Source organism: Kryptolebias marmoratus, linkage group LG16 (assembly GCF_001649575.2).
Source record: "Kryptolebias marmoratus isolate JLee-2015 linkage group LG16, ASM164957v2, whole genome shotgun sequence".
In the NCBI taxonomy this organism is placed as follows: domain Eukaryota; kingdom Metazoa; phylum Chordata; class Actinopteri; order Cyprinodontiformes; family Rivulidae; genus Kryptolebias; species Kryptolebias marmoratus.
The window spans coordinates 1,242,891-1,311,543 of record NC_051445.1 but is presented as its reverse complement, the minus strand read 5'-3'; the positions used below and the strand labels follow the sequence as shown (position 1 = coordinate 1,311,543).

Sequence of the window (68,653 nt, the reverse complement as noted above, 5' to 3'; positions counted from 1 at the left end):
GACTTATTCCCTGGATTAATAAGGAATTCTCAACACGTTCTCATGAAATCTTTGCTTTGGACTTCAGAGCTTCTAGCTGGCTGTGAATTCTTATTGTAAATGTGTCTATTTCATTTCAAGTGCTGATTATTTTAACTAAATAATCTAAATAAAATAATAAATCAGAAAGCTAGGTGATTAAAGCCATCAAATCCACAGTTTGCTCTGATCTCACAATCATTCAGGAAAAACTGGAAATTTGAACCTCTCATAAACCAGCGGATGGATTTTAATAAAACTCTTAAAAAGTAATCATTGGATGTACCTTTACAGCCTCCCAGCTAAAAAAAAGGCTACAACTCCATCAGTTTTACAAACAAATGAGCTAAACATTTATGTGGTAGTCGCTGAGAGTCACCCCCAACACAGACTCTGAAGGCTAACAGATAAACCAAGTCTTTGCATGTAAGACAGCGGGCGATATGCATTCCTTCGAGGAATACTACTTTTATTACAAAATTTGGTTACCTGTCAGTTTGTCAGCCACTTCAGGAACTTCTCATTCAGGCTGGATTTACTGATTATAGATCATGTGAATAATAACTAAAGCAGTTTGGTGCTCTGACTGTCAGAAAGATATAATTAGATAAAAATTAGAGCTGAACTGAAAAGCAGAACTGATGTGTCAGTTAGCATCAGTTAACATTTCCAGCCTAGCTGTCTGCTCACTCAGACAGTATTCCACTAATGAAAATGACTCAGAATCTAAACTTTTATGTCTAATATTGTTGCTTCCATGTTTATTTATTTATTTATTTGGTATATTTAGTGCTGCGTGCTGCTCAGACGTGACGTTCGGCCTGGTTGTGACTAATGTCAGGAACTGTAGCTGATCCTACAAACCAGGTTAAAAAAATCTACTAACAAGTTATTTTTACCGTCTTCCCTTGAGTCCTTGTTACACCCTAAAGCAGAGGTCCAGTCCGGTCCAATGTGATCAGTTTAGGCTTAAAATAAAGGACTGGGAAGAACGGCACGACTCATCGCCAACCCGATCATTGGGTCAAACTTTCTGACATGACATGTGGTCAAACCAACCCAACCTGGGACCCAACAGCTGCCCCAGCAACTGAGTTATCAGAATAACCCAGCGCTTTTTAGTGTGTAAAGATTGTAGCACAAGCTCCACTTTTTTACCCAAAAAAGAAAAAAAAAACTGCAACTTTTCTTAATTTCTGCACTATGAGTCAAGAGATAATGGAGCTGTTTATCTTCAAACTTATTTACAGTCAACACTTATCTTGTGGAGTATAAAAGAGGTCTTCATTCAGATTCTCTGTTTGAAATGCAAAGAAAACCCCTCCTCTCATGTAAACAGTTTCAATAATAGAAGATCAGATTCTCTCGGCTGTTCTGGCCTCTGATCAAATCCTCCAAAGGAGTAAAGTATTACTTCCCAAACAGGTTTTGCTTTTTAACACTGAAATTAGGCCCGTCTCCGCCCAGATTTACTTTCCCATGGGAGTCTGCCAAATCCAACGTGACAGTTATTAAATCCCTCCTATCCCAAGAACAACTTTCCATCACGAACCAATCCTTTAACACAGTGATGCAACACTGCACTGAGAAAAGTGTGTTTTTGTGTAATAACAGCATTTTGATTGAGTGATAAGTGAAAAAAGGGTTTGGAAATGTTCTGTTTTTGTCTTTGCAGTTAGTTGATTTCCAGCAAGAAGGTTGCAGGATCACCAACTCCTCAAAGTGGGTAAAGAAAATGGATGGATATTTAGTTTACAAAACAATAAAAATCCCACTATAATATCATTTAATTTAAATAAGGCTTTTCTCTTGTCCTGTAATTGTTGATGGTGTCAAGTTTCCAGACTCTTCCAGAATCAAAAAGTCAACCTTTTGCCATGTCATGAGTCAGCAGGGGGCTTTCCTGTAAGAGGAGCAGACATGTTGTGGGCGTGAAGAAACAAACCTTCGATCAAGGTCAAACTGATAAAACATGGCCAACGAGTGCCTCACACAAGGAAGTCATTTATTTCTTCCAGCTCGGAGACAGAAACAGCGCCCACGACACAGTTTTCCATTTAGTTATTCCACTTACAATGTTGTAATCTTTACGTGAAATTGCTTTATTGTGAAGCTTAATTATTCCTTTATGTGTTCATTTAAATCCAGAACATGGTGCAAAAGGAACAAGCTTACAGTCCTATCCACAGAGATACATTAACTTCTAACAGGAGAAATTACATTTTCAGCAAAAGTTCAGCGTGAATGCTGAGGACTTTGCTAAGATTTGCTGAAGAATGAGTTTTAACTGAACTGTTAAAGTTAAAACCAACAGAACAGAAGAAAAAAATACAAACAGTGAAAGTGAGGAAAACCTTAGCTGAAAGCTAAAATGAGTAAAACAGTTGCTATAAGCTAGAATTTAGCAAATCAATAGGTAAACGCTAACAGGAGCATAAAACAAAACTAAAGCAAGAATCCATAACCAGGTTTCATTGAACAATGTTTCAAGGAACTGAAGAGATCCTGAAGTTGTTCTATAGGGACATTTTTGTGACTAAAGTTAAAAAATTCAGAGTGTAAGTTACTAATTCTGTCATAACAGTCATTGCACATTATACTGTAAAAGATGAACAGGTAAATCATCTGAAAGGATGTGGAAGTTTGGTTGCAAAAACCATAAAGAAGAAGGAAGAGGAACTGCAGCTAACAGAGCTTTCTGCCTCCCGTCTCTCAGCTGGCGACCATTATCTCAAATATTTCAGTCACCTGGTGAGCCCGAAACCACAAACAGGAAAGGCTGAAGGTTTTCAACAAACTCAGCCATCCTTTGATGTTGGAACCAGAACGAGTTTAATGAGCTGCGATGTTTAAGCATCAGAAAAGCTCTTAGGATTATTAGATTGTGTGCTTGCAGATCTTTTTCTTTTCTGTCTTTTAAAGAAAACAGTCTCACGGCTCAACAAGCGAGGTCTTCCAGCTGGGTGACGTGACGCTCAGGCCTCCCAGCTCCCCAAGAAGTGCTGAGTCCCTGAGAAAGCTGCTTTCAGCTGCTCAAGCCAAGCGGGAGCTCTGACAGCAGGAACAAGGCGGTGGCAGACGCAATCTGCTCAGCTGACCACCTTCAATTTGCTTCGGACAGCATTTCCTCCTCTTCCCGTTCATGTTCCATTACAGGACATGGTTGGATATTAAGATCAGAGGCCGTGAGCGAGCTGTATCTGTCATGGTGGGTTCTCAGAAACACAGACTGTCTTTCACTGGCTGATTCTGAAAGTCTCTCCCTGCAGGACAAACATCGTGCCTCAGAAATCCATCTCAACAACAGATTCTGAAAGATTCTGCTTCCGTTTATTTCAGAAATACGTCTGAAGTCTCATTAAAATGTTGAAAATCCTGGCTTGTAAGTTAGTTTTGTTTTTTTTAATATGCAAACTTCTAAATTAAATATGCTTTTAAAGTGCATAACCATTCAAACTGTCAAAGTTTGTAAATATAACCTGTTCTAACATCTGACTTTTAACTTGTGATTTTATTTTGTTGGTACCTAAAGATTTTTCCTGCAAAATTAAAAGTTTGATTTGCAAACTTTAGAGTTTTTGTAAATCAAAAATTGTTTTCAAAACTCTGAAAGTTGCTGCTTTGAGTTGCCTCCTGACTCAGAATCTCAGACAACCAGGAAAAAAAAGGCGACTGGACCCTTAAAGCCACTCGGCATCAATGGGAGGGAGAATGATTTGCATGTGAGTTCAACTCAATGCACTTTAAAACCTTGAAATCCAGCACTTAGATAACCCCTCAAATGTGGCGTGAAACATTTTCAGTAAACAAGAGTCACCTTCTTTTCGACTCGCTGAAGATTTTAGATTATTTTAGAGTTTACTTCCAAAACAACAGCATTTATTGACAATTATCTGTTTTTTTCTCTGAGTTGTTCTTTTTTATTCTATGATTAAAACAAATCTCTAAGTTTGGATTTGAAGCATGCACAGTTTCACATACGTTGGAGGAACCAGGGTGGTGACCATGGCAACCGGTTTGAGGCACAACAAGAAGCTTTTTGTCCTGATGGGCCACTTTGGTGAGCTTCGCTGTGACTGGTCTCCTTTTTTCTCCCTGCCTCCCCCATTTTGTGCATCACACACACACACATACACACACACACACTCAGAGGCCTTTTTTTCTGGTAAGTTTTCCCTGGGTGCATGGTGTCCCTGCACAGGGGAGTGTTTACAGGATGTTATCTGTTTCTGTGCCGGCCTCTCATCTCTCCGGAGTGGGGTTTGTTGGAATGCTGAAGCTGGATGGAGGTGGAATTTCTGAAAGGGGGAGTGACGAGAGACAGGCAGAAGAGAAAGGGTGAGGGAGAGAGAAGGAGGGAGGGTATAAATACATCCCAAGGAGGCTGGTGCTCACAGGCACAGATAACTGGACTACCGGATAACTGGACTGCAGCTCATCAGAGCATTTAACGAAAAAATAGGTGAGTTTTTATCCTTTTTTAAAATTCTTGTTATTATTTTTAGTATTGTTTATGGAAAATATTTGAAACAAAGATGGAGAAACAGAAAGGAAGGAAAAAAGAAAAAGAGAAAGTATGATAAAAACTTGCAGCATGAGGAGTTATATATAAATTAAAGATAATAATTAGAGTTTTCCTGAAGTGCAGTCTTGTCCTGTGGGCAGGAGGTGGTTTTCTGTGGGACTTTTGTGGTCTTCGTTAAAGCTCTGTAAGCTCACGCAGATCCTACTGACTCGCCTTTTCCCCTCCCTTTAGATATTTAAAGAAGCTGTTTTTGGCCATTTGTTCCACAAAATGGGTTAAAAAAAACGAATCCCCTTCCTGTTTTGTTAAAGTGGAATTTAAATCTGTCACTTCAAATTTCAAATGTTGCACTTTTTTATCATTTTCATCAGCTAGTTCACATGTTTCTTTAAGGAGGACTGATGCCATGTGACTGAATAAAGTAAATTTAATTAGTAAAATGTTAGAAAATGGCTGTAAAATGACACCACTGATCTCATCTCTGCAGTAATAATTGGTGAGCCTGTTTTGTTCTTATGTAAACTTACATTTTTATTTATTTATTGGTCAAAGTTAGCCCTTAAAAAGAAACAAATGAGATTTTTAGATGAGTTTGGTTTTAATTAAAGTGAGGCTGTAATGAGGAGTGAAGTGTGACTTCTTTTCTGAACAAGTGTAGTGGTGAAGGTTTTCTCCTCTCAGACTTGGGTGTGTCTTTTTCTGAGCAACATATGAGCTCCAGTGAACAAAAAAAAAAAAGTTAGGTCATCTCTCTTGAGCATTTTACATCGAAAAGCATACTATCATTATTGATGTAAACTCTACTTTTTCTCATGTTGTGAACATCTGTGTTTGCTTTGGGTCTTGGCTATTGTTAAAGCAGTAAAATGACATCCCAAAGGGCCGGAGCTGCAATGTTGAGCAATAATTCACGTCAAAATTCATGAGTAAACAGGACACGTTTGATATTTGTTCTGCATATCTGTCCATAGTGCCTGGTTTGTTGACCTTCATGAGGTTTTTGTAATATTTGCCAATGTCACCAAGGCTTAAAAAGGAGTCCCTGCCATTAACAGAGGGTGCGGCATGAAACTGGATGCCAGCATGTGCTGACATGACCAACCATTTCGTTTATTGTAGAGGCTGTTTGCAGAAGAAAAGTCCTATAAGGGGAAAAAAGGCTTAGAATCAGCTGATTACTTTATCTCTGTCTTATAACACTTCTCTCTCCCCCCTCCCCCATGTTTCTTCTCCTTTCAGGCACCAACAAAGTCTAATTAGATTTCCAAACTTAAGATGGATAACGTGGGAGAATGGCTCGTACAAAACAGAGAGAAGCTCGAGAAAGGAGTGGAGGTCATGTGCGGAGCCTCCAAGGTGCTGGCTTCCTCCGTGGGCAAGCTTCACCCCGTTCTGGAGGCTGTGTTCAAGGCCTCCCACGAACTGCTGAAGAACCCGGATAGCAAAGAAGCCACCTACCTGATTCAGCAAATAACAAAAGTGAACGATCAGCTCACGGGAATCCAAAATGAGATCAGTCAAATTAAGTCGGAGTTGAAGATGTCATCAATGAACAAGAGGAACTTTGACTGGGAGGTACACATACTCAGTCAGTACGAAAAGTTCCTGGACTTTGTCAACTCGAAGCCAAATTACAGGGAGAAGAAGAAAGAGAAGTTTCTTACTCATTATAACTACACGGAGGGTGACATGAACGTGGAAGCCCTCTACAAAGCCATCGTAGAGGACTCCGACGATGCCATTATGGAAACGGTCGTCACCACCCAGGAAAAGAACAGAAGGATTGTGGAGAATTTCTGCGCTAAACTGAAGAAGCTTTTTGTGATTGGCATTATATCCATCATGGCCTACTCCGCATTCAAAGAGGGAACCGTTGATGAGTGTACGGTGAAGAAGTGGAACAGCCGAATGGAGGAAGTAGAGCTCAAAATGAAAGCAGCTGTGGATGACTGCATCGAGAACTTTGCTGAACAAGCCAGGAAGGACACGGAGAAGAACCTTGAAGGGAGCCCTGGCCCCATCAGTCACACATTCACCAAATCCCTCCTGGATAAACTGACTGATAAATATGACTGGGTGAGCTGGTCCATCCGGGCCTTCAAAAACAGAGAGCGCATTTTCTTCTTCAACTGGATAGCAGGGAAAAACTACCACGGAAGTAAAGGCGACAACTCGTTTGACATTCTGACCAAGAACCATATCAAAGTGGTGGTCTCGTTCTGCATCGAGCCGAAGCCCGTTGACAAGAGTCTGATCCAGGAGCAGATTGAGCAAACAAAGCTGAACAGAAACATGATGGGGGCGGCTCTGGTTCTGCACAAGATCTTCCCCGACTACTTTATCCATGCTGTCAGCCACTTCAAGGCAGTGGAGGAGGCTAACAACTTCCCCGAGGATTGCTACTACTTTGGAAGATACAAAGGAGCCTATCTGTGTTTCCATTCTCAGTAGGCTTTAAGAAAAGCAGACACATTCATGAAACATCTACAGCTATATTCCTATATCACTTCTGTGGACGTATAATCTGGGCTCTGCTATGGGATTCTTTGTCTTGCAGCATGTTTTTATTATTATTATTATTATTCTCTGCTCTTGATGCAGCAACTTCAGGGTGTTCTGGAAATTTCAAGCCATTGGTTTCCTCGCCATCCTGGTCTACCTGGTGTTAGAATAACATCTAGAAAATAAACAGGCTGATAAATAAAAAAATATTTGTTGGATAGCCGCCAACACCACCCCTTGAGCAATGTCATACACAGCTGATTTAAGGAATAATTTGATGCTTTTTTTTAAATCACTCTGATTTACAGTTTACTAAAATGTTTTGAGCTTGAATGTAGGAGTTTAACAAGATCTTGCAAGACTAAAAGTCTGCAAGATTTCTTGTTGTGTGTCTTGTGAACCAAAGAAACTCTTCCTCGTGTCTTTGTCTGAGTAAATTATCCCTGAAAATCTCTTAGATCGTGTGTGTGGCAGTTTCTCTGCTCTCCTGCAGGACATCACATTTATTTCAAACAGAACAGACTTAATGCTAAGCTCATACGGCGATGTTTTGACTCTGAAGCTGAAAAAATAAAGTTTGAAACACTTGTTAATCTGCTAGAAATAAGAGGAAAAGAGTTGATCAAACTTTGAGGTGGAAAAAGATCGGACTGTACAGTTTACCCCCGCTGCTGAATCATCTCTGTGTTCATCGGTGTGAGCAACGTTTCTGTCATGAAAATTATAATAAAAACACACAAAGGAGTTTCACTCTGATGTCCTGACAGTTTCCATGACTCAAACTTTTTATTTTAGCTACAGAATCTGCCTGAATTCATTTTATCCATACAGTTATTTGTTTTGTTTTGTATTTTCAGGTGAAATGTTAACACCCGTTTGAACTTTTATTGAGATTTGTTTTTTATTTGTTATGTTTTTGTTTTGTTTTTTTCTGATTTGATGGCCTTTGTTGACGTTTTCATTAGAAATCAGTAAGAGGTGATGTGGAAAACACAAGAAATGAATAAGTCTTTTAATAAAAAAAAGTCCATTAGTAGTTTGTTTGTTCTGACTTATTAGGTATATTAAAAAGTAAATTTTATATTTGTGTTTGAATATTTAGACATAGTAAATCTGAAACACTTGGCAAATTAGTTTATTTTTTCAAGGAAATATTGATAAAATGTTTTTAATTTTGGCCCCTTGTATGAATGAGCTGGCAGAAATGAGAGGGGTCAGGCAGTTGAGTTTGTGGCAAAAACTGAACTGATATTGTGATAACAAAAAAAATGTTGTCACAATATTGTCCTGACATTTACACCGCTACTTGAAACGCCCTCAGATGATTGGTTAAAATTCTAAAACAGTCAGTTTTAAAGAAAACTTTCTAATTTATAGAAATGCCAGGAGAATGTTTGTTGGGTAAATTTGCACAAACTAAATAAAATTATTGAACCAGCCATGTAAAGCTATGTAAAGCCAAAATGAATACAAAACTGGATTGCATAAGCATAAATTTAACATTTTCCAGGTGTTATTCTGTGGCCGGGTGCAGTGACTTCAAAGACTCTTTACACAAAAACCCACTGAAAACCACAAGTCTTCACTTTAAACATGGAAGCCTTTTATGGTTCGGGTCCAGCCTTTCTCCTTGTTTTTAGTTTGAAATTCACCCAAGACCTTCTGGCTTTTATTTAACAGAAACAGTATAAAAACAGTTCCTTTTTTTCAAGAAATCAGATAAACTGCATTGGTCCTGTGATCAAAAGCTCCAGTGAGCTTCAGTGAAGATTTATCCAAACAAGCTCTCAGTGACAGTTAACAAAATATATTATAAGACTTGACTAAATGACCAACCTGGTGGTTCAGGATGTTATTCGTGCTTTCCAGTTCATGGGAATGGTCCTTTAAGAAAACACAATAATTCTCCTATAGTTTAAACATTTAAAGGTGAAATTAAATTAAATATGTAAATAATAAGTTTTCCTGAGTTTATTTAAAGTCAAATACTGTCATAAAACACTCCTGTAGTCCATTTTCTGATCTCAAACGTTAATGACTTGTTTTTTGAGTTATTGTGGGCGGAGTTAAGTCCTTCTTGGTGATGTAAAGGAGGCGGGGCCAGCTGCAGCTGACTGGCAGTGTTTATCAGGGAAAATGGAAGCAGAAGAAGAAGAAGAAGAAGAAAGTTTTGTTAAACAAGAGGACTGCTTTGTAAACATGTTTTTATCAGTGCCGGTCCGACAGGCGGTGGTTCTCCTGTTGAAGGTCTGTATCTCAGCTTCTCCTCTTCAGAACGTTCTCTGCAGTCCGTCTCCAGACTCTGGTCCATCAAACCTTCTGACCTTCAGCTGTAGAACGACTCAGCTGTTGGAGGTTTGGGTCAGCCCCCTCAACACACACACACTTTTCATTTCACCTCTAAATCCAACTACAACCATTATCATCTGTATATTTAACTTTAATTTGTAATAAAGTCTCTAAAATGTCTCAAAACGTTTGTGAGGGCTCTCAATTTATTTGCATGAGTTGCAAATGTCTTCTTAGTTGAATTAAATTAAATTAAATTAAACTAAAGAGTTGCCTGTTTTGTCACAGTTTCAGGTTGCCAGGTAGACTCCAACAGTCCCGGCTGAGTGACATCTACGTTGAGCCGCCAAGTGAAGTAAAAACTATGGTGGCCTTGAAGGGCAAATCACATCAACAAATCACGAAACACAACTACAAATTTAAAAATAAAACAACATATTTAAAACCACAACGACATTGGCCTACAGGCAGAGGTTGGTGCCAGTGGGAACCACGAGACATCGCTGATTGAACAACGGTGCCATTTGGCTTTTGAACCTGAAATTTAGTTTTAAGTCCTGAGCCTGTCCATTGTCTCCTCATACGTATGTCCTGACTCAGAATATTTTTGGATAGCGGCAGCTACAGCTACGTTTGGGTCACCGCTAACATTTCAAGAAAGCGCTGAAGGCAGAATAACTTCCTGTTCAAAAGCCAAACGGCGCCGTCGGCCAATCAGCGATGGATGTCTCATGTTTGTCACTGGTACCTGCCTCTTCTGGGAGGTGAATGTTATATTATTGAAGATGTTGTTGTGTTTAGTGATTTGTTGATGTGGTTTGCACTTCAGGGCCACCGTAGAAAACAGAGCAGTCGATATATTTGTGACTCTGGGGAGTGATGTAGTTCTGACTGCAGGACTTAAAATGGAAGGTGTCCAGCAGACTTTTAATGCTGTCTACTGTTGATCAGATATTAATTCTTCACATATTTTACCCCAAACTCTACCTCAAAATGGCCGGATTATCTCTTTAGGCCGAACCCCCCCTGTTTAAAGGTGAAACCAGTCATCTTTTGACCCTCACATGTGTTTTTAATGAAACCAGCTGAGGCTGATCTGGGTGCGCCTCTCAGCTGGAACCCGGTCACGTGACCAACAGGAAGACAAACAGACGGGAGTTTAGATTCCTTCCGCAAACTTTACCAAGGTGAGTCCGTTTCTGATCGAAATGTTTGGATGTGGACACTTTAAAACCACAGCGTGGTTCGTGGTTTGACTCGTCGATCCGGAAATAATCGATTCCTTCGCTCCTCGTTATATAATCGACCCGAGCCCCGGTAGGAAAAACCGCGTCTGTTCGGTTAAAGTCGGTGTTTCATCAACGTGTCTTCGTGTTTTCAGGGGAAATGGGCGATAAGCAGCGTGATCAGAAAGTTTTTCGGTTTGATCGGGGATAATAAAGTTTTCTGGGCGTTGGTCTGGAGCTGTCCGGAAGTGTTGGACTGTCCTGTCCTGTCCTGTCCTGTCCTGTCCTCGGAGCTGGCCCTGGTGTTAAACATGTTGTGGTTTGTTTGTTTCTGGCCTCAGGCTGGGAAGTGGTCCAGTTACAGCCTGATCGATAGGTTTTACATTAACAGGACGCATTAACAGAGTGCTCCGAGAAACTGCCTCCAACCGGGCGGGCGATCATGTACTGTCTTTGAGCATGAACCACTGGAGGAAAATGGCTGCCACAGACAACCCAGATGTCTCCAACTCAGTTTTACAGATGCGGTAGTAGCTGAGACTTCTCCCCAAGGCTCCTTCTGAGAGCTGAGCACACATCAACATCAACTGGACGGACCCGTTTAAAGATGGCCGCCCCAGCCAACTGACCTTAGAAAACACAAACATGGCTGTAACTCAGTGAACTTTTTAAGGGGGTCAAGCTGGAAGGGATTCACAACAAATAAGATGATTTTAGTCTAAAACAGTGGTTCCCAACTGTTGGGTCGAGACCCCAATGCGGGTCATGAAACAGCAGGTGGAGGTCCTTAGATAATCTCCAGATATTAATTTACATTTACAAATGATTATATATATGATTATACATCTTATATGTTCACCATAAATGTTACAGAGGATAAAATCAGTCATTAAGCTCATGTATGATTGGGTTATTAGCAGTTTTTGTACATTTGAATCAGCAGTAGATGGTGTCACAAATCACAAATCTAAAAGGTTTGGGAGCCAGTGATCTAAAACTGGCATGAATATAATAATATAAAACTCCTTTGAGGAATTCTAGACCTTTAATTTGATGTTTCTGTTTATTATAAGGTAAAGATATTCAGCAGATGTTCTAAACATTGCCAGTAGTGAATTCAAGTCTTGATCCAGGTATTTTGTAATGGATTCATGTAAAGAAATGGGAACACGTCGTGTCTTTGTGACGTGCTGCTGGTAACAGAGCCTAACGATCCCATCTTGTGCACCAACTGGACCCATGCTGGTCTAACTGGAGTAAAAAGTCCAGCTTAGCGGCCTTTGTCCAAGCAAAACTGTTAAACTATTTAGATAGAATATTGGAAATGTTGTAAACTTTGATTCTGATGTGGGTTTTTGCCTAGATGTTCTTTGCATGGAGCATGTTTCTTCTTTATTTGTAGTTTTTTGGCATCTCTGAATCCATATTTGAACGTTTTGGAGGCTTGTACAGATGTGAGCCAGTACCAGTCGATCAAATGTATCCACAGATGTGGCGGCATATCTTCATCAACAAAGTGCACTTGTGAAATTGGAAACAGACGTTTTAGAATTGCAGACATTTTGTGCAAACAGCCTCCTGGTTTGCCACATGAACAGCCCAGTTGAACTTTAAGTCACGTCAAGAAAACTTTAATGGATCCCTGGAGCAGCATTAATATCAAGAAATAGTCCTGAACAACATGTAGCTATTCAACAACTTCACCACCAGCTGTGATCAAACAAAAACTAAACAAGAGCCCTAATATTTAATGTTTTTTGCATGGCCAATGGCTGCCAAGCTGGACTCTTTCCTTCGATTCACCCAGAGTGGTTCTGCCTGCTGCAAATCATGAATTAATAATTGGGTCAACACAACATTGGTTTATCAGAAGATAAGTGAAGCTGTTAGATTTACCTGCAGAATGAAAAGTACAAGCTGTCCTTCTGAAGTGTGATGGCTAAAATAGGACCCCTGATCAGGAAAAGGTTTTATTGGATTTGACTGTTAAACTCGTCGATACGCAGCAGCTGCTGCTCCTGTTTCTGAAAATGTGATTTCTTTGAGCACTTTTAGGTTTGAAATGTCTGAGTAGATGTGCTTCATGCACTTAGACTTCAGTTACATAACTCACAGGATCCTGGGAAGGAAATGTTCACATGTCCCATTTTTAGAAAGGTCGTATTGAATGAGATAAGGTTAATATAAATGTTCTGCTTCCTGCTGGAATTTCCTGCTGTCGTTTTCAGTTATTACAAGGAGGTTTTGTTAATTTCAGCTACTTTTCTTATGTAGTTTTAAGAACTTTATAGATGACACGCAAAACCCTCAAATTTTAAAGACAAATTAAATTTTTCTGGGGTCCATTTGGTTTTGATTCATTTTTTTAGTTTGTTCCAGTTTCAAATCAGAAAGAAAATATGTTGAATTAACTGGTCATAGCTGAGTTTTATAGCAATACAAGCTGAAAAGAGTAAAGCTGTTGTATAAAACATGACTCTTTAAAAGAAGTTAAAAATGATTATTTGTTCTTATCTGACTAATTTATTCATCTCCCAGCAAATAAAAAAAACCCAAAACAAATCCAAACCTTTCTCTCATTTTACTTCTTTTCGTTCTTGTCTGCAGCTCTGTAAGGACTCATCAGAGCAGCAAAATCTGTTTATTGCTGCTTTTTTGTCAAATAAAATTAGTAATTTGGTGCTAGTGCATCAGTTCTTGTCTCATGAAGGCAAACTACATCTTTTGGTCCAGTATTGTTGTATTTTGCTCATACAAACATGTTTACTGGTGGAGGTGGAGCAGTTTTATGTGTGGGACTCATTTGTTGAAACACAAACTGAAGTAAGTGATAATTAAGTTTGTTGCAGCAGAAATTACCACTTTTTATGCACAGAAAATGACCTAATTATGATTGATTAGGTTTGAAATTTATTTCATGAGACATTTCTGCTGATTGGATCTCTGAAATTTAAACGTTTTGAGTTCAAATGGAACAGAAAGCATCAAATGATCTGAAGCTACATCCATTACCCTGTTAGCTTAGCTTAGCTTAGCTTAGCGTAGTTTAGCTTGTAGACAGAAACAAGGCTCAGCTGATGGTGTCTGTATTTATTAAAGCTTAAAAACTCTTTGTTTTCATTTTATCAGCAAGAATCTGAAAACAAAAGGACAAAAACAAAACAGTTTCATAATTTTTTTAAAATTATTTTAGAACCTATCTGACATGTTTAGATGTTTATGTCTTTGTTGGACTGTAAACATCATGAGGATGTGTCTTCTTCGTGTCTGAAAGAGCTGTGAGACATATCTGAGATCTTGTTTAATAAATCCCAGGAGTGAGCCGACATCAGAGACAAACCAGCTGGCCGTTTATTTTCCATTGTCCCATCTTGTTCCTGTGGTTTTGCTGGAAAGTGCGCCCTCGTCCAGCGAGTTTAGCCTCTTCCCACGCCTGCTGCTCTGGTTCTGATTCTGAAGAAGAAGCTCAGCACTTTGTTCTCTGGCCTCAGAAACTGGCAGAACCTGAACTGGAACACGTGACGGCTGAGAGGGAGGTTGTGGAACTGGAATGTGGATGCAGGGTAATACCCTTCTCCGCCGTAATTTAGTTTCAGATTTCCACACAGATTTATTATCTCCAGGTTTGCAGAGGGACAAGTCTGAACATGTACGGGATGAAGTCAGAGCCGCTCTCTAAGTGCAGACTTTCCATCTCCACTCGGAGACTTCGTATAAACAGCTGCATGTTGGCTACTTTCAGAAGTCAGGAACTTATTATCACCTAGGTCTGTGTGTCTGTCAGTGTCATAAACCAGTGGATGGTTTTTTAATTGTCATATAGCAATCACTGGATGTACATCTACATCGTTTAACATTTGGAGTCAACACGATTCAAGATGTCGGCCACAGCTAATCGACTGCAGCAAACCCAAAAATAGTTACAGCCTAGTTAAATTCACAGACACTGAGGTAAAACTTGGGGTGGTAGTAGTTGAGAGTTGTCCTCATCTCGTACTCTGAGCACTAACGGATCAGGTGAGATTGTTGCCAATATATCAGAATAAATGAATCTGTTTTTTCGGGCATGTCCCACTGCGAGGAGACCTTACTGTAGACTCAGAGCTCACTGAGGGATTCTGTATCCTTTCTAGCCTGGGAAAACCCCAGAGAGGTCTGGGTTTCCATCCTGGACCTGTTACCTCCATGACCTGCTCTCAGAAAACACAGACAGTAACAGTTATAGATTTTAAACCAGTGGTTCCTAAAGTGCAGGTTGGGAACCCCACTCTGAAGCATTAAACACCTAATGGGACGTCTTCAGATGGTCTCTACAAATTAAATTAAATTGAAAAGTGATGGATAAAAGCATGTTTTTACTATAATTGTTGCAAGAGATAAATGGAAGCAGCACTTTGGTTGATGGGGCTGGTTTTGTTTATTATCATTACACTCAATGAACATTCAATTTATGTTCTAATATTATTTGTATATTTCATTTCAACTGGCATAGTGAGAGTTACAAGTCTCCCCCCCCCATGGGAATTTATTAGATTTAATGTTGAAAAGTTTGGGAACTTCTGCTTTAAACCCTTGCACTGGACAGGGAAGCAAACTGCAGAATAAAAACTATTAAAATAGGTGAATAAATGTGGCACTTTGAGTCACGTTCGTTTTGGGTTTTTAATTTAGATAAGTTTAAAAAAATCCCACTAATGCTTGGTTTCATTTAAATGTAATCAGATGATTATTGGTTAATGTGTGCTGTCACTGCATGTTTTCTGTAGCGAGCGTATGAGATCACGGAGGCCAGGCACAGACCTGGTTGTTGTGCTGATATTCTCCTGAAAGTTGTAGGTTTTTCTGCTCCGACACACCTGATTCAAACAGTTTAATCACCTTCTCAGCAAATCATCAAGTTCCCCAGAAGCACGTCCACAAGTATTCATTTAAATAAGGTGTTTTAAAGCAAGAACACATCTCAGACATGCAGGAGAGTTTGGCTCATGTGCTGTAGAGAAACGGGGACTGTCTTGTTCTGTTGTTATTCTTTCTTAATTCACGTGTTAAACGATCTGCAGCCCCTCCTGTTATAGTCTTTATTACCCAACGGTGGTCCTTAGAATAACACAGAAACTGGTCTTGCATCACTGCTGAATTCTCCGGTCTTGTTGACTCTTGGCTCACTGGGTGTGACCGGCAGCCTTCATCGAAGCTCACATGGGTGTTTCTCTCTTTCCTTATCAGCTTTTGCTGTTTTGTAAGAAGATTGAGGGAGCAGGCGCAGTCCAGTAACACCTCTACAGAACTGTAAGTACCAGAACTGAAGTATTTTATACCTCTGCTTTTGTTTTTACTGAGCATTTCCAAGAATGTTTGTTTGACTTTTTTCATTGAGAAAGTTGCTGTTTTTGTTCTCCTGGTAGAATCAGTTGGAAAAGTACATCAGCGACGATGGAGAACCCGCTGCAGAAGATGGTGGCAGAGAAGAAGGACTTGGTGGAGACTGTGATGGAGGTCTTTGAGCAGGGAGCTGAAGTGGTGGCCAGCATCGCTGGCGACCTCTTCCCTGTTTTTGCTATCGCTGCTCCGATTGTCAAACTGGCTCTGGACAACGTGGAGAGCAAGGAGGCCGCCTTCATGAAGGAGCAGTTTCAGAAGGTCCGTGAGCGTCTGGAGGTGGTCTCTGAGGAGATTCAGAGGATCAACGACGAGATCAAGAAGAACGGAGTCAACGTTGCGTATTTCTCGGTGGAAGAAAACATCACAAACCAGTTCAGGAAGTACATGGATATCCTCAATGCCAAACCTAAGTTCAGGGAGGTCAAGAAGAAGGTTTTCTTGGAGCATTTTGCCAAAACTGATGCAGACAAAAACCTCACCATCCTCTACAATGCTGTGACAGGAGACAACTTCTTCGGGGAATCTGTGCTCGAGGTCATCCTGAACTGCGAGGAGAAAAGTCGCCGGCCGATGGAGGACTTCTGTTCTCGGCTAAAGAAACTCTTCTGCATTGGGATCATTGCGCTGTTGGGCCACGCTGCTCTAAAAGGCTATGACGAAGAGGACGCCCTTCTGAAAGAGTGGGGGGAGAAGATGAAGACTGTCCAGGATAAAATGAACGCTGTCATTGAAGACTGCATCGTCAGCTTCCCCAAGCAAGCTGAGCTGGATTCTAAACGACTCGTTCAAGACCAGGGAGGCCAAACCAACCAGCAGCTAGCCGACGCTATCATCGAGAAGCTTAAGAAGAAGTACGACTGGGTGGGCTGGTCTGTGCGCATATTCAAGCCTCCTACATCCTTGTTTGCCAACAAGAAGGATTACCACTGCTCCACAGGGAGGAGTCGCTTCCAGGTGCCCACATCGGATGAGAAATTAAACGTCTGGGTGTCGTACAGCTCCTCCCCCGAGCCTGTGAATAAAAGTCACATCCAGCAGCTGATCCAGAGTCAGAAGAAGCTGACGGTGGTGGGTGTAGCAGAGACTCTGTTTCAGGAGTTACCCGGTGACTGTGTGGTCCACACAGTCAAAACCAGCAAAGACCTGGCCTGCTCCTGGAGCTTCAAGGACGAGCTTCACTACTGGGAGGAGCACAAGAACTTCTACGTCTGCGTTCACTCTGCTTAAAGGTCCAGATCCTGAAGAACCCAGGAAAGATTCTCCATCTCAGTTTGAGCCCATTATAGCAGTCTGCTGCTGCCATGCTCCTCAGCCTGACCAATGAAAGATAACACAACATGTGCCTTGTTTTTAGACATATTTAGGCTCGTATGGAGTACTTAAGAGTGGTCAGTATCTTACCTGCAGGGGACAGTGCACACTAAAAACTGATGGGTTAAAAACAGTCCTCTTTGGAACCCAGCACTGGGTCATATTTGAACCGAGCCCACCCTGTGTGGCTTTAACTTCGCAGGGTTGGGTTGTCAGTTTGAGCCAACGTAATGGGTCGAGTTTTCTGCTCAAACACTGGGTTAAACTGACTCAAATGTTAAATTGATACAGCTCATCACATTTGCATAAGATTGTTTTCTCTGTTAGTATTTTTTTGACAGAACAACTTTGTTGTTACTACGTGCAGTACCAGCTGGGACTCGTCTTTCACCGTTCTGTTCTGAAAACAACAATTACAAGACAGTAAAATACTGATGTTTATAAAAACAAAGCTGCTTTTTTTCTGTGGCGATAAGACAATGGCTGCATGAGCCAAATTATACAGAGAACCTGAAGAAGTTCTGATGAACTCGGTTGATCGGCAGCAGGAAGTGTTCGTGCAGAAGTGATGAGGTGTAAAAACATTTATCACAACATTTGAACTTGTAGAAAATCTTTGAGTTACAGTTGTTCTAGCTGGTTAAATGTTGCTCCTCTATAGACTCTGTCCTGAGTAGGTTTTAGCCTGTCTGCGGCTCCGGCTTGATCTGGACTTTCTTTGGGTCTTTTTGTGCTCGACTTGGTTCCCATCTGAATGTTGATCATTTAATCTACTGCAGAAGTGGTGAAGGGACAAATTAACTCCTGCTGTATGTAAGATACTGACTTCTTATAGGTACTCCACACAGTCCTACTTTATAAAAAACAAACAATCCTTTGAATTGTATCGCATGCTAATCTTCTTAAATATAATTTTAAAAAATCAGTTCAGTTTAATTTAATAAATAAAATGTAACTTTGGCTTCATTTCTCCCAGATCAAACCCGTGTCTCTTGGTTAAATTGGGACACTTTGGTTTGTTGTACAACCATTTTCTTACACCTCTCTAAATTTCTGATTCTGGTTGGAAACATGTTTGTTTTTACAGTCAAGCTGAGATTATTGTGCTGGTGCTGACATTAATGCACTGACTTCCTGTTACAACCCTCACTGAACAAACAGAAACCAGAATAAAACTCATCTCTTTTTTGAAGCGACTCTTCTTGTGTTGCAGCTTTGACAGTGTTGATCTTGGTTCTTCTCAAAAATCTGGGGGGTTTTTATCTTTTTTTTTTTTTGTGCACAAATACTTTAGTTTTCTTTTTGTTGTTCTAAATTTATTGGTTTGAGGTTTTGTGGTATTTCAGAGAATTTGATCAAAATCTGATTTTCCTGTTTACACTAGAAAATACAAATTGCTTAAAGAATCCTTTTTGTTATTATTTGACATGTTTTATTACACCTTTGTAACTTGTGTTTTAGTTATTTGTTTGCGTATTGTTTGTATTTTTTCTGTAAACCTGATCAAGTCTTTGGGACATTAAACAATATTCACAAAAACTATATTAACTCCAAAAGTCTGAGTGAAAATGTTTTTCCTTTTTTTCCATATCTGTTTCACATTATCTGTATTTCCTTATGATATTTGAGTAATTCATATGTCATATTGTGTTGGTACAATAAAGAAAAGAAGTAATAAATTCTGTCAGAAACTCAGTCATGCACCATTTGTTTGTATTTATTACTGCCTTCATAAAGCTTTTCTTTTTATTTATAAAGCTGTGAGAACATTTTAAAATCTGCTTTTTATTATGGGAATACTTGGTCATAATTACTATTCAAAATATTATTCAAAATGTGCTTAACTGTGGAATTAATTGGCATCATGAAAGAGGGGCGATCATGTAATTGCCTGTGTTTGTTATAAAAATATCTCACAAACCAGATTTTAGTGACACTTTCTGAAAGTAATTACTGGATATACATCTACAACTGATTAACTTTTGAATTCAGCTTAATTCAAAATGGCTGCCAGAGCTAATTGACCTAACAAACGCAAAAGAACCGGTTTCAGGAGAGCTTTGTTTAGAACAATGCAATTTGGCAGGCGATGTGTATTCCTTCAAATATTGTTACTTTTATTAGACATTTGCTTTTGGAACTCGTGTGTGGAGCAGAATTAAACAGGATGGACTTAATGTCACAAAACATTAGGAAGATTATATCCTGTAACTGTCAGGGAGGCTTTCCGTCCAGTGATCCACTTTCATCAGCGAGACAAGAATGTCTGGCTCTTGACTGAAGATAATATGCAAGCTAAACAGAATATGTGCTGGTACCAGAGAGATTGATGCAACTTATGCAGAGAAACAGAGGAGAATGTTACATCATACAACCTGGAAATATGCGTGCCACATGTCTGGGTTCTTGCAGAATTTGTCAGATGAGTCTGGCTGTTCAAACCTTACCTCCACACAACTAATCCTGCTTCACTAAGTATTTAACTGCTCAGAAAAAAGGAAAGAGAATACTGTGGTTTTCCAGTTGGGGAAACACCCTCAGAGCTCTATAATCATGTGGTCGTGGCTTTTCTATCTTTGGGACACAAACACTCATGTCCCTGTAGGATGTTAAAGTGGCAGGTCGACAGAAATGAACAAGTGCAACAAATGTGGGTCAAGGATCATTGTTCCGAGCTGCTGTGTTGACCGATTTTTAGGCTGGAAGCTGGAGATTGTGCACTTCTTCTAGAAATCCTACTTTTATTTCTTGTGGGTTTTTTTACTCACCTATAATTTTTAGTGTTTTGTGGGAAATAATGAGATCTTCGAAACTGTGGGAGATCAGACCCTAAATAAGACGGAGACAGAAAGGGTTTTAACTTTTGCTTCATTTCTTATACAGATTACTAACCAGTGCTGTCTGAATTTCCACAGCCCAGTGACTCAGTTCCATCAGTTGTGTCTGAGCAGAGCTGCTCACGCTGCCTCCTCAACAATTCTGTAAAAAAAAGCTTACTTAGCCTGAAAACTGAGGAACCTGTGCAATATCGGAAGAACACTTTAGGCCAAATGGCTGCAGAGGAAGCAACATTTTAAAGCCACTTATAGATGAAGTGACTCACACTCATCATTCAGATAAAATACAGTGTGGTGCAGTTAGGGCACAGGCTAATTCTCCTCTGATTTATATCAAGCACTTCCACACAACACACCCCTCTACACAGCTAAAGGGCTGGTTTCAGTGTTGTCCACAACTCCAACAGCTCAATCATAAGAAATACCCGAGTCTCATTTATGTTAACAGCTCTACATTTACTCTGTTGCTTGGTTGCCTGTTTGGGTCAAAACAGTGAGGCAAACTGTCTAAATGTGAGCTAGAATAAGTAAAAAGATAAATAAAGCTGCTAAGATTTACTTCAAAGTGAAAATGGAAGGGGTCGGTCATAGTGAAAGCAGAGGTTGAGCAAGTTTCAGTTCATTTCAGTGCCAACATTTTGTTTCACACTTTTCTCTAAAAAAAAGAGTAATATAACACATCTCAGCACCGAAACTCTCAGTTCAACCTTTGTCAGAAATAAACACGGGTTTAACTCTCAAACTCTGATCCACATTCTTGTTGCTCGTAGTTTCATTGAAACACGAACTTTGAAGAAAGCCCAGAGCCATTCATTTCAGACCAGAACAGACAGATTACTAAAACCCACATAGATTGAAGGTACTTACTGCAAATTATAAAATTAAACATTTAACAAGTTATTTGTTCAGTTATTTCTACTGTTTCAGTAGGTAAACCATCCAACAAATGCATATTAATTAGCAAATGGAAGCTTTTAGCTGTAATGTTTAACATCATTTATTAATTACCATTGTAGTTAGGAGATCTCAGTGATGTTTTCATTAACTCAAGGAAAGAATGATATTTACATGACATTATGGAAAATATCATAATGTTCATTTTGGCCAGATGCCAACATGTTCAGCATATGTCCAAATAATAAATAAACAGTTGATGTTCAGTGACTAACTGGTAACTTGGTGAAGTTTTGAGCACATTTCCATACCAAAGACCTTTTTAAAGTCTTTGGCCTCATGTATGACATAAATCTATCTATCTATCTATCTATCTATCTATCTATCTATCTATCTATCTATCTATCTATCTATCTATCTATCTATCTATCTATCTATCTATCTATCTATCTATCTATCTATCTATCTATCTATCTATCTATCTATCTATCTATCTATCTATCTATCTATCTATCTTTCTGTTCCACTTCACTCCAAGCTCAGGTCCTCTTCCAGAACCCTGGGATCTTCAGGGTTCTGTTCAGGATCTCAGCTGTTCCTAGGACTGCGTTCTTCTGGACAGAGATCTCTGAGGTTGTTTCTGGGATCTGTTGGAGCCACTCTTCCAGTGGCAGAATGGTCCCAGTTGGTTTGTGGTCATGGAAACCATTTAGTAACCTTAAGATGTTAGCCGAATAAACTAGATTGCACTTTTCATGCTTACCACTAGAGGGAGCTTGTACCCCAAGTGGAACATGTAACACAGTTTTAAAACCCTTGAAATAGCCAACGATAAATGCATATTTGTTGAATACTAAAATATATCTTATTGTTGCATGCCAAACTTGAATGTATTGCCCAAAAGATGTCAAAAAAGATCATTTTCCCAACTTAAGTCACAATTACATGGGTTTTATTGAAGTGACTAGTATTGGATTCAATAAGACTCATACTGTAGGTACAATACAAACAAACAACAGATAGGTTTCCTGGTTCTGCAGCTTTGTCTTTCTTCTGCATAAAAACGCTGCTAAAGGCCCCTTTCTGTCCACGCCCAGGTGGGTTGAAGAGGCTCCTGACCCAAGACGGCTGAATAGACGAAGTGATGGTTTTAATCAGCACAGAATTACTTTTTCATTGACATTATTTGACCACACAGCTCTGCATTGAGATCGGACCATCAGGTGACCTCAGGAACGCAGAAAAACATCACGTGGCAGCGAAAATGTTCGCCCGCCTTGCAAGAGCACATTGTACTTCCACCCATCACCTCAGCGTAACCCTCTACTCTCAAATCAGTCTTAACAGAATCACCAATCATTTTCATTTGAAAATATTTTACACATATTTGGATCAGGTGGTGCACATCGGAGGGTGCAGGGGAGGAGCTACGTTTCTACCATGCATGAAGCTTTGGAACAAAAATAATGAGTTCCTGTCATAGGGAGCTGTTGACTGTGTGAATTAAACAAGACTTCAAAGAAAACCCAATGAAGTTGGTTACCTGGTTAGAGTCAATGGTTTGGTCCTTTAATTCCAGTGTAGCCTCCACCTAAGCACCATTATTAAACCTGAACTGAGGCGTCAGGCCATGGTGGTTTAGATATTTTACTTGTTATTCCACTGCAGAAGATGATTTCTTATCTAGAGGGAAATAAAAGAACAACCCATTACTTCAAAGTGAAGCCTTATCTGAGAAATCTTCCCATCTGTTCATCTTTTGCCACAAAAATCACATTGAGCTGTTTTTTATCAGGGCAGTAATTCTTAATAAATATTTTACCAATACTTGTACATTTATGCATTGTTTGCACAGTTTAAACTTTAAATATTTCACTTTTTGTTTTGTCAATTTCCTTTCATTGGTGACATGCAGTCATTCTTACATTTCAGGCAGCAACTTGTTCCAAAGGATGTTGTGGCAGTAAAGCATTCGTTCTTTGTAATGTTTGCATTCCTTCTATCAACACATACAGAACATTCTGACAATGAGGATACCAAGCAATGAAGAGTTTCAGGTGGTATTTCATCCCATTCTTTCTCAAAAATGGAGTTCGTTGTCACGTTTTTGGTTTTCTCCAATGTTCTCTACTGGGGACAGGTCAGGCCTGCAGGTGGGCCAGTGCAGAACCGGGCCACTCTTCTTCCTCAGCCCTTGGAATGTGAGCAGAATGTGGTTTTACTTTATCTTGGTATCTTATTTGGGTGTCTCTGGGAAAGATGTTGCTGTAAAATCCCTGCAGGAATTTTCTGCTGCCATCACAGAACACTGATCCAAACCCCGACCATCACAAAACTGGATTTTTGGACTTTTTTGTGTAGTCAGAGAGCACAAGACCATGATGCTACCACCACCTTGCTTGACAGTGAGCACAATGTCGTGGGAGTTTCATCTTGTGGCCAAATGAAGTCATTTTTTGTTTCATCTGACCATTAAACATTCATTCAGAAGGTTTTTGGTTGAGCATTTGGAGGCCCAGACCAGCACAGGACCATGCTTTTAGACTTTCCTCTAACAACAGTCTAGATGCTCCTTTTTCTATTTGTTCTGTTCCTTTCAACAAAGATCTGGAACCCTGATCCATCTGATCCAGGATTCTGTTGTGTGATGGTCCGACCCAGATGAAGCCCAAAGATGTAGTAACTTTAGGGTGCAAAAAATGTACCATTGTTCTCTGGGCTGGAGTGACTGGGCCAATGCACCATTTTAACTGTAAAGGATATAATTATACCTGATGGTTCACACTCGTCACATTCTATAGGCCAACAGTGATGATGGGACACACACACTGCTGAAAAACAATACGCCCATTTAGCCTGACCATCTTTTTCCAGAGAAAGCAGCAATTAAACCAAACTGCAGTCTTGTCTTACTGCACCGACAGGTTATTCAGCTTTCTTAAACCTCAGTGTTTAAAATTAAATTAGCAAGAAAACACAGACATGCCTGTGGCTGAGCAGTAATCCACTCTAATTTAGCATGAATCAGCAGGTCCATTCAGAGCACCTGCTGGGGTTTGAGTCAGAACAGAAAAAAGGATTTAAGATTTGTGTTTGTGGCAGATGATCTGCTTGAAATTTTAACTTGAAACAGACAAATATAACAACAAATCTTTAGTTTAGTTTTGCATTATTGTGAAAATTAAAGTTTTGTTTTCCAAAAAAATGAATCTGCAATTTATGTGTTTTTATTTTAAAACAAAGTAGTGTAAAATTAGGAAAAGTTTAAATGTCAGACTCCAAATAATTGTTCTCTCAGTTTTATTTTATTAAGGTTTACACACACAGTAGGATACATGAATCTGCCTAATTTTACGGAAGATTTTTGAGCAGTTTCATAGCCTGTCACAATATTTGTCTTTAATTTAATTCCATGTTTTCTTCTGGATAAATCATCCTCAAATATCCCTCCGTTTTTCTAATCTTATCATCAAAATTTAAAGATTTAAACAAAAAATAACATAACCAATTATTCAATATGCATATTAAGTTATTGAATCTATATTACACATATAAAATAATATTTAGCTCAGAAAGATGGATATTTATATTTGATGAATCACTGTTATTTTATCAAAACTAAAACTTTACTCACACACAGACCCTCAGAGCAGAAGACAGAAGGAAGTGTATGTGTGAAAAAGAGGCTTTACTGCCATCTAGTGGCCAATGAGGAGCAGCACAGTGGAGCAGTGGTTAGAGCTCTCGCCTCACAGCAAGAAGGCTACAGACTCAAAACTCAGCTGTGTGGAGTTTACATGTCCTCCCTCTGCATAAGTAGTCTCTGGGTGTGCCGGTTTCCCCCCACAGACCAAAAACTGGTGACTCCAGATTGTCGGTGGATGTATTTTTTTGTTTCTTTCTTTTACGATTGTTTGCATTATTTAAAGAACTTAGTGCAACATTTAGTATGACTGAAAAGTGCTATATATAAATGTGTCTCGACGTAACTTCCATTATATAAGTACACAGTCTTCTGAAGGACTTCAACATTGCTTGTGTTGGATGACCAGAAGGGGGGCCAGTTTCTGTGGGCAGTGGCCCCCCCTGGGCCCCTCATGGCTCCACCCCTGATTCATGGATGTGTAGTTCAGGTGAACTGAATTTAAGCGCCAGGACTGGTCACAAAGACTTCCTTTAATAAAGGCTGTCAGATCTCTACATCTTTGACACCCTGCAGAAACACAGAACAGAAAGTTCAAATAATATTTGAACATTTTATACAGAGTGAATTTATACTCAACAGCCACTTCATTAGGTCCACCTGTTCAGGTGCTCGTTAACACCAGTACCCAATCAGTGAGTCAGATGGCAACAACTCAATGCATTTAGGCATTTAGATATGGTGAAGTTCAAACTGAGCATCAGAACAAAGAAAAAGGAGGATTTAAGTCACTTTGAACATGGATTGGTTGTTGGTCTGAGTATGATCTCCTGGGGTTTTCACACACAAGCAGCTCTGGGGTTTAAAGAAAAACAGTCCAAAACAGAGAAAAAACTGAGCCGCAGCTGTGTGGGCTTGGCTTGTTTATGTCAAAGGTCAGAATGCAGACTGGCTGGAGATACTGAAAAGGCAACAGTAGCTTAGATAACCACTCGTTCCTGCAGAACACCATCTCTGAACGCACAACACGCCCAACCTTGACGCAGATGGGCTCCAGCAGCAGAACAACACACTCCTGTGAGCTGAGAACAGGAAACTGGGACTAATGTTCAGACACTCTCACCAAAATTGTGCAATTAATAAATAAATAAAGCACATTTCCTGGTCTGATGAGTCTGGATTCCCATGGAAGTGCAGCTGATCAAAATGGACCAGAATCTCAGAGGAATGTTTCTAACACCTTGTTGAATTAAGGCAGTTCTGAAGACAAAAGGAGTCCAACCCGGTACGAGCGAGGTGGACCTAATAAAGTGTCGGTGAGTGTATTCCTAAGTTTTTATAGATCTACTTTAACCATCATAATGGCTGTTTTCATTCAGCTTCCTGTTGGTTCCTACTTCGTCTCTTCCCCTGTAGCACAAAGACTTGATGCCAAGAACAGCAAGACTGATGGAGACACACAACTGAAGGACGGACACGACGATCATCGTGATGTCCACACCTCGCAACAATTTCTGACAGACGAGAGGAAAGAGAAGAAAGATCAGAGCTCAAGTTTACTTAAAAACAATTATAATTGACCTCACACATGTGGCTGATGTTTTACCTGAGCTAAATTAGCCAGAAATATGCAGTTGTTGTTGTTGTTGTTGTTGTTTGAGTTAAGATTGTTGTTATTTGCACACATCCAGATGATGGTGAAAGTTGCCACATGGATGGCATACAGCACGATGCCAACAATGGATAAAATGGCTCCAACTATGTTGACAAAAGCAGAAAATCCCACCTGAGAGGAGAGATTTGGTTATTTCTTTTCAGCGTGTCACAATAATGAGTGTTTTCTTCTGTTTACCTACCAAACAGGGGAAAGGAAACATGTCAGCAAGGATTGAAACGATTCCAGCTGTGATGAACTGAAAGGAGAACAAACAGCTCAAATATATTTATTTATTAAATGAGTTAAATAACTTAATGTTAGACTTTTATGTTATTTTAAAGGAACTTGTCATAAGGCACCTTCATCTTTCTAACTGTAAACTGATTTCTGTGGTAATTTCACAACATTTGGTCATGAGCCCTTTGTGTCAGTTTTTATTGATAGGTGCATTTTAGTTTTCTGAATTTATAACCTTTTTTTCTTTTCTGAACTATTTAAACTTATTTATAGAAAACATTCCTATGGAAGTACACTAAGACTTCTTCAATTCCTTCCATAACTGTTTTTAAAAATATATTTAATCATACTTGTTTTGTTTTTAGTCTTTAGCTACTGTCTTGTTTATTTGATCTTTTAGTCATTTCCATGTGTGGGTTTAGTTACAGGACTTATATAAACCTGTATAAACCCAACCTCAGAACATCTACTTCTTATTTCCTTCTTTTCATTTATTCTCACAGCTTTTCTAATAACCCAATCTTTTACCTCTTAGACATTTAAAGTTTTCAGTTAGTTAGGAAACTATTGTAGGTAGCTTTCAGTCAAAAACTTTGCTGATCTTTGGCATAAAAAAGGCATCTTGTGATAATTTATAAGCTAACAAAATTGTGCAAGTAGAAAAATACCATGAAGGCACTGAAAACTGTAACTCAGTTTGAAGTGAGAACTTGTCTAATTATTATTATTTTTTTTTATTTTTTATTTTTTTTACCAAAGCACCGAGCCAGAAAGGGTACGCTTCTATTCGTTGTGGACCAAGTCCAATGTTGAACACCCCAACCAGGATCTGCACCGTCTGTGAAAGATTGCAAAAGTAAAATCACAACGTAGTTAAACTTAAAAAATAAAAATCTCACATTTTGAAGCCTTAAATCTCTCTCACCCCGAGAGCTCCGACTACACTGCTGCTCATCAGTTCTTTGCTCCCTGACCGGCACATCGGACTGGACCCGTGCTCTTTGATGACGTGACGCCACGATGACGAGATGCTTTTACGGTCAGTTGCCATGGCGACCACGGTCAGTCCCTTGTCAACAGAAACGGGCATTTTTAAAACTTACAAACTGTAACAGATTTACAACCCCAATTCCAAAGAAGTTGGAACTGGAATAAAAACAGAATGGAACATATTAAAGTTTATACAGGTTAATATCCAGGTGTTAGAACAACATCTGCTCCCATCCAGCCTGTTATCAAAGCCTGCCTCTCTGATGGTATGGGGGTGCATTAGTCCAGGTTTTAGAACAACATCTGCTCCCATCCAGGACTGTTGAGCAGACAGAATGGGACAACCTCAGGTCCAGATGTTTACAGGCTGATGGAGATGCTGCACAGAGGAGAACATCTGGACCGAGAAATGTGCCGCTGCTGTCAGATTCAAAATTACCTTTTTTTCTGTCAAAAATTAATCGTTTCTTGTTTTCCACATTTGAAATAAAATGTTTACTGTGTTCTATTGTTAATAAAAACAGAGTTTGTTAGATTTGTAGATCATTGCATTTTACACAACTTCTCGATGTTGTCAGAACTGTAGGAGAGATGGGTCCAAAGATGGATATTTATTTATAATACTGATTAATCTCAATAGAAATCATAGTAATTCAATACCAATATAGTATTAAACAAAAAAAAATAGAATTAACTTTTAAAAGATTTTATTTTATAACATCTTTGTTAAAAAGAATTTTAAATTGTGTGACTACTTTCATGACTCATTTGACAGAAAAACACAATAATTAGGTAACTTCCTATCAATAATTCTAAAGGTGTTGATAAAGCAGAGAACTCACCTGCTGAACCACCTCCTGCCTGTAAATCTGACAGTTTGCTTTTTCCATCACAAGTTCAGGCAGCAAAAACAAAACGGACAGTTCCTGTCGCTGGTATTTCAAATTAAAAGCATGCTTAATGGCAAATAAAGACAGAAATTAGACCGACTACTTGATTAGCACGTCTGAAATGCATAATAACTGGTAGACCTGAAATCAAATCTGACTTAATTTCAATCATTAAGTTTTTGAGTTCCTCGGAGGAAGCAGATTTTTTTCTCATTCATGTGAACCGATCAGTGTGAAAAATGTTGCTGTCCTCTTGCTTTAAAACTAAACTTTGATGCTGTTTAATCAGTAACTTTATTTTAAATGGTGGATGTTTGTTAAGGAGAATGAGTCGGTGCAGGAATGTCCTTCAGTAAACACAAATTCAAAAAGGCAGAAAGATAAGACTTTTCAGGCTTTCTTGACACTCCCAACTTTAAACTTTAGTCTGCTTTGGATACATCCACTAAAATAAACTTTTTTTTTTTCCTCTAAATATGTTCAAATCACTCCTCAACCCTTTCTTTTTTCTTTTTTCTTTTTGATTCTAATTATTTTTCTAAAAATATCAGAACCTCTTTTTCCAAAACAGTAAAGAAAAATCAGTTTAGAGGATTTTAACATTAGAAACCGGTGAGGAGTTCAGATTTATACAGTTTATATTACAGAACCAGAGAACAAGTGACTCACTGCACCGGAACACACAGCTAACCAGCTGTAAATATATTTATCACCCACTGCTGAAGGCAAAAGGTGATTGTGTGTGTGTGTGTGTGTGTGTGTGTGTGTGTGTGTGTTTGAAGCATCGGCAAAATATGATCTACTGGGCAGATGTTGATGAAACTTTCGGAAAGTAATCACTCATGTGTCTCTACAGCTGATTAACTTTGGAGCCAACCAAATTAAAGATGGCCGCCACAGCTAAGCAACCTTTACAAACATAAAAATACCTATAACTCAGACAATTTTACAAATATTGATCTCAAATTTGGTGTGGTAGTAGCTGAGAGTCATACCCAACACATAATATTAAATAAGATGGTGCAGAACGTCTGTGCCTTTTCATCAGAAGATGATTTTAATTTAAAGCTCCGGCATGAAAGGCGGCAGGCGACATGCATTCTTTTAAGGGAGTGATCCTGGAGGGCCTCCATCCTGCAGGTTTTAGATGTTTCTCTGCTGTGACACACCTGATTAGAATGACTGTGTGATTAACAGGCTTCTGCAGAACCTGAAGAGCTGCTGAGGAGCAGAGAAACATCTAAAACCTGTAGGATGGTGGACCTCCAGGACCAAGATTAGACACCACTGCTTTAAGGAATGTTAGGCCTTTCTTTCCAAATGTAATAAATAATTCTGATTTATTTTGTTGCCAGGAACTGGCATAGCCTGGGACCCAGCTTACAGAGCACCTGACCTCGACGGTCCTCCTTGCAGGTGGTGTATGGCAAGCTGTTTTAACTTAAATTCATTTTCGTCTGACTATCCATAATTACATTCTAGATATCTAAAAATGCATTTTGACAGGACAAAACTACATTTTGACTATCCGGAATGGTAATTTAAGATATCTTCAATTACATTTTGACTAGTCAAAATTGCTTTCGAGATATCTCAAATGACGTCACCGGATTCGTCATTGGAAGGGTCAGACATCTGTAATTATAATTTAAGATATCTCAAACGTAATTATGACTAGCCAGAATTACAATTTTACATATCTGAAGTAAGACATTGCGTGTAAGCCCCTCTTTGTCTGTACTGAGCTGTCCAAAGAATTGCCTGAACATTCAATGGCGCTGGCTGTTTTGGACAAAATTGTAAGAAAATGCCACAATATAGAAAGAGCTCTTCAGTATGGGATATGCGGAGAGCGCGAAAATCGTGTACTTGAGGAATGTTTAAGAAACACGAGTATTTGAGCTGGACTGACCTGACACAATCAAGTAGCCTAAGGCTAGAATGCCTTACACACTGTCTGCCAAAATGCTACGTAAATTTATGACGTTTTGACTAGACAGAATACTAATTCAAGATATCAATAATGTCATTCTGACTAGTCAGAATGTCAATTGAAGATATCTCTAATTAATTTAGAGATATCTTAAAAGGAATTATGACTATTCAAAATTACAATTCAAGATATCTATAATTTAGTTTTGTCTAGTCAAAATTACATATGTCCTATCCAAAAACACATTTAAGATGTCTTAAATTATCGAGTAATTAGAGATATCTTTAATTAGAGTTATGACTAGTCAAAACTATATTAAAGATATCTTGAATTGTAATTATGATTAGTCAAAATTTAATTGTAGATATCTGAAACGTGTATTTCAAATAGTCAGTAATTCATTTAAGATATGTTGAATTGAAATCTCCATACAAGTCAATGGTACATCTGACGTCATTTCGACTAGTCAGAATGTAATTATAGATATCTCAAATATGTATTTTGTCTAGTCGACATATAATTGGAGATATCTTCAATCGCTAAACATGTAGTCATAAAACAATTTGAAATATCTGGGATGTAAGGGCAGTAAAAATGAATTTATGTTAAAACGGCTTGCCATAGGTCAGGTGGGCCCATGAAAAAATAATTTAGATATTAAGAATTTGCTGCAAAGATCGTCTGAGGATGTAATATTTAATTGCATTTTTAGTTTTCTTAAGAAATCAGGTATTATGGGAAGATTATAGGTATAAGACATCTAATCTCTACTCCAGTCTGGAAGGTGGCGGTAATGCACCTATAAGTTGTTTGCAAACCGCCATAAAACAAAAAGAAGAAGAAGAAGAAGAAGGTGGGCCCACATGGATTTTTTTTTTCTTTATTAATTCTTTTTAACATACAAAAACCATTATAATGACAACTTCACAATCAACAATCTTTTCAGAAAATATATATACAAAAACACCTCCCCAACAATGAAAGTGAAATTATAACATCTTAGTGCACACTAAAAAATATTAACAACACAACACATTATAGTCGAGTAATCAGGGATATAAAATAAGATCAACAACACAATAAAATAGAAACAAAAATAAAATAAAAACATGGGGTTTATACCAACTTAAATTCTGCTATAATTGAGAAAAGTTTGACTGCTGGGGCTGTATTAATTTTTTTCAAAGATTCACAAAATAATAATAAATCATTTTTTAATGCTTTTACAGCTGGAAGACATTTTGAAAAATGGCATTTATGAATGTAAAATTTTGCAAACAGTATAATATTATTAATCAAATATTCAACTTTTTTATTCCTTATTGAAATTCCAAATTTTATTCCATTCCAGGAAAATGACTCAACTTGGAGAGATTTAGACCTCAACCAGTTATATATTTCTTTCCAAAGATTATTTACAGTTTCACATTCATAGAACAGATGTTCTGTTGATTCCGAGTGGGCCCACGTGGAGCAGCATTCTGTCCATTCTTCCGGAACAGCGTGGTGAACAAAGGGTTAAGTTTCAGAGGACGGTCTTCTGGGAACAGGCTGGCTCCACTCCGAGTCCTTCCCAGCTTTTCCAAACAGGATCTGTTCAGCAGACAGAAGATAAAATTCTTCCTTTTTTTGTGATTCTCAGGTCAGTCTCTTTCTTTGATTCGGTTTCTAAGGTAACGGATTTAAGTTTCTGTTTGGCTGAAGTAAACCAGCGCTGATAACGTTTGTTTGTCAAAGTTCAGAGTAACGCTGTATATCAGCTTTATTGGTTATTTATTGGAGACCTGTTGTTAAAAATATCAAATTTAAATATAGATATTCATCTTTGGAAGAGATATATTTATTGTTATTGTCACAGCACAAATAATGAAGCTGCAGCAGAAACTTTAAACTTGTTCTGGACAGGTGCCGCTTCTTACTGTTGTGTACCTGTAATTTCTGTCTTTGTCCTGGGATTAGGTTAAAGTTAGAGGACAGAGCTGGGATTTTGCTGTTATCTGTAAGAGTAAAATGAGTTCAACCTGTAAGACATGTAATATGTTCATGACGCAGCAGAAAAAAAGTACAAATATCAACTCGTGTGGTTCTTAGAGGATGAGCATCTTATTTTATTGACTGGATTTGAATTGTTTATACATGTCTGCTTTAAAGATGTATTATATTTGTTAAAAATATATAAAAAACAATTCTGAACACGGACGTTTTATTTTGAAAAGGTTGTAGGCTAAACGGATCACGTGACAGAAGAGCAGCAGTCTGGTGTAAACAAGACATAAATCAACAACATGAACCGTGAATGTTTGAGGTTTCTGAAGTTGTTTTTACCAAAATGGAGGGCGATGCTACAACGACCTGTACGCTGTTTCCTGTTCAGCTCTGACGTCATCAGAGTAGCTCTGTCCCCGCCCTCAGCTGGGCGTCGGCCATTTTAAGGGACAAACTCGTGTAAAGACTGTTAGAAAGGCTACAAGTTTTATATCAGCAATCTAACGATATATATTTAAAATAAACAGTTATCTGCAGTCATGTCTTATGATTAGTTTGATCAACTTCACCCAAACGTTACGACCAGATTTGTGCATAAAATTGGACCTAAGAACAAAATACAGAACATTTCCAACTACTGCACTGAAGCACCAGGTTGGATTGATTTATGTTTAAATATAAATTGTTAAAGTATTCTAAAACTGTAAGAACTGTTTCTAAATCACGTTAGGACTGTAGCCTGGCTTTAATTGGTCGTTTAATAGCAGATGGAAATATGTAGAAACTATGGGTTTGTTTACCATTTTCATGTTTAGTTGAATGCTTGTCGTCAGAGGAGTTAATGAAACTGCTGCTGGAGCTCACTTTGTTTACATGGTCCCTCAAAATGGTCACACCAGGCAACCATTAAATGACAGCATGACTTGAATGTAGACGGATCTATAAAGTGGCTCATTTTGGTTCCTTGTTTGCAAACCTTTTTCATACATCTGTGGCTTTAATGAAACGGAACTCTGCTGTCTGCTTCCAGGAGCAGGAAGGATGTCTGTGACTGTGAGCAGGGCTGACGGGGTCACTGTGTTCACGGTGACCTCTGACCAGGAAAGCCGATGGCCTCCTGTGTGTCAGGTCCTGAAGAGCCTTTGCTACAGCCCGATGTGCTGCTCGGTGTCCCAGAACCTGAGGAGGATCCAGGGAACGTCTCTGTCTGTCCTCGGGGTGACAGTCCAGATGCTGTTTTTTATTTAGCCCTTATTGGGATTCAAACTGAGGATGTGATTATTTTTGATGGAAACTACTTTTTAGTCATTTTGTTGTTTCCTTTTTGAAGCATTTTGTTTTGGTCTCGTAATAAACAAAAATCTAGACCACTGACATTTATCTGATGTAAGTTTTCACCACAGATGTCTTTTCTTTTAAAGTCTCTGCAGATCGTAATTGGCCTGCTCAACATTGGCCTTGGTGCCATCCTCCATCTGTCTCGTTCTGCATCTCTGTACATAATCTGGAGTCTTCAGTGTCCTTATTGGCTGGGAGCGCTGGTAAGCAACTACAAAAGAATTCATAAAGGTGGATAAATGCAATTCTTTTCCACTGTGACTAACATTTCATTCCTTTAATTGTTTGATTTGTTTAATAAATTAACTAAAAAGCAAGTGGTCTGTTTAAAAAGATGTGAGTTTAGCTGTTTTCTGTTTGTACCTTAGGTGGATGGTTAATCAGACTTCTGCTTACCCACCTCACCCCGATTTGTTGTCAAGGATTGTCATTTTGACCGAGGAGGACGTCTACTAGCTTAATATAACGCTCATGACATGTAAATTTTTAGCTTTCAGACAAATCTGTTTGGAATATTGGCAGCTTTGTGGGGGACCAAAGAAATTTTGAAAAGGGCCATATTCGGCCTGCGGGCCGCTTATTGACTAGGCCTGCATTAAATCAACATCAACAAGTAACTTTAAACCCCAAAGAGCTGACAGGGTAGCAGCTTCTTTAGTTTTCAAACTGCTTCATAAAAGTTGTAGAAATTTATTTAATATTTGAGTAGAAAAATAAAATGTATTTTTTTTTGTCTTTTCTTTAGTTCATTATATTTGGCATCATGTGCATTTTGTCTGAGAGGTATCCAAGTCCATGTACGGTGAGTTGAACTTTATCACATTCTTATTGTTATTTTACAAAATTGACTGAACAGAATTTTTGAGGGTTCCTAATATGACCAGTCACTTATTGTTGAGAATGTAAAATATGAACCAGGCTTTTTAAATACTTGATTCTTGTGATGTTTTGTTTGCTTTTACTTAAAGTGATGAGTTTTATCTTTTAGGTCATCCTCAACGTGACTCTGAATTTGGCTGGAGTGGCCTTTGCCATTACAGCCATTACTCTCTACTCCGCCAGCGTAGCAAATATCCATCTGTGGTGGTATTACTGTGAAGAGCCGTACTACGGGACAACACCAAGTCCATCTCTTCAAGATGAATACCGTAGGAACGCATGCTTGACGAGCAAGAAACTGGTTCTGGTAAGAGTTAAAAAGTCCATCAGACATATCTCTTCAGTTTCTTAACAAATGCTGTTAAAAACTCCCATTGATTGCCATTCAGATTCCGAATTTGTATCATCTTCTCTTGTTTTTGTTGTTTGGTTGAATCTTTTGATTCAAACTAAGCATTGAAGTGAATTAATCTAGCTGAGTGATTATATAACATGTGCATCAAACCTGTAACTTATTTAACGTCCAGTAAGAGTTTAAAGGGTTGACTTCAGATACAGTGACATCTAGTGGTAGAAGTTGTGAACTACAACCGACTGAATACTTGTCAGGTTGTAAAAAAGGTTTTTGGACAACCTAATCTATGAAACAAAACAAAGTAATGTTGTGGCATGATAAACACTGTTTGGGTTTAAAGAGTTAAAGGTGTAACTGTTGTTTTCGTCTCATCAGATGCTCCTGAGAAGCATCCATGGTGTGCTGATCGTTTTTTCTGTCCTGGAGCTCTGTGTTGTCATCAGCTGTGTCGTCTTGGGGATCAAGGCTCTGAAGAGCTCTAACAAGGAAAAGAACAAGGTAAAGCATTGAGAAAAATCTTTTTAATAACTCGGGCCCTGTCCACACAGGAGCAGCTTTTTGTGGTTATTCAAAGGTTACTGGTTCAGACTTGCATTCACACAAAAACTATATATTAAGACCCCTAAAACTGTGTGTTTTAAACCAGGTTCAAAGGAGAACAAATCTTCAAATGTCACCTTTGTTTTGGCTGTTCACACAAAAACCCAATCTTTTTGAAAACAATGATGTCAGTTTTACCTCCTGCCTAACCTACGACCCCAAACATGATCGACTCAACAACGAGTCCATGCAGCAAAATGTTTGTATTCTGTATCATTTTAATGTGCAGACAAGACTGATGAACAAAATCATTGTTTTAAATTGATCAGAGCAAAAATACTCTTAATATTACTCTAATTATTCTAAGGCCAAACATGTTTTCATCACATTATGAAAACTCAGGACACACAACACTATTTTATACAAGATTTTACCAAAAATTCCCAGTTGGTCAAAGTCGGCACCGGTCTGCACGAGTTGGGGACAGTCGGCACAAAAACAGACCCGACCTGAACTTCAGTCAAACATGTTTGATGTATTCTAGTTTGACCTTTTGGGTGAAGTCTTGAATAGAAGAAAAACTATTTAAAAAACTTTCTTTTCAGTGATGATGTACCAGATGGTTTTAAGTGGAAAAGCAAAAAGCTCTGTGACTAAACCTGCTTCTTTACAGAAAACCCTTTCCTACTGTAGACATATCCTTTGTCTACAACAATTTAAAACTTTCTCTCTTCAGATCTGATGTTTGTCTTGCATTAACTTGACTTTTTTCGATACGTTTTTGTCTTTTAGAGCTTCAGTGACCCAGAACAATTCAAACCACTGCTGGAGGAAGTCAGCACCAACTCTGCAGCCTGACAAACCTTCCACTTCCTGCACATTTATCCCACTGACTTGCATCACTCTCATATATATCATGACAGCTTCGTGCACTTTAATATGTAGTCTGCGTGAAATATAATGTGCTGTTTTGTATTTTGATTGTTTTTCTTGTTTCTGACAGATTTTTTTTCTTATTCTACATTTGGGTAAAAGAGGGGGACGTTTATGTTGCATTAGTGCTGTTTGTGTTTTGCTGCTTTACAATATACCAAAAAAATCTAAATAAAGATATTAAAACAATATCTTAATTTTTTTTTTTAATAAACATCCTACAAGCTACATGTCTGGTAAACTTTAAAGAGAATGTTTTGCTTTTTTCTCTCGTTTTACAAACTGCTGCTTTTAATCTCATTGCTTTTTTTTTGTTTTTACAGCTTTAACTAAGAAACTGTTTATTGCTAAAGTTATAAGCAGTTAAAACGATACATTCCAGTGAAGTAGAAGCTTCCAGGTTACTGAATAATCGGATCTGATGCATCAACATATTTGAATTTGATAGATTTGTTGAGTCTGTTTGTTTTGGCTGCTGCTGAGACTTTAGGACATTCCTGCAGTGACTCGTTCTCTGCAAACACAAACCGTCCACGTAGGAAACAAAATGTTTGACTTCTGAGCTTCTAGCTCTGCTCAAAGAGAGAGAAAAGACCTTTGCATCACTGAACCAAAGGGAGGGAAGAATATTCATCCCAGGCTCCAGGTGAGGGCAGATCTGTGCAGATACATCTGTTAGCTGTCATCCAAAAGAAAGACGTGGCTCAGATCTCTGGTGGATCTCTGGTCGTGGACAGAAGCAGCATGTTTCCACCTCTGTACCAGATCAAGAAGTGTCTGTGCTGCAGTTCTTCACACCAACAGGAGGTCCAGTCCTGTTTACCTGCAGCTATTGGGGTGAGAGGAGTCGGAGGAAATATTACCTTCCGCTCTGTTTTCACACCATCAGACAGGGATGATGGCTCTGATTTCCTGTTTTATGTTTGCAGACTATCCAGATCATGGTGGGTCTGTTTAATATCGGTCTCGGGCCCGGGAGAACCAGCACTCAACCTGGAGATTTTACCAGCCTGGGAGCTGCTTACTGGTTGGGTGCAGTGGTAAAAAAATGTTCTGTTTAATCCTTTATTCATCAGCTGCTGTAGATACATTTAGAAGGCAGTTTTACACTTTGAAGTTTAAAGATTTGAGTACATTAATGTCATTTAATTAAGTAAACTTAGAAGCAAGTCTATTCAAAAGGCTGTATTTAGATCATGAAACGCTTTCAAACCAGTAAAGCATCACTTTCTTTTTAGTTTCTTAAAAGTTTTATAGTAAATTTAAACCAAAGAGCCTGCGTACTGTTATCAATGCCACTGTTTTTCAGATTTGTTTTGCAAACAGGATACAAACACATAAAGCTTAAAAGAAAGTAGGCCAGAAAAAATATGTGCACGAAGGCAGACTTGTCACATGACAGGAAATGAAACTGGATAAAATATTCTACAAAATAAAATGAGGAGAAATACATCTATGCAAGTACTGGATCACTATGAAAATAAATATTTTCATTTTATTGTGTCATCCAAGTATTTTTAGTCTATTTTAGATTTAGTCGACCATTTATGCGTGTATGTGCATTATTTTTACTGAATGGACTCAATCAGTCAATCGAGTTAAATATAAAATCCAAAACATAATTTAAAAACCCCACAGATCATACGAAGAAAGTATTAAAGGATGGGTCAGACTGAGTAGTTTATATATATGTTTTTTTCTTTGCCTGGTTTCCATTTGTGTTTTATTACCACTAACAAAGTGTCTTCTGTCTTTTCATCAGTTTATTGTAACTGGAATCATGTCCATTTTGGCCAGCCGTTTCCCGTCTTCATGCTTGGTGAGAAAAAACATTAATATTATTAAAACCGAACCCACAGCTCTGTGAAGTGGATCAAATGTAACGTAGCTCAGCTGAAGCACATTTAACCCCCTGTAATCTCTGGATTTAAGTTTTCATTGGACTGAATCCTTCCTCTCAGATGGGCTTCACGGTGTTCATGAACATCGTGGGTGCGATCTTCTCCATTACGGGCGTCGTGCTGTACGTCATCGACCTGGGAGACGCTTCTCTGCTCTGGATTTGTGACCGTCTCCCAAACGATGCTGAGCCTCGTGATGACGGCTGCAGAAACGTGGCCCTGTTCGATCAGGTGACTTACTTTAAATTAAAATGACCTAAAACAGCAGTTTGGGGAAAAGACCCTGTTCAAAATTATAAGTGTAAGATACGTATTTTAAAATAAATTTATGATTTCATTGTTTCCCCCAGAATTTGCTCACATCTATGGACAAAACTTTGATCATCCTGGCGGTTCTGCTGCTGTTTGTCAGCATTCGTTTCGCTGTTCTGGGCATCAGATTTCTGGTTGGGGAGATGAAGAACAAAGATGTGTGGAGCCCCATCATGAAGCACACATCTGCATAATACATGAAAGGACAGCTGGATGTAGAATTGATATGATTATTAAACAATATTGTAGCATGAACAGCTGTTATAGTAGAGCTGAAAAGTGAGTACACCCTCTGTTGATTTATGATTTATCTGGATTTATGTCACAGAACCTCAGATTAACAGCACTGCATCGTTATTTAACAAAAAACTAAACTGTAGTTTACTCGTGTTAATGGTTTAAAATTAACAGATACAGTGCATAAAATGATTTAACAATGAATTAACTTTAATATTCTGATGACATCTGCTGTTTGAGTTGGGTGTTTAGTTTTCAGTTCTTCATTATTAATAATATTTGAGATAAAACATTTTTGTGCTAATATTAGAGCCGCTCAGAAGAAAACAAGGCGGGGAAAGTTTTTTTATTTCAAAAGTAAAGTGTAAATATTACTGACATAAAAATAGTCACAATGTTGTCTTTCACGGCTCTTGAAATCTTGAAATAAAATAAAAATACTTCCTCCTTATTGTTTTTCCTTCTGAGTGACGCTGAGACTCTTATTATAATCCTGTCAGACGAAGCATCAGGACCCCGAAGCACCTTTCTCTGCTCTAAAAACACCTTCCTGATTATTTAGACTTTTTACTTGTTTCATCTTTTTTCTGTTTGAGCTCAGAACTGACTGCAATTAATGCGTAAGATTAAGACATGATTGATATTTAAATAATAATGCATTAAAACATTAACCATGTCTGCTAATGCTAACTTTTTTGTTGATTGAGTTTCTTCTTTTTTTGGTAATTGTGCTTTTATTTTGAAGCCATGTTTGACAGGAAGGGTTGGTTCTGATTTGTTGCTGTTATCTGAACTCGTCTCAAACTTCCGGACTCTGAGGGAACCTGTCAGGTAAGTTCTCTGCTACCTAAACAACTTTAGGATTATTTATACTTTTTACTTGTTGGATGTTTTTCTGTTTGAGCTCAGAGCTGAATGAGACTGATGTTTGCTTCTTGTGTTCTCATAGGAAAGAAAAGGTAAAAAAGATTTATTTATAATCACGTTACTTCTTCTATTGAACAGTCTTTTTTATGCCTGTGTGTTTTTTATTACATGTTGTTGATCAACATAAACCATCACATTTAAGAACCTGATTCCTTTTTCTGAAAGGATTCAGTTCATTGTTTATTATAAAAATCTACAGGAAAAAAACAGACAAGGAAATGAAGCAAGTTCCGTGAAATCTAAACTGTGGTGTTCATGAATAATAAATGTTAAACAGTGGAGGTCATGTGATGAAGGTGAGTCAGCATGGAAGCCAGACGTGCGAACTAATAAAGAATTAAGATTCATGTTGCTCCTCATACACACACACACACACACACACACACTTGTTTTTCTATCATTATTAGGACAGTGGTTGACTTCCAGTCATTTCGGTAGCCTTACCCTAACCCAACCGTGACCAGTACCAAAAGTTGAAGCCAACGAAGGACATGCACCCCATAGTGGCTGGCTCAAAAAAACAACTTTTAAGCCCCGCCCCTCCATTAAAACAAATGGAACATTTTCCTGACTAAAAAATAAAAGTACATTTGTGAAGTATAATCAAACTTTGATTGCTAAAATGATGTTATGCTTAGCTTATGATAAAATAAAACTTTTGTGATTCTGCCCCAGAATCACAAACGAAAAGCTGTGTCTGTGGGGTGAGGCGGAAAAACAAGCTGCTGCAGCTGTTTGTGTGCAGAAACTCTGGTCTTGAGATGGGTTATAGTATAAAAAGAAAGTGACCCCAGACACAACTCGTGATTTTTGGCGTGTGTGACGAGGTTCTCCGGGTTTGGTGAGTTGTTGTCTCCATTCAGCTGCATGTTTAATAAATGTGTGACTAATGATTGAACCTCTGGTCTGAGACTTCTTTGTGTGTCCATCTTTTCTGCAACATCAAATATCCGATGAGGGAAACGAAGTGGTGAGGTGAAATTCCTCTGAAAGGATTAAATGCTTGTTTCCCGACACACTTCAGATAACTGTTTTCATGTGTTGATTTTTGTTGGATTATGTAGCTCTTTCCTAACGACTGTATGTTCAGATATCCATTTTCTTTTCTATATGTCTAATTATAATTAGATATTTGATGCTTAAATAAAACTGTCATGGTACGCTGTGATTGACAGCATGTTAGGGAGTTTAGACGGTGTGTGGGTGGGACGTTCGAGTTGAGGGTCTCTTTTTATTCTGGCGCCAAAAATACAACATGGACATTCTGGCTACAATTGTGAATGAGAAGAAACAGAGACATTACAATTATCTTTGTTAATGTCCATGTTCCTGCCATGGTATTATACCAGAAAATATACTAAAAGGGTAACAGAAACCAGATACACACACACAAAGGCAGTGTGGTTATTCACTTATTAACTCATTCCTCTAAAGTTGTGGTTGCTACTTTGGAAAGTAAACACTAAAACAAACAGTTCACACCTTTGTGCATGTGACCAGATTAACAACTCTCAGGAAGGAGGGAAGTTACTGTGATTTGCGTGTGAGTTCAACCCCACGCAGTTTGTAAGCTTGGAACTCCACACAGATAACATTCTTTGGATGTGAAGTGAAAGAAGTCCAGTTGTCTTTGATTCAGTTTGTTCAAACAGCCTCAGTACCTCTGTAAGTCATGTTTGAAGCAGCACAGATTTGAACTTGCACTCATCTGTAACGTCCTGTGATCATGAAGGAAGATTTATTTCTCTGTGGCTCCACCTCTGCATCCGTTCAGGTTCAGCACACAGTTGGAGGTTTGGTAGACAGAAGCTAATTTAACTGTTTATGCCCTCTGCTGTCTGCTTCCAGGAGCAGGAAGGATGACTGTGACTGTGATCAGAGCTGATGGGGTCACTGTGTTCACTGTGACCTCTGACCCCAGCAGTCGTTGGCCTCCTTTGTGTCAGATCCTCAACAGCCTTTGCTGCAGCCCGGGATGCTGCTCAGTGTCTGAGAACCTGAGGAGAGTCCAGAAAACCTCCATGTCTGTTCTTGGGGTGAGCTACAGTCATCATTTCTTTCAAAATATGCCGGTGTTGTTTATTTATTGCTTATTTTGTCTCCAAGATCTGTTTAAATCTTTTTCTTTTTAAGTTTGAACTAAAAACCTATTGTTGTGTCACATTTACTGTGGATGTTCCTTTAAGCCAATTTGTTGTTTAATTTTAGAAGCTGTTTGTCCTTCTTCTCTTCATAAACTAAGATCTATAACACAGAGACAAAACTGTCCAGTATAACTGAATTTTTACCACATAGGTGTTTTCTCTCTTCCATAGGCTCTGCAGATCATGATTGGGCTGCTCAATATCAGCCTTGGTGTCATCCTCCATCTGAGTGGTTCTGGTGCTTGATATCTTTTCACAGTCCTTGGGTTTCCTTATTGGATGGGAGCACTGGTAAACAAGTTGATCCTGGATTAAAGATTGTTAAATTTAATGGCAAACTGTCAGCGCTTTTAAAGTCCTCAGAGAAGACTCTAAAGGGGTCCTAAAATATTATAAAATTAGTTTGCCGCCCTACACTTCGTTTGGGCATCCTTGATTGAAAAACCAAATCTATGTAGCACCTTCTAACCTCTCCAGGTTCTGTAAAGTGCTTTACCGAGTAAATTCCAAATAAATGGATCTTTAAAGGTTGGATTTTGACATTAAAATATCTCTGGAGCATCATAAAGGAGGCAGCTCAGTAAATCTGATTGTTTGACATGAAAAAGACATTAAACTTAGTAAAGTTTGTTTCCAACTGAGCCTTTTAAACCCAAAATGGGTCACTTGGTAACAACCTTGTCGTTCTAGATTATCTGTTCACTTTAATGAAAAATGTGGAAATTGATTATTTAGTGTTTGTCAAGGAGAGAAAATTTATGTTTTTTTTTTTTTTTTCTAGTTCATTTTTTTTGGCATCATGTGCATTTTGTCTGAGAAGTTCCCAAGTCAGTGTCTGGTGAGTTAAACTTTATAACATGCAAACTTCTGTAACTGTCATGTTTTAGTAGTCCAGAATGAATAATCTAAAGGAACATTTAACTGGTAAATGTACCAGTCTGTCCCATCTGTTTTCTGCAGAGAGTAACAGGAGTAAAATGTGAACTAGATTGGATTATATTGCGATTACTTCCTGTGATGTTTTGTTTTTTGTAGATAAAGTGATCATTCTTCTGTTTCAGGTCATCCTGAATGTGATTCTGAACCTGGCTGGAGCAGCTTTTGCCATTACAGTCTTCAGTTTTTACATAATAAGTCTTGTGGAACTGAACTGGAACTGCGGACCGTACTACCTTTCATATACCTCTCCGGACAGTGACGACTGTACCACGTCTTTGTCTGGGGTGAGAATCAGAAATAACTCTTCCAGCTTTCAAATCTCTCCAGTTGTTTAACAGAAATGGTTTTAAAAGCTTCCCTTCCATGTTCCTTTCAGAGCTGGTTTATCTTTTAGCATGTATAGATGTTTGTTGTTAACTGGCTGTTTTGAGGAAGAGTTGTTTGTGTCCTGCAGATGCTCCTGAAAGGCATCAACGGCATGCTGATTGTTTTGTCCGTCCTGGAGTTCTGCGTCGTCATCAGCGCTGCCATCTTGGGAATCAAGGCTCTGAAGAACTCTGAGAAGAAACCAAACATGGTAAAATATGGACAAACATATTTGCTAAGTCTTTTATTTATGCAGTAAATATTGACTTCAAAATAGTGTTTTAATATTATTCCTTTTGTGTCAAATTGAAACCGTCTGTTTTGTTAGAATTTAAGAGATGATTGTAAGGATGTTTTTTACATTTCAATTCCCAAGAAAATAACTCAAGACTGCCTTTTTGTTCAAGTAGAAATACTCTAACCTCTTTTTTTCAGACTTTTAGGGTCTGAAACTTCTACAGCCATCATTCTGAAAGAATAAGATGGATTCCAGAGAGATCTTTAACCACAGATGTTTGTTTGTGTAAACAATGTTGTTGTGTCCTGCAGGACGTGGCCTGTTACAAACCCCTGGAGGAAGTCTCCACCGACTCTGCAGGCTGAAAACATGAAATCCTGCACATTTATTCCACTGCAACAATAATCATTTAATTACATATGTTCAGATTGTTTTCAAACTTCTGCATCTTTCTAATTATTCCTAACAGTGATTCACTTTGATTGTTCTAATCTGCTTTTTCTAATGATTGTTCTAATCTAAAGTCTAAAATAAAAGAGGTGATGTGGCGTTACTGGACTTTCTGTTTGCTTTCATACAACAGGATCAAATATTTAAATATTAACAACATTAAAGGCCGAGCATTCCTTTTAGACTAAGACCATCTTATGACGGAGTTGTTGCTTAGAGTATTTGTTGGGGATAACTCTCAGCTACTACCACAACAAATGTTAGCTCAATATCTGTCGAACTGAACACACAGACATGAACATACACACACAGGCCAAACATCCACTGCTTTTCCCTTTAAGCAGCAGGTGATAAAGGCATCCAAACTTCAGTTTGTTGCATATTTTATTATAAGAGTTCATTCAAATAGTCCCTTTCAGTTTTAACGACTGGTTTTACGTCAGTTGGATCAAACACTGCCAGCAGTTTGAGTTTTGTTCTCAGAAAACAACAGGAAAAATGAATCAGAGCTCTTAGTTTCTGTAGTTTTTGTGCAAAACTAAATCAGTTATCCTTTATCTGAATTTAGTCCTCCACTTTGAAAACATGGATATTTGTTGCGAAGTCTCGGAGTCCCACCTTCTGTTCCGTCTGGATCCGATGTGGTTCTTCTTCCGATCAACATCTTCATCACTTCTTTGGTAAAATCCTCTTCATTCTCATTAGAATAAATTCAATGTCAGCCATTTAAGATACCATTATTTCTAAAACTATTTCACAAACCAGAAAAATTGTATTTTCTGTGAAAATGCAGTGTGACTGCTGGCATTCAGCAGGTATTCTCTTCTTTATTAAAGGAGATATTTTTAATGCATATAATTAATACTGAATAACAATATCACTTTTTTTTATTCCTATCTGTCAGTAAAGATATTCTGATTTGTTTTGGGATTTCTCCCAAAGATGTTGCATCACTTTTGGCCACTAAGTGGTGCTGTTTCCATCCGACCTGGATGCCACTTGTTGAACTGAGCAGATGATTTTATTTATATTTTTTATTTATTAATCTTTATTTAACCAGGCAAGTCCCATTGAGATTACAGATCTATTTTTCCAGGGAGGCCTGAAGGCAACCTAACATGTTTTTAGCTTTGGGAGGAAACCGGAGCACTCGATGTAAACCCACACAAACACGAGGAGAACATGCAAACTGTTAAATACGGCGATAGGTTTGTGCTTTTATTATTTTTAACATGGCTTCATTTCATAAAATGACCAGTAAAAATCCTTTTATTCAACATTACATCATAGATCATGATTCTTTGTTAAATTCAAATGTAATGATTTTAAATCATTTTAATAATAAAAAAGAAAATCATTAAAAAACATTTGTTAAACACCAACAGACCAACATGGACAGAAAAGGATGAGGCATGCATTTTGTTTTTAGGTTTGATTGTAATTGAAGTAAATTATTAACACTACAGCACACAATAGCAGTTTTACAATAACTGTAAAAGTGTTTAACTGCAGGTCCTGTTTCCATGGATGAGAGTTAAATCTGAATTTCTGTCAACAAGAATCAGCACTGATTCACCAACCTGAACATTGAAACCTACGTTAAGACGCATCAGCCTTTAAGTGGCGTTCATGTTTCTACCATGTTTTTGTTTGGCTTTAGGCTGCAGAAACGACGATCTTCTCTGGCTGGAGTTTGCAGTATTCTGGCTCATCAGGACTCTTTAAAGAAAGTGAAAGAAACGTCACATTAGAAAATCAGAAAACAAGTCTTTGTCCATGCCACCACCTCCAAACCATACATCATCCTCCCCACCCCCACCCCAACACTCGTCTTCATCCACTCCACCCTGACCGCCCCCTCTTCTTCACCTCTTCTTCACCTCTCTTGTGTTCTGCCTGTTGCTTTGAATGGCTGACCCCAGATTATCCTAAACTGTATTAAATGATGCAGCTTTAAAGAGTTTACTCCCATAGTTTTCTACATGTATTTATACAGAATTCTGGAATGTGGGTCTGCACTCAGTGGAAACGAAGCATTCAGCAGAATCCACCAAGAACCACATGGAAGCTTGAGTCACGAGACTGACCTACATTAGGCTGGCCATAGTCTGTGTAAGTAACCAAATATGCTGGAATCAGACAAGATATCCAGAGGGAGATGTTTAAATGGGAGTATAAGAGTGAATCTGAAGCTAAATGCAAAAAAGAGAAAATAGAAACGAGTGACACAAGTGTCAGGAAACATCTGAGGGATCAAGCAGGGCGGTGGAGCTCAGCATCCAAACACACGGCTTTATCAAAACTTCCTCTGGACCAGGAAGTTTACCTTTTTTCCAACTGTAGTCTAAATGCTAACATCCTTTACCCAAGAAATCTCAGCGTAAATACATATAAATACATCAAAATTCCATGTTACTGTAGGTAAACAAACACATGCCAGCTGACAGAGGGTCACAAAGTTTTTGTAAACTTGTAAACTTGCTCCCTACTCTCACTACAGATGTCATCTGCAAACATCATAGTCTATTAGGACAACAGCCTGACCACATCTGTCAACCTGTCCATCACTGCAAACAAGAAGGGCTCAGACCCCATGATGTAACCCACTCCTACTGCACAGCTCGCCAATGTTTTAATGTCCTTACAAGTCCTGCGATTTTAGCTGCTCTTACACCCTAAAACAATCATATACGATGTGCACACACACGATGTGCACTGGGTGACTAACAGGTGTAATTTTGTTAACTTCACCTGGTTTTCTTTCTTCTTGGAGCTCTTCAGCTCCTTGATCCCAATGACGACGGTGCTGATGACAACACAGAGCTCCAGGACCGACAAGACGATCAGAACACTGTTGATGCCTCTCAGGAGTGTCTGATGAGAAACATTTAAACTCATAAATACTATCAATTCAAACTGTAGAGGATATTTAAAACAATCAAAGTTGACCAAATTGCTGTAAAATAAAACCATAACACAATTAAAACAAAGACTTGATTAGTCAAAAACATTAAAATCATCAAACCAGAAAAAGAGATGATCAAACACAGAGGATAAATTAAAATTAAAGGCAAAATTACCTAATAGCTAAAGCTGTTATTTGTAACTAAAAACTTTTTTTTTTAAATAAATCAAATATGTTAAACTACACATATTTGATCAAACTTCAACAGTGAAATAACTGCAGAGGCTTTAGTGAGTCATTGATGATCCACATTAAGGGTCTATCCAGGTCTAAGTTGGCCTTCTTCCCTCATGGTGCGATCAGTCACACAGTTATAGTCCAACTATCAACTTTACACAAACAAACCAAAAAAAAAGATCTTTTCTGCACTCACCAAAAGCGTTTTTTTGCCCACGATGCAGTTCTCCGACAGGCGAGCCTCATAAGGAGATGGAAGTCTGGTTGTACGTTCAGGGTACCAGTAGGGGTAGTCCTCGCAGGACCGCCACCAAACCAACACCAAGTCGGCTACGTGGATGATGTAGAGCACCATGGCCGTAATGGCAAAAGCAACACCAGCCAGGTTCAGGGTCACATTGAGGATGATCTAAAAACACAGAAACGCTCACTTTATGTTCAAACTGCTACAAATAAAACAATCAATTTACCCTCGATATTCACTTCAGTATACGTTCTATTAACAAAAACAGTCATCTCAAAGTGTTTTTTATTTAATTTCACTTTATTTACTTTTTCCTTTCAGTGTACAAATGTCAAAATTTATTCCACAATTATTGAACTCAAACAAAATTATGTTCAACCCATGAATGAAACAGGAACCAAAATTAGGAAAAATAATCTCATAGTGTCTCTTTCATAATTATAAAATGTAAAAATACAAGCAAAACTCCCCATTTATCACCCACTGCCAAAGATGAAAGGTGGGTGATAATGTTGTTGCTTTTGCATTAGTCTGTTTTTCTGTCTGTTAGCAAAATATCTCATAAACCACATGGGACTTGTTGCTTTAAATACTTTAATAAAACTCTCAGACATTAATCATTGGATCAACAACTGACTGACTTTTGGATTGAACTTGATTCAAAATGGCCGCCACAGCTAACTGACCTTAGAAAACACAGACATGGCTTTAACTCAGTTAATCTGAGTTAAAAGTTTTTTTGAGAATCATTCCAAAACAGGCCAAGTGTTAAGAAACTGTGCAGGATTCTGCAGTATTCTGTGAGATCGCACGTTATTATATACGTTATAATATTATTTGCGACATTTAATTAAAAATAAAAACTACAACTCAAAGTAGTCTTAGTTTAAACTTTTAAAGATGAAGGGTGATATGCATTCCTTGGAGAAATGCTAGACCTTTAATTTCTTTTTTTAAGTATTTAAGCAAATAATAAAATGTTAGCATTCCTAGCTGTCCTGTTAGGAATGTTATAATGTCAACTACTAGTGATTTCATCAACCTTACATAGTAATATTTAGTAACATGTTTAAATGAGCATAATGGTCAAATCCTAATTTCTGATTTGAGAAACAGTCTATATGCACGAATATAAAACTTTCCTTGTTCTTTTTTGTAAATACACAAAGAAAGATTTAGGATTATTTATGTGACCCAAACCTTTTGTTTTCAAACTCAGAAGGAATTACTGAGCAGTAAAAAATAAGAGATGTTTGTGACTCATTTTTTGTGTTGGGTAATTGTATTGATTTACAATTCTTTTACATGGAAAATCCTTTTTTTCCCTTAAAACTTGAATTTGAAAAGGTTCTGACAAATTGATTGTTGTTCACTCACCAGACAGAGACTTGGGAACTTCTCAGTCAAAATGCACATGACTCCAAACACAATGAACTAAACAAAAGAAAAACAATAATTAAAATTTAAGTTTCTCAACCAAACAAAAACATAAAAAATGACAATATATATACAATATCTGATTTCCTGAGCAGTATTTTAACAGCAGTAGGTGAAAACATGAGCCTGCTGCTGGTTTTGGGCCGACCCAGAACTCATAAAACCACGTAAATTTACAGTTCCTATATAGCAAACCATCTGCCCCCAAAATGTTACAAAATCATGTGCAAAACATGTGAATTCAGCATGTTTTGACAGGTGAAATCATGTTTTCTTTCCACATGTGAAGTTCATGAGTGATTTCTGGAGGAGGACGGATGTCTGGGTCGCCCTACTGGAACTGTTGCTTCTAGTAAAAAAAATGGATGGATGGCCATGAAACTTATTTATTTTTTAATTCACAGTTCTTGTGCTTTTGTTGCATCACATCTAGCATGTAAAAAAAGAGCTCATTGATGGCACAGGTCTTATACTTTGAAATACTATTGTTTTGACATTTAGTTGCTGTTTGACTCAAGCATTTAATAAAAACAACAAGGCCAGGGTTAGATGTTAAAAAAGGTCTAAGTAAGGTAAGGTAAATAGATACTGTACAGCAGGAAATACAATCTTCCTGGAGAGACCTCAGCTACAAACACAAAACAAGCTGGAAACACAAATATTGAAATCCACCAGTCATGCTGAAAAAAAGTCACCGTTCATGAAAGGATGATCACATCAGTGAGAGGTAACTGCATGAATCCACAGTGGGTCGTTTTATTCGTTCACAAGGAGCCGATGAGCAAACACGAAAATGATGGAGCTCATTTCAAGACAGTTTGCTTTAATTTTGAGACTCTTTAGACCACACGTGTCAAACTCAAGGTCCGCGGGCCAGATCCGGCCCTCTGTAACGTTTCATCCGGCCCTCTAATCTGGGACAGATCGAGTCTTTAATTCTTATTTTGCTTAAAAAAACTGAGCCTAATTAGTGAAGTTTTCTCTTCACAGTGACTTAGAAGCCAACAATATATAGTTTTAATTTCTGTATGATCAGGTTCTTGTTGAAAAACTGTTTTAATGTTAAAAAATTCATTTAAAAGCTGAGTGAGGCGTAAAAAATGACTGCTAATGATGAGCTTCTTGAAGTTTGATCTATTTATGTGTTCATTAAAGTTTGTTTGCTCTAAATTCTGTCTAATCTGTAACTGGGAAAAGGTCATTGATATTTCTGTATGAATGATTTGACATAATACATCTAAAACCAAGGTTAATTTATGTAATTTTTAATAAATATTGATCGTGATTGGCCCTTGGCTCAGACCAAATATTTAATTTTGGCCCCCTTGCATCATTGGGTTTGACCCCCCTGGTTTAGAGCAACTGTCAGAAAGAGAGTTGGTGCTCAGTGAGTCTGGTTTTATAGTTTTACTGTTTCTCTTCATTGTTCTTTATTTTTACACTATTTACAATTTAACTAATGCTGCATACTTTCTGCTCTTTCAACCGTTCATATGTCAAAACGTTCAGCTCATTCAGGAGATGCTGTCACTTTTGTTTTTTTTTAACTTTTACACTTCTAAAATGTTGTTTTTCTTCCAGCTGCTCCCTTCTGCAGGGGTCATCTCAGCAAACAAACTCAGGTGAAAAATTTGGCTGCTGTTTAACGCCGGACGCCCTTCCTGATGCAGCCGCCAGCGTAGTTTAAAAAATATTTACCTTCATTTACAAAAAATATCTTCTTAAAATACATTGAGATCTCTCCTAATCCTTCAAAAGCACGATTCTCTTTAAAATCAACATATTGGTTCTATTTTTGTCTTTTTATTCTTCTTTTGGCTTTTCTCTGATGTTTTGCTAATTTTAGCTTTTCAATAGCCTTTTGCTACTTTTAGCATTTAGCTCACCTTTTGCTACTTTTAACTTGTTTAACTTGTTCAACAAATTTCTCAGTTCCAACCTGAATTTCCATTTAAAGCTTATCTACATCAGGCTTTCGGTCCCTATACTCTGAAATGTGAACGTTCACGTGAAACTCTGCTGTTTGGTGGGGGTTGGTGTGTTTTAGCTCAGTGATACAGATTTTATGACATCTCATGTTGTGTATCCAGAGCTCTGCTTTATGGGATGCAATCAACTAGGTAATAAAATTGTAGACGCTCTGCAGACGTAATGTTTGGCTCTGTAAACTCAATAAAAAAAAACCTTGGGAAAAATAAATAATAGAATTATGAATTCTATTTTACTAATGAAAAGCAACTATTTTCACCTGAAGATTACAACATCGGATTAAACAGCAGAAACTGAAAAGACTCGTATCCACCGTCGACACGAAGAAGGAAGAGGAAAGCTTTGCTCAGGTTCCGTCATCATTGTTTCATCAATTTCTGCCTCGGCTCAACTGTTTTATAAAGATCTAGGGACACACTGATTCAATGATTATTTATCATGTTGATGTAGATATATTTGCCCATTCTCTCATTTACTTATTATTTTCTTTCACATATGCTTTAATAATGTCATCATTCTTTTTGTTAGCTCTTGATCGCCACAGAGATCCCAAAGAGATGTGTGTGGTGCTCGAAACATCAAGAACATTCTTACAGGTTGTCCTGGCAAAGGACATAACGCCCAGATTACTAAACTAATAAACACCATAACAAGTGCACGATAATTTACGGGTGAGCCTTCGATAACGGGCGCAGCTAACAGAAGTTGTAGACTTGTATGTCACTCAGTGGACATTAGCTGAAGCTCCAGGAAGTAGGAGGTTAGGAAGTTCGGATAAATCCACCCTGGTTCCGGCCTAAGCGGTCTGGAGAATCTTAAAACTCAGACCCTTTAAATGAAGGGCCAGTCCGGACCTCTGTACTGGGGTACCTGGAGATCAACAAACTTACTTACCAGTGCTCCTGACCAAAATGGAAAGCCTGTCATCACAAAATCCCACGGATAATCTGACCTCGAAAGGAGGATTAATCCCAGGCCAATATTGAGCAGTCCGATCATGATCTGTATCGCCTGTGAAAGGTAAGACAAAATATTCTCTTATTTTTAATGCTGTTAAATGATGAAGACTTGAAGCTCCAGGAAGGGTCAGACACGTGAATTACAACATTTACACTGAAAGGTTAAGTTGATCAGAACTGAGCCAGAAAAGGAAAACCACTCAATTAACAAAATGAATACAAAGGAATAAATATTTTTAGCTCACCCCGAGTACCGACAGAGACGTTCTCTGGGCTTTCCTGAGCTGCCCGGACACGGAGCAGCACTTGGGGCTGTAGCAAAGGTTACTGATGATCTGACACAGAGGAGGCCAAATATTTTCAGGGTCAGAGCTCATCGTGAGCACGGTGACCCCATCGTTTTTTGTCACAGTCACAGACATCCTGCTCGCTCCTGGAGGCTGAAACAGAAAAGAAAACATACACAAAATTCTAATTTTCTGAATCAGATTAAGGCAATCCCTTTCCCTAGGTGTACTTTACCTCTTGCACCTTGTACCCAATGGACAATTACTCAAAATGAGCAAAACAAAGTTAAAACTCACACAAAACAAATTTGACAGCACTAAGATTTTTAAAGAAGTCTGTCTCCTTCAAAGAAAATATAAAGCAGCTAAAGATTTTTCCAAAGTTTGATAAAGATATTTTATTTAAGTTTAATTACAAACCTAAAAACTAAACCTAAAATAGAAACACACTTACGTGTTACAGGAGCTTGAACAACAAGAATTCACCTGTCAAAAAGCAGGCAGGTTGTACTTCTGCTTCAGCCTACCTGTTCCCAGAAAGATCTCCTCCCACCAGGAAGAAATAAGAGACCTTCGCTGTTTGCTCAGGTAACCATAAAGATAAGAGACCCTATTATAAAAGATGATGGCAGAGTTACTAAAATAAGTGGAGCAGCTGCGTGTCAAAGTTTTTCAGACAATAAAAGTGCTCAAGTAAAAAATACTTTTTAATTTTACTCATAACTATATATATATTACAGAATAATTATGCAAAGTATATTTATAAAACACAAAAAAAGAAACAAATAACCCGGAAAAACGTAATTCTTTGTTTTGACTACATATCCCAGCTTGCATTGCGAAGGAAACCGGAAGAACAACACAGTCAGCTGACTGGGTTCTGCCTTCTGCGGTACTTTACTGCATTTTAAAGGTCTTTATTGAAGTATTTTGAGTATTTTTTCCTGTTTTTTGATAAGTTGGAGAGGAGGACAGCGATGTTGCGACCGAAAGCTTTGACGCAGGTTCTCAGCCAGGCGAACACAAATGGCGTCCAGAGCACTCTGTAAGTCCGGGAGTTAGCATCGAGCTAACAGGATGCTAACCTGAGAGCACTCTGTAAGTCCGGGAGTTAGCATCGAGCTAACAGGATGCTAACCTGCTCAAAGGCACTTTGGCTGTTCTTTTATTTTTTTATTTACATTTATTTGTTCGTTTGTTTTAATGAGTACCAGCAAACAAAATGTAAAATGCAAAATAAATAAAATAAAATCATTTATTATTTGGCTTAAAGAAAAGCAGAATCCTCGCATCTGATCAGGAAAACTGTGACTTTTAGACATCTTTATTAAAAGTTAAACAATTATTTATTATCCGTTTAGCTGCCAGTATTTTACAACTAAGAATATAATTTAGATGTAGTTATTAAATCAAGCTTTTTGTGAATTTAATCAGTTTATCTAGTTTCTGTGAACTGAATCTAAGTCAGTTCTGACTTTAATAGCTTCATTTTAGAGCAATTAGTAACTAGCAAACAAACATAAGTGTCCAGATTTTAGCCAGCTTTCTGTAGAGTAATTAGATGTTCCATTTCATTGTTTTTCTCCAGCCTGCTGAATAATGAAGGTTCCCTCCTGGCGTACTCTGGGTATGGAGACACGGACGCTCGAGTGACAGCCGCCATCGCCAGCAACATCTGGGCGGCCTACGACAAGAACGGCCACCAAGCCTTCAACGAAGACAAGCTGAAATTCATCCTCATGGACTGTATGGTGAGAGGCACAGCTCTGAGATAAACAAAAACCTTAGACTTCAGTGTTTTAAACTAATATTTATTTCTTAGGAGGGAAGAGTGGCCATCACCCGGGTCGCCAACCTGCTGCTGTGTATGTACGCCAAAGAGACCGTGGGCTTCGGGATGCTTAAAGCCAAGGTGAATTCTGCAGCTTACTTTCTCATGCATCACATTTTTAGTTTTTACTTCACATATTTTATGACAAAACCCGTGTCTGTTACTGTTCTGATGCTAGAAAAGGCCTGTTTTTATAATTAAAGATCAAGTTCTAAAGAAACACCATATTTAGACATTTATTGGAGTTGCTGAAAAGTGAAAACCTTACAGTCAGAATTTACCTTTGATTTGGCTTTCTTTTTAACAAAACATCTGAGGACATGGTTGTCAACCAGAAAGAAGTGGAATGAGTCTTTGCCTCAGGTGGAGGAGGTCAAGGATCTGGGCGTCTTCTTCACGAGTGATGGAAGGAGAGATTTGGGGCATAACTTCGGTCTGTCAGTAAAGAAAGAGTGGATCCAAAAGGCAGACCTCTGGATTTCCTGGTCGATCTATGTTCCAACCCTCACCTGTGGTCAGGAGGTTTGGATCATGACCAAAAGAAGGAGATCCTGGATCCAAGCTGCTCTGTAGGGCGGCCGGGCTCAGCCTTAGAGAGGAGGTGAGGAGCTCGGAGCAGAGCCGCTGCTCCTCCTCATTGAAAGGAGTCAGCTGAGGTGGTTCAGGCATCTGATTCGGACGCCTCCTCGATGCCTACCTTTGGAGGTTTTCGGGCATGTCTTACTGGGCAGAGACCTCGGGGCAGACCCAGAACTCCCTTCAGGGAGTCTGGACCCTCTCTGGCTTGTGAAGGCCTCGGGAGGTCTGGGTTTCTCTCCTGGACCTGGTACCCCTGTGATCCGACCACAGATAAGCAGTAGAAGATGAAGAAAAAACTCTTACTCAGAACAGGGATCTGCAACCTTTAGGTTTAAAAGAGCCAATTTTACCATCTTTCCTCCTAAAAAAAGTTTGTATGGTGCCCCAAAATCTACTTGGCTCCTTTAAAAACATATTTAATAAATGTTTGGACGTACCAGTGTTAGGACAAAGAAATAAGTTCTGTAGAAGAAACTGATATTTGATGCAGAGCTGACTGACACAAATAAAGCACCGAGCTGCAGAATAAAGTCTTAAAAGACAAAACCAGTCTTTATGTACTGAAACTATCAGAGGCAGGCCTTTATTTGTATTTTTTATATTCTTATAAAACACTATCTGTATGTTTCTACGAGGCCATATTTTAATGCCTTTGAATCTGTGAACCCAACTCACATTTCTGCATTTACAGTGTTTTTGCCTTTTAATATGTTAAATGATGTGAATTTTCCCGTGGATTTTAGGAACGACCGCACTGTAGGTCACGAAACTATCACCTGAACTGTGAAGCTGATCGCTGAATTTTCAACACGTCACATTGGGCTCGTTCTGCTGCAGGGATGATGGGAAGCTGTGTACACAGATTATAAACGGCACATTTATAATAATGTATTCTGAGCTCTGATCTGCTTGGTTTTCTTTGTCATTCTGCCGCAGAAAGTTCATGCACATGTTGCTAAACTATAAACAGGTATACGACTAAAGGTGCTGCTTCCTTTTGTAAGTTTCTACACAAAGGTTCATGTTCATGATTTTCCTCCTCAGTTGCTCTGAGTTCAACCGTTCTGTTTGACTTTAATGTTGACTAGTTTGAGTTAAAGTTCATGAGAGTAACCGTGTGTGTGTGTGTGTTTGCAGGCAGAGGCACTGGTAGAGTACCTGGAGGAACCACTGACTCAGGTAGCAGCATCGTCGTAAAGAAACGACCGGAGCTCGACGTGCTTCTGTCTGCCTGGGATGAAAACAGAAATCACCTGATCCAGGTTTTTCATGGACTACTGTAGCCCTGATTCTTCAATGAGTACACAACACATCATGTCTCAGGACGTGTGTACTTTTAAAAGTAAAATTGTCGGGAGGATGTCATCTGTTAATCTGATGAGAAACGAGTCGGTCTCAGTTCATTCTTTTTTCAGGAGGATGATGATGATAAATGTGTGGAAACTTTTGTAAGATTTTGTCTGAACCCTGCAGTTAAGATTATTCACCTGTGCTTTATTTCAAATGTGTTAAATAAATAAGATACCAGCTAAAAGTCACACATCCTGGCACTTTATTTACAGCTCAACCATCAAAGTAATGAGAAGAAATGCTGCTTATTTCAGTCTTTCTTTGAGGAATCTTTATTTTCATGTGAAGCTTTGAGTTTTCATGCAGGTATTTATCAAACCATTAAAACTAACCTCAGTTTATGCTTGCACATAAAACTAATCCTGTTAGACGTTACCCTGTTTAGTATTTTTACATTAGAGAAAATGTTGAATATTTCTGCAGATCAGATCTTTGTTGGCTTCAGGAAGAGTCTGACTCAAACATGACGGAGGCTGCTGCTTTCACTCCTGATGTTTTCTAACATTTAAAACCGACATGTCAGAGAAAAACAGATCTGTGCTGTAGGTAGGTTAGAATAAGGACATGTGATTTGTGTTAGTTACTTTATAATTATATTAATAGAAAGTAACTTTTCTGGTTCTGAAAAAGAAACAGAAGATCTTTGTGATGCTGTTCTTGGTTATTAGGATTCAGTATAGACTTGACTCACTCTTTCTGAACAATTTTTCCCTAAAAACCAAAAAAACGAACTCAATGAAATCAGTATTACCTGAAGGAATGCATATCGCCCGCCACTTTGCACGCCAACGCTTTAAACTAAGGTCTTGTGTGATCTGTTAACGCTGGCGTATAAGTTGGGTCGGGTCTTAAAAAGTGAAACAAATGTTGCTGTAGAAGCAAAAACAAAGTAAGCCTTTAGCTTTTTGCAGATGATGTGACGTGTAACAGATCCAGGTGGCATCTGAGCGCATGTTTCAGCTCCAGGTGTGGCCCGGTTAAAAGAATAAAAGCCTCAGCTTCAAAGTAAAAGGACAATTATGAAGGAACCCAACCCTGACCCCAAACTGAAAATACAATGTTTAGCTTGATTAAAACTGACTAATATTGTGAAATCTTAGCTCCATGTCTGTAAAAATGACTGAATTATAGACATTTTTGTGTTGGCTAATGTTGATTAGTTGTGGTGGCCATCTTGAATTTGATTGGCTCCAATAGTTAATCAGTTGTAGAGGTACATCCAATGATTACATTCTGAGAGTTTCATCAAAATCCGTCCAGTGGTTCATGAGATATTTTGCTAACAGACAAACAGAATTGACTCCAGCAGTTAATTCTAAAGATGTAACAAAGATCATATGTGATCTGTTGGGGCTTAGATTAAGTTTTGAGGATCAGTCTGAGCTCAGTGTCTGTAAAACTGTCACTTTGTGTTTTCGAGGTCATTTGGCCGTCCTGGTTTGCTCCACCAGGAGGCGCCTGGCAGTCCTCAGGTGTACCTGCCACTCACCCCACCTGTCCAACCTGCCCTGCTGACTCAGCCTCTGAGACACGCCCCCGTCCCTGCCGTGCTGCGCCCTAACTGAAGCCCCGCCCACTGCAGCTCAACAACTTGGATACACTGAGCGTGTCCTGTTCAAACAAACCAGCTCTCTGTTAACTCGGGCAGAGAGCCGCTGACAGCCGTCCATGTGGCATCTGTAACTGTCTTCTCCTTTAAAGTGAAGGGTTCAAAGGTCAGGCTGGTTTAGGCTCAGATCGGTTCATCTTCCATCCTGCAGGAGACAGAAACCTGAGGGTCGGCAGCACTGAATGGACACAACATGGGGTCAGATGAAGCCTACAACTTTGTCTTTAAGGGTGAGTACAAGTCCTCCTCCTCTCCTCATTTCATCCCTGGACATGTTTTTGAAAAAACTGAAAGGTTTTCTGTTATAACACCTGCTTGGCCGTCTAATTATACTTCCTTGTTTATTATTAACCTCACAGTTTCCAGGACTGAGTGTGCCGGCTGTCAACAGAATGCAAATCCCTATTAGTAATAAACAAGCATGCACCATAAAACGAGAGCAGCTCAGATCGTGTCTCTGGATCCTAACAGTTGTTAGAGCTGAATAATCCTGCAGTGACATCATCGCTTCAGCTGATTTTCTCTAAAAAAATACAAAGTAAAGACAGTCTGAATGCTGAGCGCTGAATGACTGCTGAAGAAACTGAAACTGAGTTTAAAAAGTAGAACAAAAAAGCAAAAAGGAGCAAAACACTAGCTGAAAGCTACAGGAAAAAAGCTAAATGCCAAAGTGGCAAGAGACTCTGTAAAAGTAGCAAAAGACTGGCTAAAAGCTAAATGTAGTAAAAGGCTAAAAGTGGCAAATTGGTGGCTAGAAGCTAAAATCAGCAAAAATGATAGCTAGAAGGTAAAAGTAGCAAAGGTTTGCCAAAAGAAGTAAAACAGTAGCTAAAAGCTGAAAGTAGCAATAGGCTACCTAAATTCTAAATGTATCAAAATGCTACATAGAAGCTAAAAGCAACGAAAGATTAGCTAAAAGTAGCAGAACAGTAAAAGCTGCATAAAAAGATGAAAACAGAAGAAGTGTGCTGAAGCAGATTTTTAAAGAGAATAATATTTTAAAAGAAATTAAAGAGATAATTTATTTCTGTGGTGAAAATATAAAGTAAAAATAATTGAAAAGTATAAAAGTTACAAAAAGCAGAAGTCACGCCTCCTATCCCCTGAATGTTTTAATATAGGAACGTCTAAAAAAGCACAAAGTGTGTAGAATTAGTTTAAAAACAAAAAACAGAATTCACAGTTAATGTTCGAATCAGAAGAATCCACATCCTGATTTGAATCCTGTTACAACATGAGGTGTCTGGTTATTATTTATTTACCAAACATTAAACCAAACTCTAGAAGCAGAGTGTGAAAAACTTGGTCCAGTCTGACTGGTTCCACACAAACCAACAGGGTCCAATATAATCCAATAATTATAATTTCCCAACATGATGTTATTTTCAAGATTTGACCAAAATGTAATCTAAAACTCAAGCATGGAAGGTGGACTCCTTCAAGGAATGCTAGGCCTCTATTTGCTTAAGGTGTTGGTTTAATAAAGTAAAGGCAGATCTGAGCGTGCTGCCTTCAAGGGATGAAATTATTACAAACTGCTGCAAAATAAATTCCTTCAGCCTGACCGATCCTCTGATTCTGATCAGTGAAACCGGTGAGTTTGTCTGGAATGTGACTTCCCCTGCCCACACTGGTCGTTAACACTTAGGTTGTTTTGCACAGTTAGTTCACCTGCTAGAAACTAATATAACTCAATACTGTATTGAGTTTCTGAAGCTTCCCCAGGCGGCAGTCCTGCGTTTCCTCTGCTGAAGGTCATAAAAGCAAAGGCAGAAAAAAAAAAAAAAATCATTTGAAGCGCCACAGCAACACATCAGGTTCTTCCAGGTTTCTTCAGGATTAACAAACCAAACCTGCAGAGCGATTGAAGTCGCTCATCTTGTGTTGCCGTGGAAACCAGAAGTGTTGTTTGCTTAAGAAGTTACTCAGTAGCAGAAAGAAAACGGAGGAAAGCAGCTCAGTACAGTGAACAATAACCGAAAACAAAATATTCTCAGAGCTCAGGTTAAACATACAACAAGTAAAGATCGGACTTTATGGGAATCAGCAGGTGGCTTTTTAAATCTTAGACTTCATATGCTGTAAAAAAAAGAACTTTAAAAATCTAGTTACGGGCTCCTGAGCATTAATTATGTTGATGTTTATGTTGATTAAGTCTGCAGTCATTTAGATTCAATTGAAGAAGCTCATACTTCCTTTTGTAAATGTTAAAAAGTCTCCCTGAAAGGTAAATTTAGAGATTTTTCTGACTTTTAAATAAGATGAAAAAATGAAATCATTTAGAATATGTGTAGGGATCAGACTGAATTATAGTCATTTTTGTATTTTTTTATGTCAGTTTGACTCCAAAAGTTAATAAGTTATAGATGTACTTCCAAAGATTACTTTCTGAGAGTTTCATTATTTGTCCCGTGGTTCGAGAGAAATTTGTCTAACAGACAAACATAAGCACACACACAAAAATATTATTACCCGGCCTTTGCCTTCAGCAGCAGGTGATGATCTGTCCATCTGTTCTTTTGTGAACCAGGCAAACAAAGACCCTAATGACCCTCAGGAGGGAGAGGAGGGAGATTAATCTGCATCCTATGCAGACTAAAGCTTGGAATGCCACACTTTCACGTTTTGACAAAACTCCATGGAAAGGAAGCGAAACATTTACAGATACATTATAGAAGCCTTGAATAATTACCCATAATGCTCCATTTGTTTCTGATTGTGTCAGAGTTACATTGTGCAAATCCTTCTCCTTACAAGAAAGCAAATAATGGTGATTTCTCAAACGTATAAATTCTTTTTGATCTCCCCACTCATCTAAACTCAACAATTAAAGGCTTTTGGAATTTCATAAGAACTTTAGCAACAGGTTACTAATCACAGCTTTATCTTATCCACTTTTAAACAAATGTAATCTCTGCTGTTGTCTCAAGGTGGTCTTAGTTTCCTGTCCGAGCCTTTTTTGTGAGTCAGATGCTTAGAACTGAAACCTGAAATGTGCAGGTGGGTCTGTGTAATACCATTCACCCAGCATGTTCTGTAGATTTCTCCGGCCAAGACAAAAAAAAAGAAGCAGCTGCTGAACTTGTTCCACCTGATTTGGACTCACCTTACCCTCATGACAGTATCCTTTACAGAAACACATTTTTGACTCGAAGGATCAAACAGGCCTGACTTCAACAGTTACTGGGTGGAACTTGTTGTGAATGACTCTCAGGTACTACCACACCTGACTTTAGCACAATATATCTAAACGGACTAAATTGTAGCCATTTTTGTGTTTTCTAATGTCAGTTGGCAACCATCTTGCATTGGGTTAAAAAATGTATTCATTTGTAGTGTATCCAATTATTATTTTCTGAAAGTTTCATTAAAATCCATGTGTTTGTCAAGGTCAGTTGGCTGTGGCAGCCATCTTGAATAGGGTTCCTGCCAAACATTAATCAGCTGTAGATTATTATATTTTCTGAGAGTTTTATTAAAATTCGAGAAACAAACAAACAGACCCAGACACAAGCAGAGACATTAATGTCCTTTTGTCTTTGTCAACATGTGATAATGAAGCTCCTGCAGACTGAAATGTAAAACAGAATGAGATTACAGATGTTTATGGACTGCAGACAGGAACATCCTGACAGTCCGTTGGTGCAAACCTTATGTTTTATTACTTCAAGTGAAACTTTTGTCTTGCATCTACATTTTGTCCACGTCCCTTTACGTTGCTTTATTAAAACTTATGCTTAACGCAGTATTTTTATTTTCTGCTCTGCATGCTGGAGTTTAAACAGATAACTTATTTCTAATAAAGGTATTGCGTAATGCTGTAATTAGGCTGGCCTCAGACAGCTCAGACTGTAGATTTATGGAGCAACTAAAGAGAAGACACACCTAGACTAAAGGCTTTTACTAAGAATAAAGTGGTTTAGTTTTGTAAGGACTATGGATACAAAGTCAAAAAGAAGAACTTTATTTGTCTTTTGCAGTGGTTCTAATCGGAGAATCTGGCGTTGGAAAGAGCAACCTGCTGTCCCGCTTCACTAAAAATGAGTTCAATCACGACAGTCGCACAACCATCGGGGTGGAGTTCAGCACGAGAACCGTGCAGCTCAACGGCTTCGCCATCAAGGCTCAGATCTGGGACACCGCCGGCCTGGAGCGATACCGAGCCATCACTTCTGCGTGAGTACCAACAACCATCGCAGCTTTAGGTGTACTTTTAGCCACTCAGAAATATTTTATACTACTTCAGGAGTTTGGGATTCTGGGTCCCTTCAGTCCCTGTACAGCTGGAGTAAGAGTTTGGTTCACATTTTTGGTAATAAGTCAGAATTGTTTCTGGTAAATGTTGGACTTCATCTGGTTTGCTCGTTATCACTGATTCTGTTCATAACCTTTAAGGACTAAGGTACAGCCAAAGGGTGTGAGGGTCTCTAGTTCTGAGGGTCTTGGACCGCATTGATGATGCAGATGATGTGGTCCTGTTGGTCTTGTCAAGCTAAAACCTCCAGCGGGCACAGTTGTGGTTTGCAGCTGAGTGTGAAGCTGTTGGGATGAAGATCAGTGTCTATCAGCCCGAGGTTGTAGACCTGAAATGGAAAAAGGTGAACTGCCGAGTCCAGATAGGGAATGACTCACTGTCCCAAGTAGAGGAGTTCAAGGATCTTGGGGTCTTGTTTACAAATGGTAGTAGAACGGAGCGGGAGTTTGGTAAGCAGATTGAGGACTTCCTCTGTAAAGTGTTGGGACTCATTCTTAGGGATATGGTCAGGGGTTTGGCTCTGCAGGAGGAGCTTAGAGTAAAGTTGCTGCTTCTCCCCATATAAAAACAAACAATTTAGGTGGTTTAGGTGAGGATGCCTTCAGGTGTTACAGGTGTTTCAGACATGACACGCAGACCCAGGAGTCACTGGAGATATCTAACAGCTGACCTGGGAAGACCTTGGAGTCCCTCTGGTTGAGCTGGAGGAGGAAGCTGGGGGCAGCAAGGTTTGGGGATCTCACTTTAAGCTGTTGCCCTCTGACCCTGTCTCAGAAAAGATGGATGCAGTCACTATGACAGTATTCTCTGCATATTTACCTGAATTCTTCTGGAATGCGTTTTGCAAGATTTCTTTAAGCTTTTAATTAGAAAATGAGACCATCTAATAAAGTTTTATCACTCTTGAACAAAAGTAAACAAATCTGTCTTTCTTAAACCTGATCACTTTTAACCCGCCACATAGAAAGCTTGTTCTCTTCCTCATTTTGTTGTTGAGCAACCTGTGTGTTGGCATCTTAAGCTGAGGTTGTTATCAGCCAAAACACAGGTAAGGGCATGCACTGCTCCTCAGGTTAACTCAGAAACCTCTACCTGAAAAACATTCAGCATATTTTTGTCTCCAGTCAATTTTCAGATAGCCCACTGAGGATCCAAAACCCAATTAGTTTGAGGAGAAGCCCCTGTTTATGGCAAGCCCTTTGTGTATTTATTAATATCCTTGTTATTTACCATCATTTTTCCCCACTAGTTTGTGACTGCTTTGCACATTTGGTCACACCAGTTCAACAAACAGTTACTAGTAACACTTTTTTGCCAACTTGTTGCACTTTTTCCCAAATAATTGGAGCAAAAATGCTACTAGTCAGCCATTTTCTGCACTAGTAGCCCAAACTTTACTATTCACTAGTTAACCTGTGTAGTGTACACATTTTACAGTTACTAGTTAAGTAGTAGGCATCATTTGTATCTACTAGTTAACATGTTAGAGTTGATGCTTACTAGTTGACTTCTACAACACAGTCTTCAACTAATTTGGTCCAGTGGTCCACAGCTGCATTGAGAAGCCAACTAGTTCGGACTTTGGGGCTACCAGTGCAGCAAAATGGCTGACTAGTATGACTTCTGTTTCAACTAGCTGGTCAAAAGTGCCACTAGTTGGCAAAAACGTGTTACTCTTAAGAGTGTTTATTGAACTAGTGCAGTGACGTCGTAAACTAGTGGTTGAAATGGAGCAATGAGACAAAGTGAAGATTCAACACAATCTGCTGGCTTCGTTCCTTAGATAGATAACTTTTACTAACTGCCTGTTCTAATATATGTGAATGTTTTTGTACAGGGTTCTGTTAGGGTTCTGTACCCTGGGATGACTTTTGACATGGCACTATATAAATAAACTAAACTTAACTGAATTCAAAATGATGCTTGATATCAAAAATATTGAATAAATACACAAAGGACTTGCCGTAATGTTTGACCACTCAGCCCTCTGTGAGCCTCTGCTCTGTCTGAAGACATTGCTGGTTCCCTTTTTTAAATTAAATTGGAAGGATTACCAGTAGAAACTGGTTTTAAAACAATGAAGCTGGCTCAGTTTCAGTTTCCATACATGAAAGAATCTGAAAATACGCTGGATCACTGGATTAGCTCTTCTCTGGTCGGCCTGTTTTTTTGGGTAATTACTTACTCCAGTGTGCAAATTCCCACTCCGGTGGAATTTCTCATTTATCCTGTAACAACCAGCTCAAACCCATTAAAGTGTAATTAATTATGCTGCAAGAAGGGAGCAGAAATGAAATTTATTAGTTCATGACTTCAGCACAACTGGTGCTCATTAATTACTTTTAAAATGGCTGGTGGAAGAATAAGTTATTAATAATAAGCAGTTATTGTCTTGATTTTTAGTAATAGATCAAATAAACATATTGGATATTAAACTGGTCACCCAGATGGAAGGAAACCAGCAGAAAATTGTTCTTGAATCCACAGTTTAGATGTTCTAAAGAAACAAAACTGCATGCTGAGGACCGAGCGAGAGAATATCCGGACAAAAACACAAGTATGTTTTATAGTGTTTGATAGACATTAACAAAAAGCTTTTAAGAGTTTGGATGTTAAAGTTTTTGAAATGCTTTTTGTCTTAATATTGATGATTTATTCCTATTTTTGAGAATGATGTTGCCACCAGGTGTTTATTTTTGCTGAAAAATCACAAAAGAGAAACTTCAGTTTTTTTCTCCTAGAGTAAAGTAAGCCTCAAACAGTCGCTGTGTGACAACAACTATAAAATTCATACAAAAACTAGATGCACTCAGAGACTCAAACCTCCGCCGGGACCATAAGGTCTTTAAAAAATTGTAGGATCCAGATCACCACCGAGCTTAAATGTTTGAAGAGAAAATTTTAAGCTTAAATTCAGTGGAAGTCAGTGAGAGTTTGGGTGTGTGCACTGTGCACGCTGTGAGAATCTGAGTGAAAACAATAAATCCTACAGCAGTGAAAGATGACAGAAATACTTACATTCTGATGTGGAAACAGTAGAAGAAGAGTATAAGTCTGGATGAGAAAAAACAGTTCAGAAGTTAGAGTGTGACATCATCACATTAACTTTAACATTCTGTGGTAAAATCTGTAAAAAATATAAAACTTAATAGTGTAAACACCCTTAAGGATCTCAAAATGCCAGTTCAGTCATTTAAAGTCCAACTTTCTGGGACTTTGAAGGAAGTTTCTGCTGTGAAGTCTGTCTTAGTTTCCATATTAAAGGTTCTGTAATTATTTTAAAAGTTTTTTGCAAATGTTTCCCAGAGCTGCAGAAGGAATTGTAAATCAGCATTTGTGACAGAACTGAAAGAATAATGAGTAAACAGCATTTAGGGGGCTTGGATGTTTAAGTATTAGCAACCAAAGTGCAGCGTTCCATCTTCAGCTCTGGGGAAACTTAAACATAAATCTGACTTTAAAGCATGAAATAATGCATTTTATATGGTTTCTGAACAATAAGAAAGTCCAATCTTTATCATGTAAAAACACATCCGTAACTTTTGGAGTCAACCTAATTACAGGCAGCTAAAATAACTCAGTCACTGTTATTGATACTGAGCTATGTTTTGTCTAATGTCAGTCTCCTGTTTTCAGGTATTACAGAGGAGCCGTTGGAGCCTTGCTGGTCTATGACATCACCAAACACCTGACCTATGAGAGCGTGGAGCGCTGGCTGAAGGAGCTGTACGAACACGCTGACCCTCACATCGTGGTGATGCTGGTGGGCAACAAGTCTGACCTGGAGTTAGAGAGAGCCGTGCCCGTGGAAGAGGCCAAAGACTTTGCAGGTACAGAAAATCGGTGGCATTTTAAAACGATCAGCTGTAAGACTGCGTGACACCATGTGACAAAATGTTGACAGTTAATGTGCATTTATAAAACACATTTTCTTGGTATCATTTAGAAAAGAAAGGCTTGTTGTTTCTGGAGACCTCCGCTTTGCAGTCAACTAATGTGGAAGCAGCATTCAGCAGAGTCTTAGCAGGTATTTATGCTGGTTTGTCATTTAATTCTTGACAGTAATTCATTTTAATTAATTTTGGGAAACACTAGAAGTCAGTAATAAATGCCATACTTTGGTCCTGATTGTTCTTTCTAATCTTGTTGCTTTAATATTAAAATTATAGTTTGGTTTTATAAAAGTGGGGTTGTGTGGAGTAGCTATGAGCAGTTGGTATTTAACCTGCAGTAGACAGTAATCAGAGTAACTCAGTTTGAAGAATCAGGAAGTAATTCTAACGGAGGAGAAACAATGAAGCTATGAATCCCACCATTTCAAATAACTTCAACTTAAAACATTCCTGCAGTTTGAGCAACATTAAGTATTTTTCAGATCTTGTTTTTTTGCTCAAACAAACAGCATTTATGGTGCTATGCTAACTGTGCAGTTACTTTGTACTTTCAGCATTTCATGCTTTTGCAGATTTGGGTTGGGTTATGAAAAGGAGCAGCCGATCATGAGTCTTTTCATTCCCGCCTTGACAGATGATGATTTAAAGCAGTGGTTTCCAAACATTTCAGCCTTTGTTATGGGAGAGACTTGCAACCCAAACTTTTACGGGGTTAAATATTTCAACTTTGTTGTCGACCCAGTTAAACAAACACAAAATGACGACACAAACAGCCCCATCAATGATAATACTGCATATTTAAAACTACTGTTCCTGTCTTTTGTAATAATATGGTAAAAAATATCATCATCAACTGAGCTTTTTATTTAATTAGATTTCTAGAGATGATCTGAGCACCCCCACTCAGTGCTTCATGACCACCAATAGAGTCTCAACCCCAGCTTCAGGAACCACTGATTTAAAGTAATAAATATTACAATAACCTCCTGATCCAGTTAGAATTCAGTTAAGATTAGGGAATAGGATCAGTAAATAAAGACAATCTGAAATCAATCTGTCTGCTTCCCATACTGCAGGTAAGATACTGACCGCTTATAAGTGCTTCACACAGCTTCAAACATGATAAATATCCCTTTAATTTTATAAAATCTGCTTATTTCAGAGATTCACAAGAAGGTGAGCAGCAAAGAAGTGGTCCGAGGCTCCATTAGTGCCGTGACTCTGAGCGGCTCCAGAGCAGAAAACACGGAGGAGAAGAAGCCCTGCTGCAGGAACATCTGATCCCGTCCTCCATCCTCATCAACACGGAGGGGCAATCTGACAAAAGAGACAAAACAGCAACCTCTGCTGCCAACATGAATGGATGAGTGATGCAGATTTAAAATGACTGACCTCTGAGTTTCTTGAAGATGTCAGCTGATGTAACTGGAAACCAGCGTCAGGTTTTTAAAAATCTGCTCCCTCCTGAACAAAGGTGAAAAAAAAAACAAAAAAAAAAACACTGAACAACTACCTATAGGGTTATTTTTAATTTATATGAAAATTCTGACGCATATAAACACAGCATGGCATGTTCAATGTTTGAAATGGTACCTGATTGAATAAACGTTTTTATTAAAATCACCTGCTTCTTGATTTTACATAAAATGAGTCTCGGCCTCACTGATGATCATTCTCCAGCTGATACTGATTGTATTTTCTGTTGAAAAATAAATAATTTATTGGAAAAACAGACTTGTTGTTGATGTCGTATAATCAAAATGTGCCTTTTCAAACTGGTGACATTTTAAAACTTTAGTATTTTAAGATTAAAACGTGAACGTAATTCAGCAAAATAAGAGACTTTTTCTTCGACTATAATACGTATATGTGGGTTTCTCAGTGTGTCGTTGCCCTGCGTCTTCAGTTATAACACATCTTAAATGTTGTGAAAAGGAATGAAACCTACAAAGTGATTAAAGTGATTTCTTGGAGGACTGCATGTTGCCCGCCACCTTTTATTATATTGACAAATGATGAAGTTGAAGCCACTTTGGTCAAATCATGAAAATGTTCTTTAAAATACTACATCATATAGCAATGTGTTAGCAAATAAAGTGTGTTGGGATGCCTCAGCTACTACCACAGCACATTTTAGCTCAGTGTCTGTAAAACTGGGAGAGTTTTTAGTCATTTTTATTTGTAGGGGCCATCTTGAATCAGGTTGACTCCAAAAAATAATCAATGAATTCCATTAAAATCCATCCAGTTGTTCGTGAGATATTTTGCTAACAGACAGAAACATACAGACACTGGCCCGCCTTCACCTCCCGGCGGCGGGCGACAATTAAGGTGGAATCACGTGACGCAGCAGCAGCGTCACGTGACTCAGTCAGATCTTCTGCCAGTTTACCTGCTGGACTCCGACGAGGCTCGATTTTACCTGTTGCTGCTTGACGTCATAACAGTCAGAGACCGGCACCGACGGGAATGACGGACAGCGCAGCGGACCAATCAGCTCAGAGCGAGTGACACGTGTCGAACAGCTATTGACCAGTAGGAGCGGGCGGGGGGCGGGGCTACGGACTGACGTTACGTCGAAGCCTGGGTAATGGCAAGTGACAGAGGATGAGGAAGACGGCTCCAAAGTTTCCTGCCTTCTAGTTGTCATCGCGGCTAACAACATTACAAAACTTCAGCATCATTTTCCTTTTTCGTTTTGCTTTATTTTGACAGCGATACGTTTATTTTCCCCCCTCCTGCGTCGTCCTTCAGGATCGTTTTCCGCGTGAGGCTGAAGTCGGAAGTAACTGAAAAAATACGCCAGAAGTTTGTTCGACTTGAGTTGAGCGGCAGAGTCAGCGAAAAGGAGAAGCAATGACGAACAGAGAGGACGAATATGACTATCTTTTTAAAGGTGAGTGGCTCTTCTGCCCCTCTCGACGCTTAGCTCGTTAGCTGAATGTTGGCTTCACCTGTGGGCGGCTGACCAGCGCGTGCCTGACGGCAGGTAGAGGGAAGGGCTTTCAGCGTCAACTTTGAATGTTTTAACCTCGGAAATGGCCTCAAACTCGTGCTTAGGTGGACTGTAACAGCAGGGGGGAAGGTTTCCGGGCTCCTTTGTGTCGCTTTCAGCAGCATCTGCTGGGAGGCATCACCTTCCAGGGCGATGACGTAATCACCTGAGGATGCAGGTGGTCAGCAGGAGGTCAGACCACCC

The 68,653-nt window shown here is 38.7% G+C and overlaps 9 protein-coding genes across 15 annotated transcripts in view; 7 read left to right on the top strand and 2 right to left on the bottom strand.

Annotated features, from left to right (window-relative positions):
• Positions 1-4,342: 4,342 nt before the first annotated feature.
• Positions 4,343-8,081, top strand: rpz5 (rapunzel 5). Its single transcript, XM_017437918.3, has 2 exons — positions 4,343-4,480; positions 5,783-8,081. The coding sequence occupies exon 2, from the start codon at positions 5,819-5,821 to the stop codon at positions 6,992-6,994; it is 1,176 nt and encodes a 391-aa protein (XP_017293407.1). The 5' UTR covers positions 4,343-4,480; positions 5,783-5,818; the 3' UTR covers positions 6,995-8,081.
• Positions 8,082-10,374: 2,293 nt separating this feature from the next.
• On the top strand, positions 10,375-18,948 carry rpz4 (rapunzel 4). 2 transcript variants are annotated; one of them, XM_017437917.3, is made up of 3 exons: positions 10,375-10,521; positions 15,787-15,849; positions 15,966-18,948. In XM_017437917.3, exon 3 carries the CDS (start codon positions 15,994-15,996, stop codon positions 17,167-17,169), a length of 1,176 nt encoding a protein of 391 aa, XP_017293406.1. In that variant the 5' UTR covers positions 10,375-10,521; positions 15,787-15,849; positions 15,966-15,993; the 3' UTR covers positions 17,170-18,948. The 2 variants fall into 2 exon arrangements, with proteins under 2 accessions (XP_017293406.1, XP_024866808.1); XM_025011040.2 differs by having other exon boundaries at positions 10,521-10,651.
• A 5,321-nt stretch (positions 18,949-24,269) lies between these two features.
• Positions 24,270-28,596, bottom strand: LOC108248880. 3 transcript variants are annotated; one of them, XM_017437923.3, is made up of 7 exons: positions 28,354-28,596; positions 27,447-27,590; positions 27,276-27,359; positions 26,484-26,540; positions 26,234-26,413; positions 25,982-26,141; positions 24,270-25,197 (listed from the first exon to the last, which is right to left on the bottom strand). In XM_017437923.3, exons 1-7 carry the CDS (start codon positions 28,399-28,401, stop codon positions 25,010-25,012), a joined length of 861 nt encoding a protein of 286 aa, XP_017293412.1. In that variant the 5' UTR covers positions 28,402-28,596; the 3' UTR covers positions 24,270-25,009. The 3 variants fall into 3 exon arrangements, with proteins under 3 accessions (XP_017293412.1, XP_024866802.1, XP_024866801.1); XM_025011034.2 differs by having other exon boundaries at positions 25,058-25,197; positions 26,025-26,141; XM_025011033.2 differs by having other exon boundaries at positions 25,074-25,197; positions 25,976-26,141; positions 28,354-28,595.
• A 3,225-nt stretch (positions 28,597-31,821) lies between these two features.
• Positions 31,822-36,554, top strand: LOC108248889 (membrane-spanning 4-domains subfamily A member 8). Of its 4 annotated transcripts, none has more exons than XM_017437931.3 (7): positions 31,822-31,976; positions 33,351-33,538; positions 33,742-33,861; positions 34,404-34,460; positions 34,647-34,844; positions 35,268-35,390; positions 36,225-36,554. In XM_017437931.3, exons 2-7 carry the CDS (start codon positions 33,362-33,364, stop codon positions 36,288-36,290), a joined length of 741 nt encoding a protein of 246 aa, XP_017293420.1. In that variant the 5' UTR covers positions 31,822-31,976; positions 33,351-33,361; the 3' UTR covers positions 36,291-36,554. The 4 variants fall into 4 exon arrangements, with proteins under 4 accessions (XP_017293420.1, XP_017293422.1, XP_024866803.1 ...); XM_017437933.3 differs by having other exon boundaries at positions 33,351-33,594; XM_025011035.2 differs by lacking the exon at positions 31,822-31,976 and adding an exon at positions 31,983-32,007.
• Positions 36,555-36,701: 147 nt separating this feature from the next.
• On the top strand, positions 36,702-43,982 carry LOC112451519 (membrane-spanning 4-domains subfamily A member 4D-like). The gene is given in 8 exon segments (XM_037980217.1): positions 36,702-38,497; positions 38,617-39,646; positions 41,591-41,778; positions 42,058-42,177; positions 42,668-42,724; positions 42,948-43,109; positions 43,280-43,402; positions 43,741-43,982. Coding segments are annotated over 6 exon segments (693 nt in total). The 5' UTR covers positions 36,702-38,497; positions 38,617-39,646; positions 41,591-41,601; the 3' UTR covers positions 43,795-43,982.
• A 1,084-nt stretch (positions 43,983-45,066) lies between these two features.
• Positions 45,067-52,478, bottom strand: LOC108248888 (membrane-spanning 4-domains subfamily A member 8-like). Its single transcript, XM_017437930.3, has 7 exons — positions 52,392-52,478; positions 51,896-52,090; positions 51,586-51,702; positions 48,643-48,699; positions 47,218-47,430; positions 46,631-46,753; positions 45,067-45,598 (listed from the first exon to the last, which is right to left on the bottom strand). Exons 2-7 carry the CDS (start codon positions 52,070-52,072, stop codon positions 45,536-45,538), a joined length of 750 nt encoding a protein of 249 aa, XP_017293419.1. The 5' UTR covers positions 52,073-52,090; positions 52,392-52,478; the 3' UTR covers positions 45,067-45,535.
• A 308-nt stretch (positions 52,479-52,786) lies between these two features.
• lamtor2 (late endosomal/lysosomal adaptor, MAPK and MTOR activator 2) lies at positions 52,787-55,887 on the top strand. Its single transcript, XM_017437921.2, has 4 exons — positions 52,787-52,982; positions 53,526-53,688; positions 53,760-53,849; positions 55,485-55,887. Exons 1-4 carry the CDS (start codon positions 52,915-52,917, stop codon positions 55,542-55,544), a joined length of 381 nt encoding a protein of 126 aa, XP_017293410.1. The 5' UTR covers positions 52,787-52,914; the 3' UTR covers positions 55,545-55,887.
• Positions 55,888-57,059: 1,172 nt separating this feature from the next.
• On the top strand, positions 57,060-67,043 carry rab25b (RAB25, member RAS oncogene family b). The gene is made up of 5 exons (XM_017437916.3): positions 57,060-57,536; positions 61,287-61,482; positions 65,198-65,391; positions 65,508-65,588; positions 66,617-67,043. Exons 1-5 carry the CDS (start codon positions 57,500-57,502, stop codon positions 66,733-66,735), a joined length of 627 nt encoding a protein of 208 aa, XP_017293405.1. The 5' UTR covers positions 57,060-57,499; the 3' UTR covers positions 66,736-67,043.
• Positions 67,044-68,018: 975 nt separating this feature from the next.
• Positions 68,019-68,653, top strand: part of rab11al (RAB11a, member RAS oncogene family, like) — an 11,251-nt gene continuing 10,616 nt past the window's right edge. The window contains exon 1 of the mRNA XM_017437927.3: positions 68,019-68,350. Within this exon, the coding sequence (XP_017293416.1) occupies positions 68,311-68,350 (40 nt within the window). The 5' untranslated portion in view covers positions 68,019-68,310. The remainder of the gene's footprint in view (positions 68,351-68,653) is intronic.

Coding starts and splice junctions, on each gene's coding strand:
- rpz5 (XM_017437918.3), top strand. CDS start 5,819: ATGGATAACGTGGGAGAATGGCTCGTACAAAACAGAGAGAAGCTCGAG.
- rpz4 (XM_017437917.3), top strand. CDS start 15,994: ATGGAGAACCCGCTGCAGAAGATGGTGGCAGAGAAGAAGGACTTGGTG.
- LOC108248880 (XM_017437923.3), bottom strand. CDS start 28,401: ATGGAAAAAGCAAACTGTCAGATTTACAGGCAGGAGGTGGTTCAGCAG. Junction 27,591..28,353: donor GGCAGGAGGTGGTTCAGCAG/GTGAGTTCTCTG, acceptor TCTGTTGACAAG/GGACTGACCGTGGTCGCCAT. Junction 26,142..26,233: donor TTCTGGCTAATTTAGCTCAG/GTAAAACATCAG, acceptor CTCGTCTGTCAG/AAATTGTTGCGAGGTGTGGA.
- LOC108248889 (XM_017437931.3), top strand. CDS start 33,362: ATGTCTGTGACTGTGAGCAGGGCTGACGGGGTCACTGTGTTCACGGTG. Junction 34,461..34,646: donor GGTATCCAAGTCCATGTACG/GTGAGTTGAACT, acceptor TTTATCTTTTAG/GTCATCCTCAACGTGACTCT. Junction 35,391..36,224: donor CTAACAAGGAAAAGAACAAG/GTAAAGCATTGA, acceptor TTTGTCTTTTAG/AGCTTCAGTGACCCAGAACA.
- LOC108248888 (XM_017437930.3), bottom strand. CDS start 52,072: ATGTCTGTGACTGTGACAAAAAACGATGGGGTCACCGTGCTCACGATG. Junction 51,703..51,895: donor CGTCTCTGTCGGTACTCGGG/GTGAGCTAAAAA, acceptor TACCTTTCACAG/GCGATACAGATCATGATCGG. Junction 47,431..48,642: donor AGTTCCCAAGTCTCTGTCTG/GTGAGTGAACAA, acceptor CTGTGTTTTTAG/ATCATCCTCAATGTGACCCT.
- lamtor2 (XM_017437921.2), top strand. CDS start 52,915: ATGTTGCGACCGAAAGCTTTGACGCAGGTTCTCAGCCAGGCGAACACA. Junction 52,983..53,525: donor AATGGCGTCCAGAGCACTCT/GTAAGTCCGGGA, acceptor GTTTTTCTCCAG/CCTGCTGAATAATGAAGGTT. Junction 53,850..55,484: donor TCGGGATGCTTAAAGCCAAG/GTGAATTCTGCA, acceptor GTGTGTTTGCAG/GCAGAGGCACTGGTAGAGTA.
- rab25b (XM_017437916.3), top strand. CDS start 57,500: ATGGGGTCAGATGAAGCCTACAACTTTGTCTTTAAGG. Junction 57,537..61,286: donor CTACAACTTTGTCTTTAAGG/GTGAGTACAAGT, acceptor TGTCTTTTGCAG/TGGTTCTAATCGGAGAATCT. Junction 65,589..66,616: donor ATTCAGCAGAGTCTTAGCAG/GTATTTATGCTG, acceptor TGCTTATTTCAG/AGATTCACAAGAAGGTGAGC.